Source organism: Papaver somniferum, chromosome 10, assembly GCF_003573695.1.
Source record: "Papaver somniferum cultivar HN1 chromosome 10, ASM357369v1, whole genome shotgun sequence".
NCBI classification, from domain to species: Eukaryota; Viridiplantae; Streptophyta; class Magnoliopsida; order Ranunculales; family Papaveraceae; genus Papaver; species Papaver somniferum.
In genome coordinates, this window is record NC_039367.1 from 121,641,847 (window position 1) to 121,713,935 (window position 72,089).

General features: G+C 37.7%; 1 protein-coding gene and 1 pseudogene across 1 annotated transcript; both read left to right on the forward strand.

Annotated features, from left to right (window-relative positions):
• The first annotated feature begins 30,618 nt into the window (after positions 1–30,618).
• LOC113317989 lies at positions 30,619–47,040 on the forward strand (annotated as a pseudogene).
• Positions 47,041–49,962: 2,922 nt separating this feature from the next.
• On the forward strand, positions 49,963–50,626 carry LOC113316159 (L10-interacting MYB domain-containing protein-like). The gene is made up of 2 exons (XM_026564378.1): positions 49,963–50,295; positions 50,534–50,626. The coding sequence occupies exons 1-2, from the start codon at positions 49,963–49,965 to the stop codon at positions 50,624–50,626; spliced, it is 426 nt and encodes a 141-aa protein (XP_026420163.1).
• Positions 50,627–72,089: the final 21,463 nt, after the last annotated feature.

Consider the following 72,089-nt stretch of genomic DNA (forward strand, 5'->3'; position numbering starts at 1 on the left):
TAATATTTTTCCATGTCGGGCTGGCATTTTCCTTTGGAGGTTGCAGTCTTCTCAAGATCGATTCCATGCCCAAGTATTTGCTTCGATAGAGAGTGTTGCAGATTGTGTTTGGTTTTTCATGAATTTGCCAGACTCGCTTTCCCAAAAGTGCAAAATTGTGTTTCCTGGCATTTCTGATTCCCAAACCTCCTTGTTTTATTGGTAGGTGAAGCTTCTCTTTGCCTACCATATGCAACTTCTTTGTCGCCTTATCATGACCCCAAAAAAAATTCCTCGCAATCTTGTCTATTTTGTGGTACACATGGACCGGCAGCAACTGCGTTTGCATAATGTGATTGGCTGTAAGAATTAGGCTTGAGTTTATGAGTAACCATCTTCCCGCCTGGTTGAGACATTTTGACATCCACCCTTTCGCTTTCCTTTCCAATCTTTGAAGTAGTTGAGCAAAAATTGGTGACGAGTTTCGTCCAATCTTAAAATCCACTCCCAAGTATTTAGGAGGATTTGCCGTTGTTGGGATGTTGAACATCTAAGTCAGCCAATGTTGAACACTTGGAGGGGTGTTTGGGTGATGTATAATGACCAATTTCTGTAGGTTTATTGCCTGTCCTGCTGAGGCAGAGTAGCTGTGTAACACTTTGTTCAAGTTGTCGCATGTTTCCTGATTCGCTGAACAAGAAATAAGCAAATCATTTGCATACATCAAATGAAGAATTGGCGTGTTGTTTGACGAAATACATAACCCTTTCAGCTTTCCCGCATTTTCCAGAATGGCCAAATTGGTGGATAGAATCTCAGCGCACAAGATGAAGATGTATGGTGACAGTGGGTCACCCTGCCTGAGTCCCCTTGTTGGCTTGATGTGTCCCTGTGGATTACCATTGATGTTGATAGCATACATCACTGAAGTTATGCACAACATGATGTGTTCCACAAACTTGGATGGGAAACCTAGTGAGTTTAGCGTCTGCTTGATAAAACCCCAATCTAGGCTGTCATAGGCTTTCTTGATGTCCAGTTTCATGGCAATTTTTGGGTTTTTTGTAAGAGGTGTAGATCGGATGTGATGGAAAATCTCAGTGGCTATAGTTATGTTATCATGAATTGCTCGATTAGGCACGAAAGTACTCTGGTACGGACTGACGAGGAATTGAAGAATTTGTCTCAACCTATCTACCGGGAGTTTGGAAATGATCTTATAGACCACATTGCACAAGCCAATGGGTCTATAATCATTAACCAAAATTGGGTTATCTGATTTTGGTATGAGGGTAATATTGGTGTGGTTGAAAGGGTTTTCAAGTTCCACATTTTCAAAAAAAATGGTTACAAGGTCACAAATTTGAGGTTGAGTTGTATCCCAAAATGTCTTGAAAAACTTACTTGTAAAACCATCTGGCCCTGGAGCTTTCTCAGAACCGATACTTTGCAATGATTTGTGAATTTCCTCAAAGGTTGGCGGCTTCATTAACTGGTTGCAGTGAAATTGTGAGATTCTAGGTGTAACTTTGGCAAACAGTTCCAAGTCTATCGTAGCTGGTGCAGCCACGTATTGTTGTTTGTAGTGTTGTATCATCAGTATAACTATTTGTCTTTGGTTGTACACCCATCTTTGGTTTGCATCCTGTAGCTAGTGAATATGATTGATTCTGTTGTTGATTGTAGCTTTGGTATGGAAAAATCTGGTGTTGAGGTCGCCATTGTTCAACCAATCAATTCTAGATATTTTTTTCCAGTATTGGTCATGGCAGTGCAGTAGCATGAGGTGTGAATTCCTAGTCTCTCTTTCCTGTTGCAGCCAAAAAAATAGTTCGTGCCTGTTGATGTTGCACATTTGGACTGAGCCAGTTGTATTTGAAATTCCGCTTCTTTTAGGAGATCTGGTAGATGCCCAAAAGTTTGTTTGTGCCATTTTTGCAAAACCAATGGCGTTTCTTTCATTCTTGTAAGAAGCTTCTGTCCTACAGAGGCGGCCTCCTCTTGAGAAAATTGTTGTTGCCAGGTTGTAAGCACCACGTCCTTCATTTGTGGATGAAGAAACCATAAGTGTTCAACTCGGAAATATTTTATGTAATTTCTTGCAATTGTTTTTTCATTGAGCAGAAGTGGAGCATGGTCTGATCCAATTCTTGGGAGATGTCTGAGAAGTGATTGAGGGTGATTATCTAGCCAAAGTTGTGTTGCAAGGCCTCTGTCAAGCCTTTCCATGATGAAGTTACCATCCATTTGATTGTTGGTCCAGGTGAAAGAGTCTCCCTGAAATCCCAAATCAATAAGGCCATGAGAGTTTATGAAATTATTGAACAATCTAACCTGACAATTGGTGACAGGCCTGCCTCCTTTCTTTTCTTGTTGGTCAATAATTTCGTTGAAGTCTCCCATAAGGAGCCAAGGAATGGTTGGTGGAGAGATCAAGTCATCAAATCTTTGCCAAAAAATATGTCTTGGTGCAGGTTGTGGAGGTCCATATTTCCAGTAAACATCCAAGGAGGTTTGAACTGAGGTTGAATTGGAGTGGTGTAGGCATGGATAACATTCTGATTAGCTACTAAAACTGAGACATTAAGGTGGGATGTCCACATCAAGCAGAGGCCACCTTTATGTCCCTCACAAGGGATAGCAAAAGAACCAAAAAAACCTAAAGAAGTACTCAAAAAAGTCATGTGCGACACAGTAGCTAAAGTTTCAGACAAGAACAAAAGAGCATGTCTAAATTTACGTGTGTAATCACGTAATTTAGAAACCGTCAAGGCATTGTGGACGCCTTGACAGTTCCAAGCTAAGTAACTCATGGCTTCTGCGTGTGTTGGTTCAAGCCAACACCACTCGCAATTTTTTCTACCATTTCAGCGATATTCCTTGCATCAATGGACAGTCTCCAAGCTGGATTGGCCGAGGATGAAGTTGCAGTAGATTTAGTGTTATGTCCTCCATTCCGCTCCACTGCCTTGGTTTCCTCTGCATGAATGTTTTGATTAGCAGCCTTGACAATTCTTGCTTGTTGAAATATATTTCTTGCACTCCTTGGCTTTCGTTGTCTCACAGTTGGGATCTCAAAAGTTGGGGTTCTAGATGTATCATTCTGTTGTTGTTCCAGCTGTGCTGTAGAGGCAAATTTGCGGACTTTGGCAGGTGGTGGTTGAGCTGCAAATTCTGGGGTGTTAGGGAGCATCAAATTTTCTGGTAGCCTTGTAGGAGTTTGAATTGTTCTTCTCTTGTAAGTTCTCAAAGCTGGTGCAGTGGTGGTTGTAACCGTAACCTCCGGTTTGCCTTTCTCCATGTGAACTAGCAAGTTTACATGGATGCCCCTGTTTTGCACCTCATTCAACATCACTTTAGTATATTCAGGGTAAAGAAAGTTAACATATGATTGATACCGGGTTTGGATTTTGGTTGTGGATTCGGGTCGTGAACCGGATTCACTAACTGGTCCACCGATGCAGATTCATTGGGTTGCATATATTCTGAGGCTACTTTTCTTTTACCTTTGTTAATGGGTTGTAAACTTGTTGCGCCATGAGGATGGTTCTGGGTAGTTCCACCTTTCGAGCTAGATCCATTGGACTGTTGGACAGGCAGAGATAGCATGGCCAGGAAAATATGCTTTTCAGGTGTTGCAGTCGTGGTTAGCAAGGTTGGAGCGCCAGTTATTGGCCCCATGGCAGATACTGATGACTTGGTAGGCATATCCGGCTCGGCAGGATTGGCTGACTTGTCATACTGGGCTGACTGGACAAACAGTTGTGAAGCATCAAGGGATGACGTGTCATGTAGGCCTGACGTGGCCTGTGTGGATGATGTGTCAGGATGAGTTGACGTGGAATGCAGCTGGTTCTGCTCCTAGGTACTTGTTCCGACATTCTTTATCTTCTCAGACGCTTTATCCGCAGAAACTGCATTGGCACAATCTTTATTGCTGTTTTGTGGCGGCTGAGATGTTTTGCTTGTTGCAGTAGCTTTGTCGGTCTTTTTTTGCTTGTTTACCGTGCTCCATGCAAGTCCTCGTCGAACCATTTCCTCCGATAACTGAGTTAGGAATGAAGCCGTGTTGTTAGGCTTTGCCGACTCAGTCATCCCCGGTTCATGAGATACCTTTGAGCTTCTTGGACTGACTCAGTGAAATCTTTCTGTACCTTTGTAGCATCATGGTGGATATGTGATCTGAGATCCTTTTTCATATCTACTGCAGATGCAGAAGATTCTCCTAATAGGGTCTGCGAAGTATTATATCCTGCATGCAGTTTACTCGTGTTCCTTTTGATTTTGTTGCCTTCATTTTTGCATTAAGCCTTGAATAAGGAAAGTTTGTGAATTTTCTGTATTGCAAAACTTCGTTCAAACCGTTGGAGTTATGGCACTCTCGGAAAACATGTCCCGGGAAACCACAGACAAAACATAACACCGGAATTCCTTCATAGGCAAACTAAACCCAAGTTCCCTTTCCTAAACTTAGCATTACTCCTGGCATTAAAGGTTTATTTAGGTCCATCATTACTAAAACTCTAGGTGGAGAGTTCTCTAGGTCAGTTTGTAAAACATTTCCTGTGCCTGAACGTTCTATGATGTCCCTAATTGCCTCTTCATCCAGAAAAAGTCTAGGTAAGTTAAGCACTTGCAACCAAAACGGAGCAAACTTAAAATAGTTAAGTGGGTGTTGAACAAAGAAAGTCCAATCTTCACAGAGAATAACATGCAGACCTGCAATCCAAGGTTGGTTGGCCAGAATGAAATCTTTATCAGATTTGTGCTTGAGGGACAGTTGAATTACCTGGAAAGTTGCGTTAGTTTCCATTAGATGGAACTTTATGGGGAATATCCTGTTACCAAAAGCTCTTTTGACTTGAGAGAAATCTTGAAACCCTCCAACCACTTTTAGCGCCAAACTATGTTCATTATGAGTCTTCATCAAGTTCTGCATTCTATCAGTTAACTGCAAGATAGGGATATGGATATCTTTCATCTTTTTAGGTAATGTTGGTTTTTTTTCCGAATCTGTTTGATGGGTTTGAAGCTTTTTTTGATTGAGATCTTTTCTAAAATGATGGTTTGAGGGGATTTTGGATGAAAAGTTGAGGTTTGTTTCTTTGTCTTTGTTGGAGAGCTTTTCAGTATTACTCGAGGTAGAAGATGTTGTAAAGGAGAAGAAGCTTTGCTTTGAATCCTCCGAAAGGCTTCTATTCTTCTGCTTTTGGTTATATTTAAACGAGAATGATTCATTGATGTGAGACACGCATGGGGAGGATTGCGGGAATCTATGGTGCTTTTCAGAGTTAACTGCGTGAAGTAATGTATCAGGTAGTTGAGCTGCAGGTGTGTGCGATCCCTGATTGGAGACGGGAGGAGGTGGCTGCTGATTCATTGGCGATTATGGGAGGTGAGTAGAGGAATAAAAAACCCAGAAAATATGCCACTAAATGGTCTTGAAAGAGAAAATCTTCCTTCGAGTTTCCCTACAGCTTAATTCAACTGATAAAGGCCCCTCAATCAATCTATGGTGGAAGATGCATTAGATTCAAGAACTACAGGTGGTGTAGATATGAAGTATATAGAATATCCTCAACCCTATCCAACATCCATTAATCGACCATTTGAGAACAACTAGGTGAGTTGAAACAGTCACACCCGATCCTCAGAAAGAGAGAGAGGACTATCTAATTGATTAGAGCGAGAGACTTTTATTGATATGTACGCCAGTTTCTAGTTGTTTTAATAGTAGTATACAAGGGATTTATGTTCAGTTTTGCAAAATCATTTTTTAAGGGTTTATTTATATTTGATTTGGTCATTATCATCTTCTTGATCTGCTTGAATTGGTATGAGATTTATTTGTAGTGATTCGATACTTTGTAGAAAACGTTGTGTACTTTTGATTTTGTTCCTGATCAAGAACTATTCATTTGTTTTATGAAAATGAGAGTTTTCGAATAATTTTATCTCAGCTGATTTCTAACTTGGGGCATATAAAGAAAGTAACCAACTTCCTGACACTTAATTAATAAACCAACCATTTTCTAGAGGCCTTATATAAACTGGCCTTTCCGTTAGTTATTTCACATGGTCCCATCAAAATGGTCAATGAAGTTGATTTAGTTAGTTGTGCTTGTTAAAATTATTATCTTAACCTTGCAAAACCGTCTTTTAACATGAGACCATTGTCCTTTCTCTTCTAGTTCTTATTTTTTCTTCTTTATCGCCTAGCCTAGTTGCACCTGATGCAAGAGAGGCAGAATGGGTATTCGATTTTGAGGTTGGAGAAGCTGATTTATGTCATGTCTTCCTTATCCGAGAAATCAACGAAGGAATTAGGTTGTTGTAGTTGAAATATATACGACGATGAATGACGAAGATTGATGAGTATAAAGAGTTCCAATGATTTTAGTAAGTTAGGTTTTATTCGAATTTAAGTTGACAACAAGAATGAGTAAGTTATTGATAGATTGAAAGCTTGGAGCAATGGTGACGACCTAATTTGATAATTTTTAGACTCTCTCAAATGTTTTTATTGTTTATTTCTTGTAGGTAGTTTTTTTTTTTGATGATGATTCAATGACTCTTCAATTAAATTGATTCGATTTTAGAAAATGGGTTTGTATTAATCTATCTTATGAATGTTTATGTGAACTTAATTTCATCAATTAGAGCTTCTAAATATTAAATTGGGGATTTCCTTAATTAGGGTTCTTGAGAAAATTGGGAGATTTATTACCTAATAACTTCTTTTATTAATTACAATTAATCAGTGATGGAAGGAGGTGATCAAAGGCTGAAATTGAGACATGGTTAGAATCTTGATATGGTAAGGGAACTTAAACTTGTATCGAATTGAATTTTTAGCATGAAAAATCAGTTGAAGAAGTGATGTTGCTTCTGGTGTTTTAGTTGATAAATGGCTATGATTATCAGATGTTTCAGTGTTTGTGTGTGATTAGGATTGTGGGTTGTTATCAAAATATGGAATTATTGCAGAGAAGGAGATATTATAGATCTTAAAAGAACACAACTCATTTCTAGTTCAACAACGACATACACACAAGTGTTTGTGAAAAGGCTTGAGTGTGCAGTTCCTTTAAATATCAGGTTCAGTTGCAACCAGTTCTTGAACCAAGTCTCTGTCGGTTAACCATGGTTCGCTGAATTTGTTAATGAATCGTTGTAAATCATAAGAATTGAACCATACCTTTTTGAGATCACAATGATTTGCAGTATTATGTTTTGATCGATTGTTGTTTTAATGGTAAATTAGTGATGAATAAATTGGGAAGAAGATGAACTGAATAACAGTGATGAATTTTCATAACTCGGACCAGTCATCCGATTTGAGGGATATGAATGTCTCTTTAATGGATGGATAATTGACACGCAGGCGTTAACTGCCGTTACCCATTTTTGTAGTTGAAAATAACGGGACGAAGAATGTCAGATTCGGCTATTTTATATAATGATTCAAAAAAACGACAACTTTCTTAATTATACCTCGAAAAGTTGGTCACTTTATTAAAAATTCCTTCTAACTTTGATGTATTCATCAATGAGAATTCTCATATGCAACGGTAATAGTGATGGGGGTGGAAGAAGAACGAGCGGAAAACTAGGTAATGAATTTCTGAAATCTGGATTGTAGGTTTAATGGATTTGTATAGAGTCGTTGGATCTCAGGCCCTATCAAAAATATATTTGTAAACTCATATATTTTATTTAAAAATAATAATTTAAGTCTGTCAAAAAATAATAAGCGTGGGTCAACGTTAAAAACAAGTAACAAACTAAAAGTTGCACAAAAATTAGATCAAACACTAATGTTCGACAAAACCTAAGTACTAAACCTGACGAGATTGGGGTACACCCAAATTTAAGTGGACTCTATTTAAGGGCTAAGGGGATGTCCTAATGGGTGAAGTTACAAAACTACTTTTTCCCATTATAATTCTTATTACCTTAATCAGTTATCATTTTTTTCATTTCATCTTCTCCTCTTCTTCTTCTCCTCCTCTACCTTACTGTCTTCTCCACCCCCCACCATCGAAAACTCGTCGATTCGAAAATTCTGATTAATCTTCGAACATGGAGCCGCCGCCGAGGGCTAGTCGTATGAAAAGAACAAATAGAAAACCCAATCAATATAACCTTGGAATTGCAAATTTAGTTCAACAAAAAGTGAGTAAAAAAACCGTTGAAGGAGAAGAAATCAACCGAAGAAATGGCGCGATTGAGAAAGAAAGAGCCTACTTAAACTCACTCCAGTACTTCAATTTTATGTTTGCATGTCAAATTAGGTCAGAAAAATCAAAATTGTGAATCTGCAGTTATTTAGCCGGCAAGGTCTCTAATTCACGAACCTGCCGACTTTTCATATTTATGGTTAGTCGGCAAGCTCTTAGGTTGAATATCATGCCGGATGTTAATATCTGTAACCGCTTTTTACAGGGTCGGCAGGGTATTCAACCTTAATACCTTGCCGGCGATATATGTTTTCTACAGTCGTTGGGTTATAATTTTTTACCCTGCCGGCGGTGTGTTTTGAAAAATGTTGGTGTCTCCTGATGCATAAAATCATAAGGTCAGAATGGTATTTGAATACCACCCTGCCAACGGTATAAAAGCTGGCATTGTATGGGTTATAAACCCTGCCAACTATATGTAGCAAAAAATTCTTGTATCTATTGTGTTCAAAATTGTTATAAGCCGGCACTTTAGTTGAATAAGACCCTGTCGACTATTGTTTAGTCGGCATGGATTATAGTTATCGACCCTGCCGGCTATTGTTTAGCCGACATAGATTATAGTTGTCGACCCTGCCGACTGTTGATTTTTTTTTAAATTGTTTTTGTTTAGGTTGCAAAAGGGAAAGAAGAAAAATGTTACTCCTCCTTCAAGACCTCCTCGTGTTGGTGAGAAAACTCTTGACTGCAACACATCGAGGGGCATTAGTTGAGCCGGGAACGCTCAAGATCCGTGAACAGAATGATTCTCAACCACCACCGGAACCCAGTGATTCAGATGAAACTCCAGATGAAGACCAATCAAATCCATCTGGTAGAAGAGGCAATGATCATTATGGTGTTGAAAGAACTCCGGCTGCTGGAGGAGATGATGAGCATGATGATGATGATCAAGACATGCCACCTGTTGGAAGAGGTAATGGTGGTGGTGATAACAATGATGGAGATAAAGATAAAGATGATGAAATTGTTGAAGAGGAAGAAGAAGAAGGTGGAGAAAAAATAGGTAATGATCAACAAACTGAAGCTGCAACTGGAACTGGAACTGCAACCGCAACCGAAATACCGAAGCGGGCTATCACTAAACCATCTAATTCCCACATGCTTCCCAGTCACTTGAAGGTCACACTGGAACCAGGTCAGCCTCCAGTAGGGACCCCAGAAGATGGTGGACATGTTCTTTTTGGATACAAAGACATATGGGCATGTGAAATCCATGGTGCTATCGTAAGTAATCTCAATAAAAGTTTTTTTTTATTTAAGTGTATCTATCTTAAATTTGCTTCAAGTGTTTGTATTTGTTTTAATTTTGTGTTTTTGGTACTTAGGATCACAAGCGTGCCATCCATCTTATGAGGCACCAAGCTTCAAGCACTATGATGACGAGCTGGTCACTTGACAAGGAATGTACCGAGGTGCAAGCGATTGTCAAGAACTCCGGGTTGTGGCCTGCGGTGGAGAGTTCGATTGTTAAGTATGACAGAGTTACCGTATCTGCATTTTGTGAGAGGTTCTACGGAGAGACTGATACAATGTTATTCCCATTCGGTAAGATGGCGGTAACTCCCGATGATGCTCATCAAATTCTAGGCCTCGAGGTTGAGGGAAAAACAATCAGTGATGGCTACTAAGAAGGCATTTCTTGGGAGAAAATTTTTAAATTAACCAAGATCTTGTTCGGTTTGGATGAGAAGCAGTCCGAGTCTTTGTTCTGAAGATGTTGAGGGACACATACTCCGGGACCCAGAAAATCTTTGATGACGAAGGAAGTGTGTCCATGGTGCAAATCAATGCTACTGCGTCAGCTTATTTGCTATACATCTTGGGAAACTGTATCTTCCCCGACAGTTCTGGAAGCTTGGTCGACGCCAAGTATCTTCAACTATTGCATCCCTTTCATGAGATGCATATGTATTCTTGGGGTACTGCGGTGGTTTCCTTCTTGAATGCAGAGTTGACAAAGGGTTCAAAGGCACTGACTAAACAAGTTAACGGAAATCTATGTCTCTTCCAGGTTATTCAATTGTTTAAATCATTTATATTTGCAAAATGCTTATAAGATAAGATTCTTACTAAACTTTGTGTATGCATAGGTTTGGGTATATGAGCATTTCACTTCTTTGGTGAAAGCCAACCCCCACATCAAAGTGAACACTAATCTTGGAGTCACAAGCCAAGAGGACAACGATACAGTTTAACTGGTGCTCAGGATAAAGATATTCCAAAAAAGCTTATCAACATGCGTGTCGCCTTGGACAAAATGACTGCGGATGAGGTGATATTTGATCCATATCGAGATGATAGAAATGAAGGTATAATCAAAAGGAAAGATGATGTTGCATTATACTACGATCCCTTGTTTTACCCCCAAGGATTTTCAATGTACGATCCACAATGGGTTTCGCGACAAGTGGGTTACATCCAAGAAGTACCTCATCTCGGTGATGATCCGTTCTTTGAAGTGGTAAGGGAAGAGTGCAGCACGTCCCAAAAAAGTATTGACGTCCGTTACGCTCCACCACCAATGATTTCTCATTGGAACGATAGAAGTGACCGTAAAATCGATACGAGTCTTTTGGACGAGGTGACCGAAGGTTATGAAGCTCACGAAGATTACATGTCCTGGTACTTGGGTTTTGCTTGTCCTACTGTGATTAGGGAAGAGACTGTTGAACAATCAGCTCGTAATAGGAAGATGCCATCGAAAGTTCCAACAACAAGTCTTAAGAACTTTGTAAGTATTTTAGACTCTTATTGTTTTAAGATTACATTATCGAATCAGTCTATTAATTGTTTGTTGTTTAATTGAAAATAGAAGGAGCATTTGAAGACCCCTGTGAAGATGATGTGTTGCGCGAAAGAAAGAGGAAAGCCTTTGTTGATTGAAGAGCAAACTAAGCACATTGACTATGATAACAATGTTGAAAGTGAGGATTTCACCGAAATGTTCCAGCAAGCTAATGTGAACTAAATAATGAAGCAAAAGCCAAGAGGGAAGCACAAACCAAGAGGAATGTTGAACAAAAGAGGGCTCGTATCCGTGGTGGTGGTAGTGGTAATGGTCGTGAAAATTCTAAACGTGGTAGTGGTCGTGGTCGTGGTCGTGAATGAATGCATTTCTAGTTTATTTCTTTATGTAGTAGACAAATGTTAAGGTTAACGGTTGGACAAATGTTTTTTTAAGTTTTATGGGACATAAGTTTTCTTATTTTGGACAAATGTTGGATTTCTAGTTGTTGAATGAATGGTTTGTTTAGCTATGTTAAGTTTCAATAATTCAGCCGATAGGGTCTTGAGTGAATGTTTTGTTCGGTTACAGTGCCGACTAAACCAGGGCCGGCAAGGTTGTGAACTTCCAGACAGCCGGCCCTGACAGCAGAAATGGTGTAGTTACCACGGTTGGCAAGGTAAGAAAATTAATACCTTGTCGACGGTATAACAGTCGGCGATTTATGTGTTTTTCAATTGAGTTGTAGTAAGATGATTCGTTCACTCAGATTTGTTGAGAATTTGTTTTAAGACTTAATAAAGAAAATAAGGAAAAATATAAATACACAATTTGTCACAAGATGAAGAGACGCTGAGACGCGGGATTCCACTACTTTTCATATTGTTATGGTTCAGTAATTAACTTTAGACAATATAGCCCAAACAAAAGAAGTTGTCACTCTAGTTCTTTGCCAAAAATAGATTTCGTAAAATATTATTTGTAAGTTAAAAGCATGATGCATCTGAAGTATTTGGAACTAAGCATGCGGCATCTAACAAAATTAAAAATAATTAATAGAAATCATAAAACAATTAAATCTATGCAAAAAGTCAATAAAAGAATTAATTCATTTACCACAATCATGAAAAGTTGCTTCCTCCGTTGTCCCAGTGATGGGATCTAGCTCCGCATGGTGAAAACACACTCAAAGGAATTTTTCATTGCTCAAAAAGGTGTTTACAAGGAGAAAAGGTATAAAACAGGGCCTTTGTAACAGTTATAATTGTTACATATACAACAATAAACTGTTACTGACGTTGTAGCTTCTACGACTGTCACTATGTGTCGCAACCACTGTAGCTATACGACCCACGGCTAAGCGTCGTTGTCACTGTTGGAAAACGAGTGTCTTTGGCAGTCTGTTCTTCGTGTTCTACAGCAGCAGAAAAATATTCTCTGCAACTCGTCCAATCTCTTCTCTGTAGCTCTCTATTCTCTTCCCCAACTCTCCATCCTCCTTCTAAGAGTCCCCAGCACCCTATATATACTCACAGGATCAACATAACTCGAGTTTAATTCTTGTATCTTCTCCATTATTGTTTTTATTCTCCACGGGATAATTTCCTTCTCTGCGAAGATTTTATTCCTTCTTCAAGTGTCTGCTGATGTCGATACACACCCAACATGCTATGTTCTCGTACAAGATCGACTCTAACTCATGCCAAGAAGATTTCTACACGCTCTAAACAAGTAAAACTCATCCAACAGAGTCCCGAGTATATCTCGTGCTCTGTTGTTTTTTTTTTCTTCCGACAGTAATTCTTATACCTTTCCTGTTTTAGTAAAACAGTGTCATTCCAAGTCAAAACCGAGAGAAACTTGGCAAAACTCACGTCCAATCTTGCCCTGAAAGTTACGCAGCTACAAACTCCATTTTCCCGCCAAAACCAGGTGAAGAAGAAGGACGCCCCCTATCCGGTCCTGGGGTGCGATTAGCAGCTGCCTAGAAATGGGGTGTCCCTTAGTAATTAGGTTACCCCTTATCCAAAGTGAGGGTCCGTATAGCAAATGTCCTCCGGGGGTGCCCTGAGTAACTTTTCGAGCCGATTTTTCCAAGAATGTTTATTTCCCCTACAAACACATAAAACACCATAATAAGTATGAAATCGAGTACTAACAATACGGAACATTGAGGACACATTAGACACATAAATGCGTCTATCAAATACCCCCAAACTTATTATTTGCTAGTCCTCGAGCAAAACTAAAAAAAAATAAAAAAATGGAACCGAGTTAATCTCGGGAGGGTTTATCAGAGATGTACCCACAAAACCTTTACTCCAGACCCTAGCTACATATGCAGAACCTTGGAAGGCACTAAAGAATCTCCTTGGTTGGCATACCTATTGACTACAAGAGGAAGTACCCTGATGCGAAGTTCCAATTGCTGTACACGAGTTTGCACTCAAGCATACTAAAATTCATATAAAGTGACAGAACTCTACTCAGATAGTTTCTGTACATCATAACCGGAGTCAACCAATCACATGGAAAGATTAAGAAGATGGATAAAGAGAAAAGATAGATGGTTTAAAGTGAACGGTGTTTCCCATATCTGTCTGAAGGCCTGTGCCAAGATGAACCTATCCTAATGGACTGAGATACCGGTCTGACTAATATCAACACAACTGGCATATACAAGGGGACCAGTGGTCGATAAACCTAACTCTAGGTCAACACAACTGGCATATACAAGGGCACCAGTGGTCGACTTTATTGAATTTATTCTGGTTGGTCTGATGGTCTGGTCTTTTTTTTATTGGTATCTCAATCACCCTATTTCACCCTAGCAAAGGTAACAACTTGAATCGTGTGCCCCACCAAATCACTTAAAAAATAAAAACAGAAGGATTAGGATTCAACGAGATATGGCGAAACTACCATGTTTTTTTTAAAAAAATTCTAACACCTGAGCTCTGTGCTTTTGTGAATAGACTCTTTAGATGTTTCCATCTAATCAGATTGGTTCCTCAACTCCTACAACCAAAATGCTTCCAACCACTTAGATTGGTTAGTGCCATCCTTAATAAACATAAATTTCTAGGCTCTGGAGTTTTTTTTTTTTACTGCAACTAAAATGTTTCTCCCATACCCCCAAACTTAAATCTAACATTGTCCTCAATGTTCTAAAGATAAAATTAAAAACATGAAAAAGGAGAAACTGTTACCACTTGAAGCAAAAGAGTTAAGGAAATATATTACCGTGTTGCATGAGCATGGGTTACCTCCCAAGAAGTGCTAAGTTTAAATTCTTCAGCCAAACATCAAAAGGAATTGGTCACCTCTTAGAATCATAAAGTAATAGCCGGAATAACTGTGGATCACCAAAACCAAATAGGGCTATCACAAGTAGAAGGAATCCGCAACATCCCAAGAAAATTAGCAAATAAAGCACACCCTTGTCTAGTTTCCTGTTTAAGATAACTACATCTAGTTGTGGTTCAGGTTCTATAACAGGGTCTAGCTAAAAAGCTTTCATTGGTCGGATTTCCTCAAAGGCATTCTGAATATCAGGCTGAAGAGTCTGGAAATACTCAAGTAAGAACTTAGAAGCGCATAACAAAAGCCTGAATAACTGGGGATCCTCTAAGTCAATCAGATTTGACTCACACAGCTGACCACAATGAAAGAGGTGGTCTTCCTTAAGAAAATGTGTCGACCCTATTCTCCTAAAGTAATTAGGTTCAGTCTCAAAACTTAATAACCGACACATCTGAAAATCATAAGTTCCCACAATTGGTTGAAAAGTTTTTGGTGGGAAAACAAAGTCAATCTTGGTATCATAGCCTGGGTTAACCACATCAACCAGAGGATGGGTTTCTAACAACTGAGCTTCTTTCTGGACATCATTAGGTTCGGTAAAACATGTATGAAGATAATATTGTAAGATGGTTGAGGCATAAATGTCAAGTCCTACACGAGGGAACTTTCTAAGAGTTAAAGAACACGGAGAATGATAATCACCCCCAAACTTAGAGTTTTCTGTGTCTCTATAAAGACTAGTCACAAATTCCCTAATTTCTAGATCATCAGATTACTGGAAATGGTCAATTGATTCTTCTAAGTTGGGTTCATCCTCACTCATTTCTACGAGTTTATCATCTTCTAAGACTAGTGTTTCTAAATCGCTAGATTCTAAAACAATATTCTCAGCGTAAACTCTTTCCTCTAAACCATCATCACAATCATATAAAGGATTATCAGAGAAAGTTTCATATAAAGGCTCATTAACTAAGGTGTTAATCATGGTTACTTCCTTCGATTCACTGATAGGCACATCAAATAATGAATTATCCAACATACTGCAGGCTAAAGGATCATGAACTACATCATCTAAAACGGTGGTATCTCTAGTCAAATCCTCATCCTTTTGAATAGGTGAATAATTATTAAAATTATTTGGATTTGTACTAGAAAAAACATTATCATTACAAAGCTCAATCGGAGTAACAAATTCCTGATCACTATGACTACATATTTCATGTTCTTCATCAATACTATCCTCATCATAATCATCACTATAATAACATGCAAACGATCGAACCTTATCAAAACAAGTAGTTTTACCAATTCTAACCTCGTCATCTTGATTATGTGAATAAAAACTATCCTTATTTTCGAGGTGGTATTGGGAAAACTACACTGGAAATTAAGACTATTCTGAGCAAGTTTTTCCATAATCCTATTTGTACTCTCAGTAAATTGCTTGAGGGTCTCTTCTAGAGATATCTTAGTTGACCGCTCTACGGACTCTTCTGGGAGAAGAATATTATAAGTCTCTTTCATAAATAACTTCCGTGTTGACTCATTGAAACTCCTGAGAGACTCTTCTAGAGAAATAAAAGGATTGTTTTGCTCGTATGACCTGTGGGTATGTGGATAATAATTGGGCTCACAATGGTATGGACCATAACCTTCAAAAGTTTCGCGTTCCCAATCACTATTCACACTATGGTCATAAAAAGGATAATGTCCAAGCTGCTCAGTCGGATACTCATTGTATTGGCTATTTTAATACCAGTTCGACATCCTAACTGCAAGGGAATTCTAAAAAAACACAAAGAAGGCTGACTCGACCACAACAAACCTAATTTATCTAGCAAACAAAAAGCATGATGGCTCCACTTAGATTGTTTCTAGACCAGCTTCTAATCCTTCGAAAGGGAATTCGTTACAATTTGAGAAAACCCCTCTGGAATCAATCCAAGTCAAAGTAAGTTGAATAGAGGCGAGGGAAGCTGCGCAGAGCTTTGATACCCAAGGCCTCACCGCATTACAAGGCGGCTCAGTCACGCATTCAACTCACAGAAACCATCATGAACTTCGAAGTATGCTTAAAAGAGTAACCAATATTTTTCGAATGACTTTCCTATTAAGATCGTTACCCTATCAGTCTCGTTCTAGTCAAAATTTTAGGCTTAGGTTCGCGTTTGGTTTCGTTTTCCTAAGGCGGGCAAGAAGAGAACGGTGATGAAATCCGAACCCTTATCTTGTATGGCCAGGCCTTGCCCTTTACTAGGAAATTAAAACAGTTGTATTCGATTCCTCAACATATATGCATACAAAATCATCCAGTAAACCCGCTGACAGGGGATTCTTGGGTATTTAGAATTCTTACCTCCCGTTCCAGACGGGGGATGAACCGTTGAAGTCGACTCGGGCCACAACTCCAATGTCGCGTACGAACCCGAGGGGCCGAGACGATATCGTAATCGTCGTCCTTCTATCCACACAGTTTATATTTAAAACTACCCTTCCGTAGGGTTTAAAAAATAAATAAATAATAAAGTCTCAAAGTTCAATGTCCGAAAATAAACAAAATGTCAAAAAATAAAATATTACAAAAATAAAAACCTTAATTAAAGTTTCTAAAAAAAATAAAATAGAATATCTATATACAAAATTTTTCTTCTTCACTCCTTTTGGATTCCTCCTTTCTTTTCTTCTTTGGCTTTGCTTTTGTTTTCAGCACTTTCTCCCCTTTTCTTTAGCTCAGTTCCAAATCTGAAAGCAAACAAGAAATACCAAAAGGCGTAAAAAGAAACAAATAAAAAAAAAACCTAAAAACAAATTTATAAACAAATCCGCGTCGGCGGTGCCAAAAATTTATATGTTTTTCAATTGAGTTGTAGTAAGATGATTCGTTCACTCAGATTTGTTGAGAATTTGTTTTAAGACTTAATAAAGAAAATAAGGAAAAATATAAATACACAATTTGTCACAAGATGAAGAGACGCTGAGACGCGGGATTCCACTACTTTTCATATTGTTATGGTTCAGTCATTAACTCTAGACAATATAGCCCAAACAAAAGAAGTTGTGACTCTAGTTCTTTGCCAAAAATAGATTTCGTAAAATTTTATTTGTAAGTTAAAAGTATGACGCATCTGAAGTATTTAGAACTAAGCATGCGGCATCTAACAAAATAACAAATAATTAATAGAAATTATAAAACAATTAAATCTATGCAAAAAGTCAATAAAAGAATTAATTCATTTACCACAATCATGAAAAGTTGCTTCCTCCGTTGTCCCAGTGATGGGGTCTAGCTCCGCATGGTGAAAACACACTCAAAGGAATTTTTCATTGCTCAAAAAGGTGTTTACAAGGAGAAAAGGTATAAAACAGGGCCTTTGTAACAGTTATAATTGTTACATATACAACAATAAATTGTTACTGACGCTGTAGCTTCTACGACTGTCACTATGTGTCGCAACCACTGTAGCTATACGACCCACGGCTAAGCGTCGTTGTCACTGTTGGAAAACGAATGTCTTTGGCAGTCTGTTCTTTGTGTTCTACAGCAGCAGAAAAATATTCTCTTCAACTCGTCCAATATCTTCTCTGTAGCTCTCTATTCTCTTCCCCAACTCTCCATCCTCCTTCTAAGAGTCCCCAGCACCCTATTTATACTCACAGGATCAACATAACTCGAGTTTAATTCCTATATCTTCTCCATTATTTTTTTTATTCTCCACGGGATAATTTCCTTCTCTGCGAAGATTTTATTCCTTCTTCAAGTGTCTGCTGATGTCGACACACACCCAACATGCTATGTTCTCGTACAAGATCGACTCTAACTCGTTCCAGGAAGATTTCTACACGCTCTAAACAAGTAAAACTCATCCAACAGAATCCCGAGTATATCTCGTGATTTGTTTTTTTTCTTCCGATAGTAATTCTTATACCTTTCCTGTTTTAGTAAAACAGTGTCATTCCAAGTCAAAACCGAGAGAAACTCGGCAAAACTCACGTCCAATCTTGCCCTGAAAGTTACACAACTACAAACTCCATTTTCCCGCCAAAACCAGGTGAAGAAGAAGGACGCCCCCTACCCGGTCCTGGAGTACGATTAGCATTTGCCTAGAAATGGGGTGCCCCTTAGTAATTAGGTTACCCCTTATCCAAAGTGAGGGTCCGTATAACAAATGTCCTCCGGGGGTTCCCTGAGTAACTTTTCGAGCCGATTTTTCCAAGAATGTTATTTCCCCTACAAACACATAAAACACCATAATAAGTACGAAATCGAGTACTAACAATACAGAACATTGAGGACACATTAGACACATAAATGCGTCTATCAGCGATGTATTAAATTATCGACCATGCCGACTATGTGTAGAAGAAAATGACCTTCTCATGTGTTACAAAAATCATAAAGTCCGCAAGGTAATAAAATTATGACCTTGCCGATTGTATAAAATCCGACACTCTAATGACCAAATACCGTGTCGATTATATATAACAGAAAATGAACTTCTCCTGATGCCTAAAATCATAATGTCCGCAGGGTAAGAAAATTACGACCCTGCTGACGATGTGTTAGTCGGCATATTGGGGAAACACAAACCTCGCTGGCTAATTCAAAATTCAAATATTTGCAAGTACAACTGCACTAATTGCCTACAATAACGACCAAATTTGGGCACCATCCTATAAATACACTAGTTCTCTCTACAAAACAACACACACCTATTTGCATATACCCTCCAAAGCTCATATCATCATATACTCTTTCTAACTCACCCAATACCTCCACATACAACAATGGCATCATTTGATTCAAATGAAGATCTATCCATCACCAAAGCATGGTATGCCGAAACTGGGGTTAGAAATCAGTCCTCTGGAAGGGTAGGTGCCGAAACCTTTCGGGAAAAGGTATACAACAAATATAGGAAAGATTTTGGGAATCCGAATGGAAGAAGTGTTCAACAAATCCATGATAGGAACCTAGTCATAGAAAATGCTATACTTGCTTATTTAGCTATCCAATATGGGATTTTGAACGCTACCCACTTTAACTTGTCCATTGAGCAATTTGTAAGTATTTGTGTGGTTTATTTTATGTAATCCATGTTGTTTGATCTTCATATTAAACAACACTAACAAAGTAAGTTTTTGTTTTAATTTTATAGCATGAAGTCGCGAAAGCGTATTACTTGGAGGAAAAGGGGGAAGCATTCACATTTGATGCAAGCAATCACTTCATGGTATCCAAGATTCTGGAGTATGCCCCGGAGATGATGGTGGGTGAATCGGACTCGGATTCCTCCGACGAAGATTGATGGTTTTAGAAGTTTTTGTGTAGGTATTGTGGGTAGATCTCTATGTAAACCCTCACGAGACTATACCTCGTCCATTAGGATCGCCTAGGGGTTCAAAGGTTTGATGCACGTGCTAAGTGCATTCGTTATTCCTACTACAAGGAGTTAGATTTTATGTTTCAATCAATGTAGTAACAAAAATTTCATGAATACAGTGAATTACAGCTTTCAAGAATCTGTTTTCTTTTGGGTATAGTCAAATCTCGGCAAGGTAGTAAGATTACTACAGTGCCGACTATAACTTAGACGGCAAGGTGAGAAGTTAAATATATGTGAAAAAGCGGGGGTCTAACAATACCACCCAATATTTTGATTAGAAATCTGTTTGGACTAACTCCGAAATACTTTGCTAGAGAATCAACTAGACAGTCAGACTCAATCTAGATAAAAGTATCTAAAGGAGTTAATATCTCTCTCTTGTTTTTGATATTACTCAAGCTAATAGAAATCAGCGAGTCCTAATCAAAACACAAGGAATACTTGGACGGTACGAAAGACCAATATCCAAGGATCAATCAATATCAATCAACAACCAAAGGTTGGATTTCCAATTGATGATCACGAACGCACAACCTGTATTATTTCAATTATATAAACTATAATGCGGAAAAGAAATAACACAGACACCAGAAATTTTGTTAACGAGGAAACCGCAAATGCAGAAAAACCCCGGGACCTAGTTTAGATTGAATACACACTGTATTAAGCCGCTACATACACTATCATACTCCAAGCTAACTTCGGACTGGACTATAGTTGAACCCCAATCAGTCTCCCACCGATCCAAGGTACAGTTGTACTCCTACGCCTTTGATACCAGCAGGATACTACGCACTTGATTCCCTTAGCTGATCTCACCCACAACCAAGAGTTGTTGTAACCCAAAATCACAGACTTGATAATAAACAGATTTGTCTCAAACAGAAAAGTCTATCAAAGGATAAATCTGTCTCCCACAGATAAACCCTAGGTTTTGTTCCGTCTTAAGATATGAAATCAAGGTGAACATGAACCAATTGATAATCCGATCTTATATTCCCGAAGAACATCCTAGATTAATCAATCACCTCTCTACAATCCTTCCTGACTACACAGGCGGTTTGTCGAGGAATCATAAACAGTGAGACAAAGATGTTTGTGAATTCTTTATCTTGCTTATCGGAGAACTCTCACGATCTCAAGCCAATCAATCGATTGTACTCTTACGATAGAAGATGCAAGATCAAATCACACAACTACGATAAAAGTAGTATCGGTCTGGCTTCACAATCCCAATGAAGTCTTTAAGTCGTTAACCTGGTTTTAGAGAAGAAAACCAAAGGTTAAAGGAGAATCGACTCTAGTGAGCGCACTAGTATCACACAGACGTGTGGGGATTAGTTTTGCTCAAAGCTAGATGTCTCCTTTATATAGCCTTCAAATCAGGGTTTTGCCTTAGTTACAAAGCAATCCATATTCACCGTTAGATGAAAACCTGATTTAGATTCAACCTAATATTTCTCAACCGTTAGATCGAAAACTTAGCTTGCCACACACACTTGGGTAGACGTTTACTGGGTTCGTGAAAACCATGCCCAAACGTGTACGTGTATGTTGGTTCAACATAGTAACCCAAAAGTTAACCATATGAGCATTTCATATTAACCTTGTTCTTCTTCACCATAACTAGTTCAATTGACTCAAATGAACTAGTTAAAGAGTTGTTCAATTGCTATGAGATCTTATGTAACTACACAAGACACAATTGAAACAAAGATGATTCGATTCGATTGAATCGGCTCATGAACATTATAGCCACGGTTTGCATAAAGCATTCCTTAGTAATTTAATGTTTCATGTTCAGAGCACATCTTTAGATCATAACCTCTTAAGTTCACAAACAAGTTCGCGGACTTAAGTTAATCGGTTGAGTTTTCCAAACTCAGCAGAAATTCTCGGAAAGAGAACTTCCGCCAGTTCGCACTTCGCGACTGAGTTCGCGGACTTAGCACACAAACGAGTTTTGGAAAATCCAGCAGAAATTCTCGGTCGAGAACTTCCGACAGTTCGCGGACTTGGCAAGCCAATTCCACAATCCTCCCGATTTCTCTTGATCAACAAAGTTCGAAAACTTCGGTTCAAGGAATACATGGTTATGTAATCTAAACTCTCATTTCAATCATTGAGACATTCTCAGAGGACGCTATGTAGCCGTTATTCACAGACCGATTCACGTCAGAGCAATTCTCAAAGTGATTGAAACTTTTCATGACTTTCGTCACTAGGTGAAGATAAACTTGATCAAAGCGAAACGCTTTACCAACACACGATTTCGAGATAAAAGATAAGCAATGAATGCTCAGCTCGAAATGTCAAATGTGTATGATCTAGTCTATATAGCATACGACTTTTGTCTCATAAGAAGTAGGAGATAGAAGAGATAGACTTTTGAGTGATAGATAAGTTCAAGTCTCCACATACCTTTTTGTTGATGAAGTTCCACGGTTCCTTGTATAGATCTTCGTCGTTGTGATGAATCGCCATGAAGTCCTTGAGCTCAACTACACTTTTCTATCCTAGTCCGAGACTTAGCTATGTAGGCTAGAAATCAAGACTTATAGTTTTGATCACTAACATTGACAAACATGCTTGAGATAGCAACGCATGCGAGGTTGACCGAGCTATGCTCTAACAATCTCCCCTTTGTCAATTTTAGTGACAAAACTATTAATACATATGGAATACAAAAAAGATAAACTTTAGTGGCTCCTATTCCATAGTCTAATCTTCAACGTTCCTTGAAATCTTCGTCCTTCCAAGTACTCCAATGATCCCAAAGGTTGTAAGTTTAGCATCACCCGTTGTTGAAGATCCGTAGCTATAACAATGAGAGAAATCGAGATTCTCGATCATTATTATACAGTGTCATAGTATTATTATATACATCAAAGTCCAATTGTATCACGACTTTAACAATAATACTACGGTGATATGTATCACTCCCCCTTAGTCAATACTCCATCTCGATCATGGAAACCACTCCCCCTTACACAATGATCCGAAAACCATATGTATTTGTAGTGTGAACTACAATATTTCTCCCCCTTTTTGTCAATAAAATTGGCAAAGGTACAAGAACGGGATCATAATGAAATTTCCACAAGAGACATTTCATGACCAAAAGAAAAATACATACCAACTTAATTTAGATGCAATCTAATAGCCGAAGCTAAAACATTCATCAAGGAGTTTTAAGATACAAGATAACCCCTATAAAATTCCACAGCCGCACCCCCGCAAGATATTACCATTAAGCACAAGTTCAAAAGAACTCTCCCCCATTTGATGTCATTCCCGAGAACAACAAGAGCGACCTTAATTTCGAAAGAAAAGAAGGATTTTTTATTGGACACCAAAAACCATAGGAATGATTTTCTATATCAACCAAAAACACAAGTAAACCCATGATTAATTCAATTGGAATACGCAACTAAATCAAACCACAAAAGTGATCAATTTAATTGAAAGTGCTCAACATAAGTAAACTACGGAGCTACGACTAAGTAATCATACGGAGATGACTAACTTAACCGTTCAAATACTCAACATAAGGAAAACCTTACGGAATATGACTACATTAACCAAAGAACATGATAGTATAGCCGTTCATATACTCAACACAAGAATTGTGGAATATATAAACTCAACTAGATTAATTACAAGAGAACCTATAATTAATAATTGGAATACAAAAACCAAACTAATCACCGAAGTAATCAATTTAATTATTTTGGGCTCAACATAAGAGAACTTATGGAACCCCGACTAAGTTCATCATAGAATATGACAACCTTAACCGTACATGTACTCGACATAAGAAAAAAACTTATGGAGTACAAACTAAATAACCAAACTAGTTGATTAATTTAGTTCCTAATGCTCGACATATAGCATCTTATGGAACAACCAACAAGCCAAGGTAAATCGACTTAGTTGTAAGGTGCTCAACATAAGACACACAATGGAGCCTTCACGGTAAAACATAAAAATGGATCAATGAAGATCAATACCGTGGATAACATACAAGGATCTATTCTATTTTCCATCATAACGATATAATAGACTTTATCCTTGTCAAACAAAAGATATATCCTATTTTCCATCAAATACATGTGCATAGGCATAACTTTTGTATGTCAAAAGTCCATTCGTCCTTTCATCAATACGAATACCGATTCATGAACGACTTTACTTTTGACCGCAATATGGGACCTTCAAGTTCACGGACGTAAACAATACATATCCCATAAAAAATTGCAATATCAAAACCAAAAAATACTGCAATAAACATCATCCTCCAAATATTTTTAGAATTTAATACCAATAAACCTAAAAAATAACATAAGAAGATGAAAACAAAAATAGCTATGTGTAGTCACAGTCATTGCTATTCAAAGCACTAGTTATTCTTGCAACTAATACAAAAAGAAGACATACTAGGCAACAAAACTTAGTTTTCCTTGATGATTTCATACCTCTGAAATGGTCCATCAAAGTAGGAGTCACTGATATCCTTGACCATGTTGACCGTAGAGACACCATGTTCAAAAGTTAGAACGTTGACATTTCGACCAATAGTGCGAGCATAATGACGAGCCTTTGCACAGTCAAGGATAACTTTCTTCTGATTTCTGATCAAGATATTCTGAGTACCAAGGATTTTTGCCTGTCCATCAATAAGCTACTTTATCTGCAATTGAAGCTTAGCCAGTTCGTTCTTAACTTCATTCTGAACACGAATCAGATCCTTGACAGATTCACCAATCCAAGTGTTATACTCTTTTCTTTCAAGCATTTTCTTCCGTATAAACTCTTGACCAGAATCACATCCTTTGAGATCATCCTCAACCATAAGGTTAACTTCTTCTTTGGGAACAGTTTCCATAGAGCTCCTTTCTGAAGAAAAATGAAACACATATAAGATTTATATATGTTCGTGAATGCCCTGGCTAGAAACCCTAGATTTTCTTGAGGATATATGAGCGTTCGCGGGCCGACCAAAATGGCTCTAAAGAGAGATATTGTGCAGCTTCCAAAACGTCCACCATCCCAAAAGATCAAAAGTGACAAAAAGAAAAAGAGACTAGAGATGATCATTACAACAAGGAATATACAACCTAGAGAAAATATAGCACAATACTTGAGCATCTCTTAAATCCTCATTCTTGTATCTCTCAAGTTAGACACAAGGATAGAACATTCTGCTGCTAGATAGCAGAGGGAGACATAGTCTCACCATAGTTTCTGAGAGAATAACTGTAATTTCCTTTAGGATATCTTATCTCAGCAATTCTTGTCCTTTTACCGTAGCTTCCAGGAAAAACGGTGTGTCTCGCAGTCTTTCTGGGAATCACAGGAGAGAAACCTTTCTGATGAAAAAGTCTAGGACCTCTAGAAATAGGTTCTAGGGGATTTTCCGAAACTCGTCTCCACACACTAGACTTAGATTTATCAGATTCGTTCTTATAAGCACAGGACATACTTTCATTGGTAGCACGAGAATTTACAAATGTCCTGTAATGATTTCTAGGAGTGAGATCATTTTTATAAGATGCCTGGTTTCCTATGAAAGGGACCTTCACTGTAGTAGTCGTCCGACTATTTACTCCATTGACAGTAGAAAGAAGCAACTTGTGAAGTTCAGAAACACGTTTCTTTCTAGCAAAACAATGGATAACATAGTGATTTCCTTTTCCACAGAAGGTACATATTCGTGGAGGAGAAGCAACAACTGATACTTGTTTAAACTTCATAGCCGTCAGAGAAGATTGTAAGTTATGAGAACTTTTCTTGACACAATCTTCATCTGGAGAAACTTTCATTCTGTACAATAACTCATGAGAATTAGTTTGTGCAGAAAAATATTTCTTTAAAACAGAGTTTTCCTTTTCCAAGGATTTGTACTGTCCATGGGCTAAGACAAGCGATGCTTCAAGTTTCTCCTTCTCAACACGAAGTCTGTCTACATCGGATGAATCCGTCTTGATCAAACAATTTTCTCTAATTGAGTCTTTTTTAACCAGCTTTTCAAGATCACCAATCTTTTTATGCTGTATATTGTTTTCTTGAAGAAGTTTCTCAATTTCCTTGGAGAATGTCCCTATAATGTTATAGAGTACTTGTTCACGATCAATAGACTTTTCGAATTCATCCATGAGCTGTACATGATCCTTGAGATCAACAAAATCTGTAGAATTTTTCGAACTTATGGTGAGCTCCATTTCAGCTTTTGCCATTGTGTCCAATGTCTCATTGGAGGAATAATGATCAACACAAGATGACACATTCTTCTTACCTCGGGATTCGGAAGAATCATCTAAGGAGTGACCCTTTGAGGTATTTCCGAGACACTTGACAAAGTTGACAGATTTAGGAGGCATTTTGGTATGCGTATGAGATTCTGTCCACAGACTCAGATTGCCACAAACACAGACTTGTTAGGTCTTAAACGTGTTTGCCTGCTCTGATACCAATTGAAAAAGCGAGGGTCTAACAACGCCACCCAATATTTCGATTAGCAATCTGTATGGACTAACTCTGAAATACTTTGCTAGAGAATCAACTAGACAATCAGACTCAATCTAGATAAAAGTATCTAAAGGAGTTAATATCTCTCTCTTGTTTTTGATATTACTCAAGCTAATAGAAATCAGCGAGTCCTAATCAAAACACAAGGAATACTTGGACGGTACCAAAGACCAATATCCAAGGATCAATCAATATCAATCAACAACTAAAGGTTGGATTTCCTATTGATGATCACGAACGCACAAACCTGTATTATTTCAATTATATAAACTATAATGCGGAAGAGAAATAACACAGACACCGGAAATTTTGTTAACGAGGAAACCGCAAATACAGAAAAACCCCGGGACCTAGTCCAGATTGAATACACACTGTATTAATCCGCTACAGACACTAGCCTAGTCGAAGCTAACTTCAGACTGGACTATAGTTGAACCCCAATCAATCTCCCACCGACCCAAGGTACAGTTATACTCCTACGCCTCTGATCCCAGCAGGATACTACGCACTTGATTCCCTTAGCTGATCTCACCCGCAACCAAGAGTTGTTGTAACCCAAAATCACAGACTTGATAATAAACAGATCTGTCTCACACAGAAAAGTCTATCAAAGGATAAATCCTTCTCCCACAGATAAACCCTAGGTTTTGTTCCGTCTTAAGATATAAAATCAAGGTGAACAGGAACCAATTGATAATCCGGTCTTATATTCCCGAAGAACAACCTAGATTAATCAATCACCTCTATACAATCCTTCCTGACTACACATGCGGTTTGTCGAGGAATCACAAACAGTGAGATGAAGATGTTTGTGACTTCTTTATCTTTCCTATCGGAGAACTCTCACAATCTCAAGCCAATCAATCGATTGTACTCGTACGATAGAAGACGCAAGATCAGATCACACAACTACGATAAAAGTAGTATCGGTCTGGCTTCACAATCCCAGTGAATTCTTTAAGTCGTTAACATGGTTTTAGGGAAGAAAACCAAAGGTTAAAGGAGAATCGACTCTAGCGAGCGCACTAGTATCACGCAGACGTGTGGGGATTAGTTTTGCTCAAATCTAGATGTCTCCCTTATATAGCCTTCAAATCAGGGTTTTGCCTTAGTTACAAAGCAATCCATATTCACCATTAGATGAAAACCTGATTTAGATTCAAGCTAATATTTCTCAACCGTTAGATCGAAAACTTAGCTTGTCACACACACTTGGGTAGACGTTTACTGGGTTGGTGAAAACCATGCCCAAACGTGTATGTGTATGTTGGTTCAACATAGTAACCCAAAAGTTAACCATATGAGAATTTCATATTAACCTTGTTCTTCTTCACCATAACTAGTTCAATTGACTCAAATGAACTAGTTAAAGAGTTGTTCAATTGATATGAGATCTTTTGTAACTAAACAAGACACAATTGAAACAAAGATGATTCGATTCGATTGAATCGGATCATGAACATTATAGCCACGGATTGCATAAAACATTCCTTAGTAATTTAATGTTTCATGTTCAGAGCACATCTTTAGATCATAACCTTTTAAGTTCACAAACAAGTTCGCGGACTTAAGTTAATCAGTTGAGTTTTCCAAACTCAGCAGAAATTCTCGGAAAGACAACTTCCGCCAGTTCGCGGACTTAGCACACAAACGAGTTTTGGAAAATCCAGCAGAAATTCTCAGTCGAGAACTTCCGACAGTTCGCGGACTTGGCAAGCCAATTCTACAATCTTCTCGATTTCTCTTGATCAACAAAGTTCAAAAACCTCGGTTCAAGGAATACATGGTTACGTAATCTAAACTCTCATTTCAATCATTGAGACATTCTCAGAGGACGCTATGTGGCCGTTATTCACAGACCGATTCACGTCAAAGCAATTCTCAAAGTGATTGAAACTTTTCATTACTTTCGTCACTAGGTGAAGATAAACTTGATCAAAGCGAAACGCTTTACCAACACACGATTTCGAGATAAAATATAAGCAATGAATACTCAGCTCGAAATGTCAAATGTGTATGATCAAGTCTATATAGCATACGACTTTTGTCTCATAAGAAGTAGGAGATAAAATAGATAGACTTTTGAGTGATAGATAAGTTCAAGCCTCCACATACCTTTTTGTTGATGAAGTTCCACGGTTCCTTGTGTAGATCTTCGTCGTTGTCGTTGAATTGCCATGAAATCCTTGAGCTCAACTACACTTTTCTATCCTAGTCCGGGACTTAGCTATGTAGGCTAGAAATCAAGACTCATAATTTTGATCACTAACATTGACAAACATGCTTGAGATAACAACGCATGTGAGGTCGACCGAGCTATGCTATAACAATGTGCCGACTAAAGGATAACCGACAAGTTACGAAATCAATAGAATGCCGACGGTTGAAGCATTTACAAAAATAATACAGTCGACATCTTCGTCATTCATAGACCTTGCCGGCCAAAACTAGTCGGTATTTTATTCCTTCGTCGACTTTGCCGGCAGTTAGTCGGCATTGTCTTCAATCGTCGACCTTGCCGACTTTTCACATTTTCAGAACTGAAAGTGTTGATTGAACTCATGAGACAAAAGTTTTAATCTACTCAATTCATAATTTGAGAAGTTTTAAGCCCCATTTGAGATTGTTTTTTTTCAACCAAAAGCACTTTGTAACAAACTTGTAACAAACTTTTACCAAAAACTGTGTTTGGTAAATTTTTTTCAAAGTGCTTTTGGACAGAAGCACTTTCATTTTAGGCCTGCTTTTAAAAGCTACTCGGCGCTAGCTTTTAAAAGCTGGAAAAGCAGAAGCTGTGGACCCACATAATTCGATTTAATTGATTCTTTATTTTAACCTTATTAATTTATTATAAAGACAAGTTTTACCCTCAAATATTGTCCATTTAACATTATATTTCTAACTTTTATTTTATTTCTCTATTTTTTCATTTTTTATTTAAAATAATAAATACAATAATAATTAAAAATTATTATTTAAAATAATAAAAAATTTAAAAAATATGAAAATAATGATATTTTCTGAGCAAACCATAATCATAATTTTTTATTAAATAATAAAAAATAAAATAAATACTACTTATATTTTATTAAATATGTTAAAATTAGAAATATAATTTATTATAATAAAATTGTATTTAAAACTAATTTTTGAAATATGTCTATTTTCGTCATTAACTACATCACCAGCACTTTTAAATACTAGTTTACCAAACAGAATTTACAGTTTGTTAATTGCACAGTGCTTTTTAAATTATAGTTTACCAAACGTCATGCCGATTTATTTCCACAGCACAACACAGCACAATAGAAAAGCGCTTTTCTAAAATTCACATCAATACCAAACTAGCCTTTAATCTACTCAATTAATCAATCTAAACTCAATTAATTAAGCTAATCAGATTTTTAAACAAGGGTATATTAGCGATTTAGAAAATACAAGGTTAAGAGGTGTCTTGTTTTACTTCAAAATGACCCAGGTTTTGTCTCATTAGGTATACCCTAAGTAATCTAGATATGTCCCAATTTGTCCAGGGTACTAAACGCCAAATACCCCGAAAATAAATCGATTTTACATATAAATAGACGGTCCGTGAGTTATAACCCCAAATGTGTCACTATCCATCCACAAAAAACTCATCAAAACAAAAGTAACACAAAAACCCTAAAGAATTTGATGAGACCAATTTTGAAATTTGGGGTTTTTGTATCATTTTTAAAAATTTGGGGTTTTTGTATCAATTTTGTTTAACATGGAGTTTTAATGAATACCAACATTTGAATGGACTTTTTGTACCACAAGTTTGATCATCTTGGGTTTTTATGACTAGTTCTGATAAATACTCCCTTCGTTCCTTTTTAATAGACTGGTTTCTATAAATAAATGTTCTAAAAAAATAGGCTGGTTTCTAATTGGGAAAGTCAAATGTTACTTTAGTTTGGGACCACTTTCTCTTAACTTCTTTTGATGACAAGTGTCATGTGGAGCATTTCACTTTTTCTTTTGCTGACAAGTGTCATGGGGACCATTTCACTCCACCTTCTTTTATTGACAAATGTCATGATGACCACTTTCAATGATTAGTTCTCTTAATCCTTAATTTTCTCTAAAAACAAACCACTCTATTAAAAAGTGAAGGGAGCAGAAGATTAACAAAAGCGTTAAACCCATTAATCGAACGACTTTGTTTGTCTTAAAAGACATTAAAAAACAACATGTCCTTAGATTAGAGAGAGAAATCAAAAATCAAATTCAGACAAAACAAATAAGAACGAAAGCTCTTTCAAAAAAAAAATAAGAACGAAAGAGGAAAGCACGTCTGTTGGTGTCCGTAAGATAAAATCCGCCACATGTCATAACTCCAAACGTAGATTTCATGCTGACATGGCAAATCATAAAGGGAGTATAGTAGGATATAGAAAAGCGCGAAACAACCGGGATTAAGCCGTCCGAAATCAGAGAGAAAAAAAAGACCTCTTAGTTCCCCTCCCCCTTCCTTTGTCTGTTCTTTTCTTCTTCATCGTCTCCGCCTTTCTTTCTCAACAGAAGTCCGCGTTTTTCTTAGCAGAAGAAAGAAATAAACTCAAAATCTGCCATTTCTAGGGCACAGCACACACAATCAGCTCAAGAAATCACACAACATACAGATCAGATCTTGAATTCTTCATTTGTACTTGATCGATCTGCTTCTTTTGCTTAATCGATTGATGCTTCTCATTTTCAACCTAGATCGATTGTTTTAAATTATTTTGATTTTCTTGGATTTTTCTTCATTGGCATATAGATTTTGGTGTACGTTTGAGGGGAAAATCAGGAATTGGTGATTGTGTAAGGATTGAGATCCTTCTAGATCATTTTGTCTAGGAAGGATCTGGTCTAGGGATGGATTGTAAGAGGAGGAGCACTTACTGATGAAGACACTATTTTATGTGATTTTGAAATTCTATTGATGTTATTATTACAATGAAATGGGTTACATTGCTTAAGGACATAAAAGAAAAGGTTGGATTATCTCCATCTCCTTCTTCTGCTTCATCTTCACCTTCTCCTTCTGCTGCTGAATCACCAGCTTCAACATCTTCATCTGCTAGATATCAACATGATTTTTCTTCTGCTTCCCCTTCAAGGTTTGATCATTCGTCTCTTAACACTGAGAAGCATATGTGTGATTTTTCTGATGGGATTTTTTTTTTTTTTTTTTTTTTTTTTTTGAGAATTGAAGTAAATGTGTCATCATTTGGTTATTTAGATGTTTAAAACGAGAAGAGTGTGATGGTGAATTTTCTAGGAACGTTTTAATAGTTCTTAGCAAAATGTTGGTAACACTGCATTGTGCCAAAACCGGTAAACACACTAAGAAAAGTGCCGGTATATTGTGGTATGCCAGAACGGGAATGACTCATTTTGGTTATGTGTAAAGATACGTGCTTTGTCTCTTTGTCTCGACAGTGACAATGTACTTGATGGTGGATGGAAGAGTTTCTCGTATTTCATATTTGTCAACCTTTTCTTATTTCACATAGAGGATTTGAATAAATCAGACGAAGTCAAAACATGACCTTGTAAGAGTAGGCCTTCAAATTTAGTGTTTATATATAATAGTGGGACTTGGGCAGCTTGCCATGTTCATTTGTGCTCTTTGTTCTTATGACATCAAACAATCTATGCATGCTAGCTGGGTATGCTGTGGGTTCTTCATGAAGCCTTGGTACCATTAGCTCACCAGCTTTTAATATTAAGTTTACATGCAAGGGTTTACTGACAACGCATCAATACCATCGTCACCCCTTTCAGGTTACTGTTATCCTGTGCACCTCCTCTTACCGAGGATGCTGTTGCAAGTTATTGGAATCTAAGTTGATACATTTCGTTGCTGAATTGGCACTGCCAATTTTCTTGAACTTAGTCACCAGAGATGGTATTGCACCGTGGGTGCACAAAGTTATTGTTGATAGCCATATGATTACCACAGCTCTGTGCCTATGCTAAAGCCTTTGTCATCTCATGTGTCATGAGCTCAAGAACGGGTGTACTGTGGGACAAGGGTTTGGATGCCTGAGAATATATTTTTGCTAACGAAGATCCCTGGCCTGCATGTGCATTATTGTTAAACTTTAAACATGAGAGTTGATGTTATAAGTTGACCAACAATTTTTTTACCAGAATCAGTTGGATACCTCAACTTATAACCTTATACCCAGTTTCAGTGACAATTCACTTGCAAGACCTAAGATTAATTATTTGGGATCACATTGGAGTTGCTTAGTTTTAACATGTAACTTAAATGTAGGTTGAGAGTCAATAATATCACTGGTGAGTTCACAATAGCTTATGAAATTCTATACATTTATGCTTGAATGAGCAGCTGAGTATTAATCATGTTCAAACAAGTAATGGTTGCTAGTACTTGACCCCCTTAATACCTACTTGAGAAGGGAACACTTGGATTTACATGGTATTTATTAGCAAGCTTAAAAAAAGAAAATGATTTAGGTTCGCTTCTCTTAATATCTTACACACTAATGTTCTTGAGACTCTATTATTTTTTTATGTATAAACTGTTATAAATTCAAATGTTTATTAGGTATTTAATAATTTGGTGCAAAATGGAAGTTGTGGCATAAATATCCATACTGACACTTGTTTTCTGTTTGTTAAAGTAGAGACAAACATGAATTGGAATTGGAATTGGAATTCAAGAGATTTTGGGAGGAATTCCGGTCGTCCAGCTCTGAAAAGGTTCTCGTTTTATGCTATATCCGTCTTGTCCTATTCTCAAGTGTCTGGTTATATATATTTAATTATAATCGGTTTCTTACTGCCAATTTTATAAATGCTAATGCGTGTACAATTCTTCTGCGCAGGAGAAAGAAGTGGCATTGAACATGGCTGTAGATAGTTTCTGTAGATTAGTAAGGCAAAATGCAAATATAGCACAATTAGTTACCATGTAGGTGCTCTTTCTTTCCTCTTTGTAATTTTGTTGCTTTGTCTTATGTCCGCTGACTTTGTGTTCTATCACTATTTCTAGGAAATATATTTTCCCATTTACTGAAAATTTTACTGTTCAAATAACTATACTCCGCTACTACCATTTTGAACCATTCTGGTCTATTTTTGTAACAATTCTTCTTCAACTGATCAAGGTATAAACTGAGATTGATGTATTAAACCACCTTTTAATTGTCTGTGTTATTACATATGTTCACGCCTCTTGGTAATGGATGAGGTCGTAAACAGTTAAACCTTCTAGGCAAGCAGCCCTTGGCTAGAAGGGGGAGAGATGAAAAGGTTTTTATGTACAAATTTCAAGAGTTCTGGAAGTCTTACTTTTGTGTCTTTTTAGCTTTTTCTGAGAGTTATGTGCTCCCATGTGCAAATTGATTGAATATTTAACTTCTGCAATCTGCAGGTTAGTCGAAGCCCATATATTCTCCTTTGTTGTGGGAAGAGCCTTTGTAACAGATATTGAAAAGTTGAAAATTGCAAGCAAGACAAGGTCATTGGATGTTGTAAAAGTCATAGGATTTTTTTCAGAAGTCACCAAGGTCCGTCGTTTGATGGCTGCATGTCAATTTTTTTTCAATCTCTGAAGCATGATCTAACGCAATGTACATGTGTCTTGTGCAGGACGGTTTAAGTCATGGTGCAAATTTATTATATGCCGTAGAAGTCCTTGTATCTGGGGTAAGTTTTGTTCTCTTCAATATGTCTATGGGCCATGTGCTTTGTTATTGTGTTTAAGTAGGATGTAATTCTAATCCAAGCAATATTCTCTCCATTTCATTGTTTCCTCATTTATTTTGAAATTATGCGTCTTCCTCATATCCTGAAACCAAACTAAGAATATCTTTTATTGTTCACAGCCCACTGACAAACAATCTTTGCTCGACTCTGGCATTCTCTGCTGTCTCATACATATTCTTAGTGCGCTTTTGGTCCCTTTTGGGACCAGTGAAAGGCAGCTGACAACTGATGCAGAACAGCCGAATTTACTGGAAAACCCCCATGATGGGGATGGCAACAAGGTCCGCCGGCTTGAGGTAGTGTGCTTTTATAACATGGACTCTGAATTTTATAAATTTCCCTTAATGAGGTAAATGACAGAAATAGAACGTTTACTGGGTTGTACTGGATCTTTGATTATATTCAGGTAGAGGCAAGTGTAGTTCATATCATGAAAGCACTGGCAAGCCATCCTTCAGCTGCCCAGAGTTTGATTGAAGATGAATCACTTCAATTATTATTTCAGATGGTTGCAACCGGGTCTCTTACTGTTTTTGCTCGATTCAGGGAGGGTATTGTGCCATTGCATACCATTCAGCTCCATCGACATGCCATGCAGGTAAGTAGTACATGTGTTTCTACTAGGGAAGTGCAATAAAGAATTCTATCTCCATTTTACATTGCTAATATACAAAAGAAATTTATGCTTGATGGCAGATCCTTTAATGGATAATAACAGGATTGTAATGACCTTTCCATTCATTTACAGATAGTCAGTCTTCTTTTGGTCAATGATAATGGAAGCACAGCAAAATATATACGCAAACATCACTTGGTATGCTGTCACATTTTCGGAATTTTTTTCTTCAGTTTCTGGATGAACACCTTAGTTATCCGTTTCTTATGGATAGAAACCAAATATATGGTTAAAAAATGTGTATATTCATACTCTGATGTGAATTGCTGATCACTATAAACAACTGCCATCCACCCTTTGGGTGTGAGTTACTTTGAATTTTATGTTATCATTCTATACAGATCGCATGTGGCCATTTCCAATATATCAGCTTAATATTATGGGAATTATTCAAACCTTATGTTATCACTTTATCGTTAAATAAACGTCTATACATCAAACCTTTATGCTTTGGTTTCAGTTGATCGATGGTGTTGTTTGTCTGTTTCAACTATTATGATCTAATTAGTGTTGCTGGTATCCTTTCTAGGTAAAAGTTCTTTTAACGGCTGTCAAGGATTTCACACCTGAGACTGGAGACTCTGCTTACACTATGGGTATTGTGGACTTGTTGCTTGAATGTGTAGAATTGTCATACAGATCTGGTAAATATCCACTCTCTTTTGATCTAGTGTTTGTTGCATTTATAGTGGGCCTTTGGCGCTTCAGTCTCAATCTGGGCTGTCACTGATTTCCTTATCCTTCATATTGATTCTTAGAAGCTGGGGGGATCAGCCTCAGGGAGGATATACACAACGCCCATGGCTATCAATATCTTGTTCAGTTTGCCTTGATACTATCAGGATTGCAGAAAAAAACCCAAGGCATTCAGTATTCAAATTCCAAGCGTTCTTCTGAGGCAACTTCTGTTCCAGATAGTTCACATACATCACATAATGTTGCTAAACAAGATTCCACAGTCAGAGTGGACACCTCACCGCAACAGCTTTCTCCCTCGCTGTCCAGGTTGCTTGATGTTCTTGTTAATCTCTCACAAACAGGTCCCATTGAGATGATGGGAAGCAAAGGGTCCAAATCTACTCATAACAAGGCTGGCGCCCATGGAAGAAGTCATACACTATCTGCTGATAGGCTTGGAGATGAAAGCTGGGAGAAGGACAGTGCCAAAGTCAAAGATCTTGAAGCAATCCAGATGTTGCAGGACATATTTCTTAAGGTTGATAGCATAGATGTGCAGGCTGAAGTATTAAATAGAATGTTCAAGCTATTTTCAAGTCATATCGAGAACTACAAGTTGTGTCAACAATTACGAACAGTGCCTCTCTTCATCTTGAACATGTCAGGCTTTCCTTCTTCATTACAGGATATAATTCTGAAAATTCTAGAATATGCTGTAACTGTTGTGAATTGTGTTCCTGAGCAAGAATTGCTTTCCCTTTGCTGCTTACTACAGCAACCGATAACATCTGATTTGAAGCGCACCATCCTCTCCTTCTTCGTGAAATTATTATCATTTGATCAGCAGTATAAGAAGGTTCTTCGGGAAGTTGGCGTTCTGGAAGTTCTGTTAGATGACTTGAAGCAACACAAAATTTTGTCAGGTTTAGAGCAACAGAGTAAAACCTTCAGTGAACCTGAGAGGAAGACCAATTCAAGCAGCTTTAAGAAACACATGGATAGTAAAAATGCCATCATTTCTTCACCTAAACTCTTGGAATCCGGTTCTGGAAAATTTCCTCTTTTTGAAGTTGAGGATACAATTTCTATTTCATGGGATTGCATGGTTACCTTGCTAAAGAAAGCTGAGGCCAATCAATCAGCGTTCCGGTTATCTAATGGTGTTACCAATGTGCTCCCATTTTTGGTCTCTGATGTTCACCGTTCAGGGGTCCTTCGTACTTTATCATGTTTGATTATTGAAGATGTACCACAGGTCTGTTTGTTCATTTTCAACTTTTGGTTAGTGCTGGATATACAATTTTCTAAGGGTTTCCCATCTTACTTACATAGATAGTTATAATTCGTTGTGATAAAAACCACCCACATGCCTATTCGTTTTACATTAATGAAATATACTATCTGCTCACTAGAATAACTGAATTGTTTCAGGCTCATTCAGAAGAATTGGGTGCACTAGTTGAACTTCTACAAAGCGGGATGGTTTCAAGTGTTTCGGGATCTCAATACCAGCTGCATAGTGAGGCCAAATCTGACACTTTAGGGGCTTTATGGCGCATCTTAGGAGTTAATAACTCAGCTCAAAGGGTCTTTGGGGAAGCTACTGGATTCTCTCTTCTGTTAACTACTCTTCATAGTTTTCAAAGTGATGAGGGACATGCAGATGGTAAATCCTTATTGTCTCACATGAAAGTTTTTACATATTTGTTGCGCGTTATGACAGTTGGAGTGTGTGGAAATGCTGTAAACCGGGCAAGGCTACATACAATCATATCGTCTCAGACCTTTCACGATCTTTTGTCTGAGTCTGGCTTGCTTTGTGTTGATTGTGAGAAACAAGTTATCCAATTATTGTTGGAACTTGCACTCGAAATAGTTCTTCCACCATCCTGTACATTGACAGATGAGAGTGCCTTGCCACTGGATCCGAGTGAATCTGCGGCAGCTAATTTTCTTTTGAGTGCCACATCGGGGTCTTTTAGTCCTAGCAAAGAACGAGTGTACAATTCCGGTGCCATTGCGTTGCTGATTCGTTCTTTATTAAGTTTCACCCCAAAAGTTCAGTTACAAGTGCTAAGCTTCATCGAAAAGCTTTCACAGGGGGGCTCCTTTAACCAGGAAAATTTGACTTCTATAGGTGCGATGTAATGTAAATATCCTTTCTGATAATTATTTCTTTATTATCTTTTGTTAGTTTGCTTATCAATTTCGACGTGCTTATAATTTAGGTTGTGTGGGACTTCTCCTGGAGATCATTCACCCATTTCTATCGGGTTCATCACCATTGCTTGTCCATGCATTGAAAATTGTGGAAGTGCTTGGGGCATACAGGTTGGATTATGACTAAATTTTTTTTTTTTGTTATTTAAAGAGGTCTATCTTTCAAATGTTTTTTTTGTTATTCAAACAGATTGTGACTGAAATTTTTGTTTACGCATAATAGGTTATCATCAGCAGAGCTCCGAGTGCTACTTAGATGCATATTGCAAATTAGGTTGAATCCAGGTCACGTCCTTGTTGATATGATGGAGAGGTTAGTTCAGTCGGAAGATATGGCCTCGGACAATGTGTCACTAGCACCATGCTTGGAGATGAATATGAGCAAGCTTGGACATGCCTGTGTTCAGGTATCTTTGGGGGAAAGATCATGGCCTCCTGCTGCTGGTTATTCTTTTGTCTGTTGGTTTCAGTATAGAAATTTCCTAAAAGCTCTAGGAAAGGAAACTGAACCAGCTTCGAAGGCCGGACCTTCTAAGAGGAGGAGCACCTCTAGTAAACAACAGTCAAAGGGACAAATTTTGCGGATCTTTTCAGTTGGTGCTGTCGGTGATGGAAATGCATTCTATGCAGAACTTTATCTTCAGGATGATGGTGTTCTAACTCTTGCTACCAGCAATCTTCATCTTTGTCCTTTTCGGGGTTAGAGTTGGAGGAGGGAAAATGGTATCACCTTGCCATTGTTCATAGTAAACCTAGTGCCTTAGCTGGACTATTCCAAGCCAGCGTAGCATATGTCTATCTTAATGGAAAGCTGAAACATACAGGAAAGCTGGGATATTCACCATCTCCGACCGGAAAATCATTGCAAGTAACCATTGGGACACCGTCTTCTTGCTCGTGTAGTAGTGAATTATCATGGAGACTTCGTTGCTGTTATCTTTTTGAGGAGGTGCTCTCATCAGGCAGCATCTGCTTCATGTATATTCTTGGAAGAGGATATAGAGGTCTCTTTCAAGATACAGATCTTCTTCGATTTGTTCCTAACCAGGCTTGTGGTGGTGGTAGTATGGCCATCTTAGATTCATTGGATTCTGAGTCGCCTTTTCCATCTAATGTCCAAAAGGTTGATAGTGCTGGACGACAAGTGATTCCAAAGGCAGATGGCAGCGGTATTGTTTGGGATTTAGAAAGACTTGGAAACCTCTCTATGCAGCTCTCCGGTAAGAAGCTTATATTTGCATTTGATGGAACATCATTAGAAGCTGTTCGAGCAAATGGCACCTTATCGATTGTTAATCTAGTTGATCCGATGTCTGCTGCTGCCTCTCCATTGGTGGTGAGTGTCCAAGTTAACATCAATCTTGTTTTCGCATTATTGATCAACTTTTCGAACATGTAGGTTTATACTTAAAAGCAGTATAGGTTCCTGATTATAGCTTCTGCTTTGATTTCTAGGCATTCCTCGTTTTGGCCGTCTTCATGGGGATATTTATATTTAAGCAACGCGTACTTGGGGATAGCATACGTACAGTTGGTGGGATGGCTGTAGTCTTGGCTCTTGTTGAAGCAGCCGAAACCAGGGATATGCTGCACATGGCCCTGGCATTATTAGCTGGTGCACTTCATCAGAGTCCCGAGAATGTACGAGACATGCAAGCTTACAGAGGATACCATTTGCTGGCCCTCTTCTTGCATCGTAAAATGGGCTTGTTCGACATGCAGTCTCTTGAGATCTTTTTCAAGATTGCTGCGTGTGAGGCTTCTGTTTCAGAGCCTCAGAAGATGCACGAAATTCAAGCAATAGCTTCCCCTTGGTGGTATTCGCGAACCCTACTACGAGGATCTTAGTTTATCAAAATTTCCCGATGAGCTATCTTCAGTCGGATCTCATGGAGATATGGACGATTTTTCTGTGCAAAAAGATTCTCTTAGTCATATTTCAGAGCTTGAAAATAATGATATACCGGCTGAGACATCTAACTGCATTGTATTGTCAAATTCGGATATGGTTAAGCATGTCTTGCTAGACTGGACTTGTGGGTATTGACCCCTGTTTCAATTCAAATTGCTCTTCTAGGGTTTCTTGAGCGTCTGGTGTCTATGCATTGGTACAGGAATCATAATCTTACAGTATTACGGCGAATCAACCTTGTCCAACATCTGTTAGTAACTCTGCAAAGGGGCGATGTGGAAGTACCCGTTTTGGAGAAGCTGGTTGTATTGCTTGGGGTTATCTTAGAAGATGGATTTTTGGTTCCGAACTGGAACAGGTTGTCAAGTTTGTTATCATGACATTTGAACCGCCTAAAGTGTCACCGCGTCGTCAGATCCAGAGAGAGTCGATGGGGAAGCATGTAATTGTACGGAATATGTTACTTGAGATGCTTATTGACTTACAAATGACCATAGACACGGAAGAGATGTCAGAACAGTGGCATAAGCTAGTTTCATCACCAAGTTGATAGCATATTTTCTCGATGAAGCTGTTCATCCAACCAGTATGAGATGGATCATGATTCTTCTTGGTGTTTGTCTTGCATCTTCACCTACATTTTCACTTAAATTCCGCACTGGTGGGGGTTACCAAGGTTTGACCGTGTACTGCCTAGCTTCTACGATTCGCCGGAAGTGTACTACATCCTCTTCTGTTTAATATTTGGCAAACCTGTTTATCCGAGATTACCTGAAGTTCGCATGCTAGATTTTCATGCTCTTATGCCAAGCACTGGAAACTCAGGGGAATTGAAGTTTGTTGAGTTGTTGGAGCCTGTAATTGCCATGGCAAAATCCACGTTTGATAGGCTGACCATGCAGTCAATGCTTGCCCATCAAACTGGTAACCTTTCCCAGGTTGCTGCTAGTCTTGTAGCGGAGCTTGCTGAAGGTACAACTGATATGGCAGGAGAGCTTCAGGGGGAAGCTCTAATGCATAAAACATATGCAGCGCGCCTAATGGGTGGGGAAGCTGCAGCACCTGCTGCTGCAACTGCTATCCTCAGGTTTATGGTTGATCTAGCGAAAATGTGCCCTCCTTTCTCTGCTGTGTGTCGACGAGCGGAGTTTCTTGAAAGCTGTGTGGAATTATATTTTTCTTGTGCAAGGTTTGAAAGGATTCTTTTGCTATTACTGGCATGATATCATCTTAGGGCTTTGGTCGAATCTCGTCGATTCTCTTAGTTATTTATTTCTCTGAGCAGACTATTGTGTGTCTTGCAGGGCGGCTTATGCAGTAAAGATGGCCAAAGATCTCTCGTATAAAACCGAAGAAAAGAACCTAAATGATTCTGATGATACCCACAGTTCACAAAATACATTCTCCAGCTTGCCTCATGAACAGGAACAGTCTGGTAAGACTTCGATAAGTGCCGGAAGTTTTCCTCAGGGTCAAGCAAGTACTAGCTCTGACGATGTACTTGGGCCTCAGAACTATATGGTGCCTCATAAATCGGAGGACACAGCTACTTTATCACAGAAGGAGTCCGGCAAGCCAAAATTAGGAATTGATGTCCTTGCTGTTAAAGGTTTTAATGCCGAAACCCTTGATCAGATATCTAGGGTTGCTTCTGGTGCTGATGAATCTAAGTTCTCTAATGCTAATGGTACACCATATGCTATTCATGTTGCAGAATCATCAAGTTCGATGTCTTTTAATCTTCCCATGTCTCCTGCTTTGTCTGAGAATTCTACTTCAAAAATCCCACTGTCTCCCTCACCATCCCCAATGCTTGCCTTGACATCTTGGCTCGGCAGCTCTGTCAGTAAGGAAGTGAAATCTCAATCAGTTGCTACTCCATCAATGGGATCTTCTGTATCTGGATATCAATATGATGTAACTCAGGATTTAAAGTCCAGTTCGCAAGGGTTGGCATCTGGAAACACGTCTTTCGCTGTCAATTCTAAGCTTTTACTTGAAATCGATGATTCTGGTTATGGTGGGGGTCCATGTTCTGCAGGAGCTACTGCTATTTTAGATTTCTTGGCGGAAGTTCTTGCTGACATTGTGGCAGAGCAGATTAAAGCAGTTCAGGTTATTGAGAGCATTCTGGAGACTATTCCTCTCCATGTGGATCCAGATTCTGCATTAGTGTTTCAGGGTCTCTGTCTTGGTAAGCTAATGAACTTCCTTGAAAGACGTCTCTTGCGAGATGATGAGGAAGATGATAAAAAGCTAGATAAGACTCGGTGGTCTCCAAATTTGGATCACTTGTGTTGGGTGATTGTGGATCGTGTTTACATGGGTGCCTTCCCTAAGCCAGTTGCTGTGCTGGGAACTCTAGATTTTTTGTTATCCATGTTACAGTTGGCTAATAAAGATGGTCGTGTTGAAGAAGCAGCTCCATCTGGAAAGAGTCTTCTGTCTCTTACGAGAGGCATCAAGCAGCTTGATACATATGTGCATGCACTTCTGAAAAATACAAACCGTATGATAATGTATTGTTTCTTACCATCATTCTTGATCACTCTTGGTGAGGAGAGCCTGCTTGCACGCCTAGGGTTGCAGGTGGAACCTAAGAAGAGTTTGGCTTCTAACACTTGCAATGAAGAAGAATCGAAGAGATGTTACCACTCTCTTACAGTTATTGGTTGCTCATAAACGGATTATATTTTGTCCCAGTAATGTCGATACTGATCTGAATTGTTGCCTTTGCATAAGCTTACTTTCTCTTCTTCACGACCAAAGACGGGCTGCACAGAACATGGCAGTGGATATTATTAAGTATCTATTGGTTCATCGCAGGGCTGCGCTGGAAGAGTTGCTTGTTTCTAAAGCAAACCAAGGCCAACATTTGGATGTATTGCATGGTGGGTTTGACAAATTATTAACAGGAAGTCTATCATTATTCTTTGAATGGTTTCAGAGTGCAGAACAAATGATTAACAGAGTGTTGGAGAGTTGTGCCGCCATTATGTGGGTGCAGTATATCGCTGGTTCATCGAAATTTCCCGGGGTGAGGATAAAGGGCATGGAAGACCGTCGAAGGAAAGAAATGAACAGGAGATCTCTTGAAAATTCAAAAGTCGATTCAAGACACTGGGAGCAAACAAATGAGCGTAGATACGCACTTGAGTTGGTCCGTGATGAGATGTCTACTGAGTTAGAGTAATCCGTCAGGATAAATACGGTTGGGTCATGCATGCGGAGAGTGAGTGGCAAACCCACCTTCAACAACTTGTACACGAGCGAGGGATATTCCCTATGCGGAAGTCCACTGCTAGTGAGGAACCAGAGTGGCAACTCTGTCCTATCGAAGGGCCTTATAGAATGCGCAAAAAGCTTGAGCGCTCAAAATTGAAAATTGATACCATTCAGAATGTACTTGACGGCTGGTTTGAATCGAGGGACACTGAGCTCTCAAAAGGGAAAAATGAAAACATTCTGGACGCTTCTGAAACTGATTCCGACTCATTTTTCCATCTTTTATCTCAAGGTACCAAAAAGAAGTGCTTCGACGGTGGTGATTACAACGAGTCCTTTTTCAAAGATGCAAATAACGCTAATGAGGGAGATGCCGCCTCTGCTAAGTTAGGGTGGAATGATGACAGAGCAAGCAGTATTAATGAAGCAAGTCTTCATTCTGCTCTAGAGTTTAATGGCAAGTCTAGTGCAGTTTCTATCCCCATAACTGATAGCATACATGCAAAATCTGAAGTAGGTTCCCCTGTTCAGTCTTCTTTTATTAAAACTGATGAGATTGAAGAGTCGGAGGAGAATTTGGATAAGGAACTGACTGATAATGGGGAATATTTAATTAGACCATATCTGGAACCTCATGAAAAGATTAGATTCAGATATAACTGTGAGCGAGTTATAGGTCTTGACAAGCATGACGGCATATTTCTCATAGGGGAGCTTTGTTTGTATATTATTGAGAATTTTTACATTGATGACTCTGGATGCATATGCGAAAAGGCATTTGAAGATGAACTCTCTGTGATTGATCAAGCTTTGGGTGTGATGAAAGATGTTGGTGGCAGTTCAGATTTTCAATTGAAATCCCCCTCTTCTTCTTGGGACGCAACAGGTAAATCTTTGGTTGGAGGAAGGGCATGGGCTTACAATGGTGGTGCATGGGGAAAGGAGAAAGTGTGTGCGAGTGGTAATCTGCCTCATCCTTGGCGTATGTGGAAGCTTGACAGTATTCATGAAATTTTAAAGCGTGATTATCAGTTGCGTCCTGTTGCTGTTGAGATATTTAGTATGGATGGATGCAACGATCTTCTTGTTTTCCACAAAAAAGAGAGAGAGGAAGTTTTCAAAAATCTGGTTGCCATGAATCTGCCAAGAAATAGCATGTACGTGTCAACTCTCCAGTAACCTTTATCTTTATGTACATTGAAATTTAACCTAATTCCGCAATATATCCTTTTATGATTTTCTGCAACAGGTTGGATACTACCATTTCTGGGTCATCAAAGCCAGAAGGGAGTGAGGGAAGCCGCCTTTTCAGAATAATGGCCAAATCCTTCTCCAAGAGGTGGCAAAATGGAGAAATTAGCAATTTCCAGTACCTCATGCACCTCAATACTCTTGCAGGACGTGGATACAGCGATCTTACTCAATATCCAGTATACCCATGGGTTCTTGCAGACTATGAGAGCGAAACTTTGGATTTATCTGATCCTAATACATTTCGCAAGCTTGACAAACCAATGGGATGCCAGACAGCAGAGGGGGAGGAAGAATTTAAGAAAAGGTGTACTAATTCATACCAACCCGCACTTTTCTTTCATTATAACTTCATTTTCTTCTATATTTTTCTTCCTGAAAATTATATTGAAGTGGCCGTATTAAGTATGGCAATACGCGCAAATTTTAGAAAGAACATATAGATGAAGAAAAGTTATTCATGTGCTAATGTCAAGCCTTTCTCCTTAATGTACAGTTTTGCTAATAGGTTCTTTTCCTTCTATTGTTTCAGATACGGAAGCTGGGACGATCCAGATGTTCCTAAATTCCACTATGGTTCACATTATTCAAGTGCTGGAATTGTACTGTTCTATCTGCTTCGTCTCCCACCATTTAGTACAGAGAACCAGAAGCTACAAGGTGGCTCATTTGACCATGCAGACCGTCTTTTTAACAGCGTGAGGGACACATGGTTTAGTGCTGCTGGAAAGGGTAACACATCTGATGTGAAGGAACTGATTCCAGAGTTCTTTTACATGCCCGAGTTCCTGGAAAATCGGTTTGATCTCAACTTGGGTGAAAAACAATCAGGAGAGAAGGTTTGTTCTGTCTACATCAGCCTCTAAGTTGATCTACCCACGAAGTTATCTGAATACCACTCTCTTCAACATTTAACCGAGAATGATATGTGTGTGTTTCCTTGTAGGTTGACAATGTCATTTTGCCACCATGGGCTAAAGGTAGTGCAAGAGAATTTATTAGGAAACACCGCGAAGCTCTTGAATCAGAGCATGTTTCAGAAAATCTGCATCACTGGATAGACCTTATCTTTGGATATAAGCAAAGGGGAAAGGTATGTGGAAAGAGTCTTTTTCCCACCATTCAAATTCCAGCATATGAACCGCATTATTTTCTTGTTTCTAATGGACAGTTTTTTTGGATTTCGAGGCCTTCCCAAACTCATTGTTGCTTTAAAGTTTAAAGTTTTGTTCTATATTCTAATTCACCTTGAATAATTTACAGGCGGCTGAAGACGCAGTCAATGTCTTTTATCATTACACATATGAAGGGAGTGTGGACATAGACTCCATTGACGAACCTGCAATGAAGGCTTCAATTCTAGCACAGATTAACCACTTCGGACAGACGCCAAAGCAGTTATTTCAAAAACCCCATGTGAAGCGACGGTCTGACAGGAAGGTTCCCCCTCATCCACTCAGGCACTGTAACCATCTGGTTCCTCACGAAATCCGCAAATCTTCATCTTCAATAACTCAAATTGCCACTTTCCATGAGAGGATTCTTGTGTCTGGCCCAAATAACTTGCTGAAACCTAGGACATATAACAAGTATGTCGCATGGGGGTTCCCAGACCGTAGTTTGAGATTCATAAGCTATGATCAAGATAAGCTTCTTTCCACTCATGAGTGTCTTCATGGAGGGAACCAAATCCAGTGCGCTGGAGTAAGCCATGATGGTCAGATCCTTGTTACTGGTGCTGATGATGGTGTTGTCTGTGTCTGGCACATCAACGAAGACATACCTCGCAACTACCGTAACTTACAATTGGAGCGAGCCCTTTGTGCCCACACAGCAAGGATCACATGCCTCCATGTCAGTCAGCCTTACATGCTCATAGTGACTGGTTCAGAAGATTGCACAGTCATTTTGTGGGATCTCAGTAGTTTGATATATGTGAAGCAGCTCCCTGAATTCCCGGCACCAATATCTGCAATCTATGTGAATGATCTGACTGGAGAAATTGTGACAGCAGCTGGAATTGTGCTTTCGGTCTGGAGCATCAACGGTGACTGCCTTGCTGTGGTCAACACTTCCCAACTTCCGTCCGATTTTATCCTCTCAGTGACAAGTGTGACATTCTCTGATTGGCAGGACACAAATTGGTATGTTACAGGACATCAGAGTGGGGCCGTGAAGGTGTGGCAAATGGCTCATTTCTCTGATGAAGCTAGCAGAAGTAGCAAGTCAACAAGCACTGGTGGAACAGGGTTGGGAATCAGGGACGGTGAAAAACAGCCAGAATACCGATTAATCCTTCACAAGGTATTGAAGTCCCATAAGCATCCTGCAACGGCTCTTCATCTGACCAACAACCTTAAGCAGTTATTGAGTGGGGATTCTGCTGGGCACCTAATCTCTTGGACTCTGCCTGATGAGAGTGTGAGGGGGGTATCATCTAATCAGGGGTAAAATTGGACCTCCTCAACTGATGATAAATATCGCCAGTGGTTTGATAATTGCAGCTTTAGTCCACCCGTTGAGGCAAGCTAGCTTTGGTAATCTCCCTGTAAAACCTTGCTTGGGTTTCCTGGGTCCTTGACGAGAAGAAGGAAAAGGATTGTATGTTGTGTGTGCAAAGGATACATAAGTGAAACGATACGAAGGAGCTGATCCAATTGTAGTTGTAATCATGAAATCACTATTTTGGACTCAGAAAACCTTCCACAAGCTGTTGATGGTGAGACTTACACGGGGACTTAAACTACCAATGAGCTATATCTATCCTACGTGATTGTGTGGGCAAAGGAAGATGATCGAGATTAGTGTTTACTTTTCGGAGTCCAGCCAGCTTGTGGTTGTTGAAAGCAGGCGGACATATTTAATTGTTCGGTCGATCTGTTTCGCTGGTTGAAATGCAGCGGTGTATACGTGTTTTCAGTGTAAATAGTGGGGTGTGATTATTAGCCCGTGTAGTAAACTGAATGTATAGTGGGGAGAGAGTGGACGCATGATGGAAAGAGTAGTGTAAGCTAAAAAGTGGCCGAGGGAAGATAAAGCAAAAGATAAATGAAAATGTTAGAAATGATTATTTAATTATTGATCTACAAGCTCTCCCTTAAATTTCATGTATGGATTGCAATTTAGCCATTTTTTGGTTTGCAGCGGAATGAATTCGTATCTGCTCTCAACTTAACCTCTCATTTTGTGCAAAACTTGGGTTTTGAAGTTTAAGCTTTCAGAAATTCATTTCCAGTGGCGTGTTTGGTTCTAATTAGACAGTTGGTTACCCTTGCAGAATGCAGATATTTACAAGTTAACATTCCAAAACATCAATTCAGTAATTAAATACTCCATCCGTCCTAGTTTACTTGTCAAAATTGAGTTTTTTTTTAACAAAAGTGTACCAAGAAATTACTATATTCCCACTAAAATTATTTAATTATCAAGAAAGAAATAAAAATTAGGATACAAAAACTAGTATATTAAACAAGTAATTTGAAAAATTGATGATGTATGAGGAAGTAATTTGAATTTGTTTCAAGTTTTTGCAAAATCCTATTTTGGCAAGTAAACTAGGACGGAGGGAGTATCAAATACAGATGATATAATTCCAATTAGGCTTACAAAAGTTAAACTTTAACTGTAAACCCACCAAAATACAAAATTAACGACTAAGATTAGTGGTTTTAAATGGAGTTTAGATTTTTACCATTTATGGAGGACTAAATTAACCTTACCCATTAATAATTATAATAAAAAAATAAAAAAGCTATATACTGACTTCCGGTGGATTAGTTACCTTATTTAACGGTCCATCAACATGAGTTCCGGTCAATTTGTTACCTTATTTAACGGTCCATCAACATAATTTCCGGTTTTAATCAAAGAGTAAGCTTTCTTCCACTTCTATTCTTAAGATTTTTACTTTCTTTTTTATTTTATTTTTCACAGAAAGTTTTACTTCGTTCTTTATTTCTTTCATCAAAAGAAAGTCCATTATTGGACTTGTTAATCTCAACTGCCAATAAGAAGTTGAATGAAAGTGCAACCTTGTTGGTTTTAATATTATGATTCACGTGCTACTAAATCTGTTTTTCGTGAGCAATACAGATGCCATGGAACTTTTATATACTATAGAAGAAGAAGAGCTTCCACTGCATATCATCATCAAGAACATGATTTTTCCTTGAATCGGACGGATACGAAGAAGAGTTATAATTCTTACAGCCATCACGTGCAGGAGAGGAAAACTATAAAGAAATTATTATACTGAAAGTCTATAACTAACCACTATTGAAAGGGAGGGAAAGTGAGATACCAAACCAGTAGTTATGGAGACGGAGTTAATAGAGTAACGAAATTTGTGATTTTATCATCATTATTATATTCTACATTTTTCACATTGTTTCAAATGAAAAATATATTTTTCACCATATTCGTTTCAAATGAAAATTGATGTTTTCACCGTAGTTTCGAGTGAAATATTTTCCTTTCACCTGGATCATGAATGAAAATTTATATTTTCACCCTAGTTTTGGAGTGAAATATTTTCTTTTCACTTGGGTTTGAATGAAAATTATATTTTCACCGTAGTTTTAGGGGTAAATTTATTATTTTCACCTGGTTTTTGAGCAAAAATTATATTTTAACCGCGTTTCGTGTGAAAACCTGATTCATCGCAATCTTTCCTGGTATGATAGGAAAAATATTAAATATTCTCCAATATTTATGTTCCGTTTGAAAATTGAGAAAATTATTTCTAGCCCAATTATTTATTTTTCAGTATTAAAAACCCATCAATAAGTTTACATATATCAAAATAAAACTAGTGACAAAACCCCTAGGTGAACAAACTAGTGATAAGAAAAAACCGGTCATATTATTTCTACCAAATAAAAACCGTTTCAAATAAAATTGGGACAAAAACCCCAAACCAAATAATAATGTGTAAATTTAGTTTTTGTTACTTTAAAAAAAGACAAACATGCCCTTGGCCTTTTCTTCTTCTTCTTCTTCTTCTCTGTTTTCTTTTTTCTTCTTTCTTCCGTCTCCTTCTCCCACCACCATCATCACCAGCAGCAACAATGGATCTCCACGAAGACCAACAATAATTTTATTCTTCCCCGACACACCACTACACGTCCGTATCTCACCACTACCACCACCCTCCTCCGCTTCCTTCAATTCCTTCACCACCAACACCATTTCCACCACCGTAAACATCACCACCCCCAACTCCTCGCCAAGAATAGAATAGCACAATTCCATCATCGAACCCACGAACACCAGTATATCACCACTACTAAACCCACGATAGGGTTTTTCATACCTTTTATTCTGTATATATATACTGATGTGAATCTTCATCGTTTCTACATGAAATCTATACAAGGTATACTTCTTTTCTAATCTATTTTAACACATAATAATTTCTATGATTCAATTTGTTATCAAGCAAATCTGATTTGGGTTTTTTACAATTTCTATGAATATATTTGTTATCAAGCAAATTTGATTTGGGTTTTTTTACAATTACTATGATTCAATTTGTTATCAAGCAAATCTGATTGGGATTTTTTTTTTACAGAGGGTTTGCTACGAATCAATTGCAAGTTGCTAGTACCATCTTCATCCTCTTTCTTTTCCTTATCATCTTTGTTTATGCATGAACATTTATCATTCTTCTTATTATTGTGTATGTTGTCTTTTGATTTTTTTTCAATTGCATGTTACTGATATCATCTTCATAGTTTGATGATTTAGGTTGTCTTTTGATAGTGATTGTTAAATTTGTAATGAACATCTGTTGATAGTGGTTGTTAATTCTATAACGAACATCTAATAGATCTAAGTTAGAATAATATACCCAATTTGGGAAAGAAACTTTTATATTTGATTGAATCAGTAAGTGAGCAAGACTAGCTTGTGTTTTTGTTTTCATTAATTCATTATGCTCATGACAAGCTTTGTTTGAGTAATTATTATCTCTCTGCCCATGTTTTCAAGGTTATAGAATCCAGTAATGAGACCATATTGTGTTGCGTGGCCATTATTAACTTTCATGAAGAGTTTGTTTAGCAATAGCTTACATAGTCGGTTAATTATAGAGTATGGGGAGTGATCAATCATCCAACCCCCAAACTGGAAGGAAAAATTGGACTCCTCCCATGGATCGACTGTTCATGGGTCTAATGGCAGACCAAGTACATGAAGGACAACTACTTGATGGTCAGTTTAGCAAACATGCTTGGACGCACATTGTCGATAATTTCATGCAGAGTTTTGGTTCTTCTTTTACCAAGGATGTGTTGAAAAACCGTATGAAAACTTTGAAGAAAAACTATGTTGCTGTAAGTACTCTTAGAGGTCAAAGTGGATTTGGATGGGACCAGTCGCGAGAAGTTGTGGTTGCTGATGATGTTGTATGGGATGAATATATCAAGGTGTGTTATGTTATTCTGTAACAATTGAATGAATTTGGATTTTTCGTTTTGAAAGACATGGTGGAAGGTTGGTTGTTCTTGTTGGTGAATGAGTATGTTGCACCAGTCTAAGGAACAAAGTCATGTTCATGTTTAAGATTTAGTTATGATGATTTGGGAGCTAAATATGTAACATATTGATTTTTGATGTAGCATAGAGCATGGATCTGTGTTGCTGTGTTTTTGCTGTCTTGGTTAGGGCTACAAGGGTGAGAAGAAGATGGTCAATGAAGCAGATGGTGCTGCTGTGGATAGACGGAGGATGAAAGTAGAGCTGAGTTATAGCAGATGATGCTGTAAACTAGAGAAGAAATGAAGTTTAAATGAAGTGCAGCTACTGATGAATTCTGATGAAACCAATTATGGTTTCATCTTATTTATGATGAAACCATAATCGGTTTCATCGTATTTATGCTGGAACCAAAATAGGTTTCATCATTTTTTGTTGGAACCCTTTTTGGTTTCATCATTTTTTACTGTTGTTTATTTGGTTTCGTTTGCCATATGAACATTATCCTTGTACCTTACTTTCTTACATACAATTATTGGTAGTTGTACTTACCATCAAGATGTTTCTTTTACGGATGAACTAGCACAGACTTACAATTGAAACTTCATTTAAACATGGTTCCTATATCACACATGAGTTTAAATCTCTTTTAAGTTTGGTTTGAAATCGAACACACAACTAAATCAATTCGACAAGAAAAAATGAATTCAACGGTTGAAACCATTCATAAGCAATTGAAATCTCTTAGAAAATATTATAAGCATTTTGACAGGAAATATATAATGTTGCAAAATGCTATCACAACTTTCTAACAAGTATTACAACTAGTTGATAGTTACACCAATGTTTTCATTGATCTGCTTTTGCCATCAGGATTTTGAATGCCAACTTTGCTCTCATGTTTCCCATCTTTTATGATATCCCCTCTTCAGAAACTTCATTTTCCCTTGAACAAGCTCTTCATGCAATAGCTGAAATGAACTCCAAAATTTCACCTGAAATTACAAACAAATATTTCAAGCACCCAAAAAAGAAATTGATTCACAAATTACAAACACACATAGTTTATTTTAGCATTTCAAAATCAACATAATTGGATTTTAACTTATCCTTTTTGCTCACAACATGTATAGCTTTTAGAATTTGTACGTTTCTGGTTGATTAATTGTGTCATCGATCTCTTAAACGTGGTCAAACCGAATCTGGAAATGGTGAAACCAAATCTGGTTACATCACATAAACTTTAAGTAAAAAAATCAACATAAATTGATTCCAAGCATATATAAACCATAATTAAAAATGATGAAACCAAATTTGATTGCATCAAAGAAACCAATTAGTAAAAACATCAACAAATTTGGTTCCAACTATAAGTAAACCATAAATGAAAATGATGAAACCATAATTGGTTCCATCAAAGACACTTAAATAAATAAATAAATAAAAAACGCCAACAGATTTAGTTCCAACCATAAGTGAAAATGATGAAACCAAATTTATTTACATCAAACAACCATTAAGTAAACACACCATCAGAATTGGTTTCAAGCATATGTAAACCATAAACAGAAACGGTGAAACCAAATCCGGTTACATCAAACAAGCATTAAGTAAACACACCAATAAAAAATTGGTTTCAAGCATATGTAAACCATCAACAGAAATGGTAAAACCAAATCTGGTTACATTAAACAAAAGTTAAGTAAACACACCAACAAAAAATTGGTTTCAAGTATATGTAAACCAAGGTAGAAATGGTGAAACAAAATATGGTTTCATCATACAAACATCAAATAAACACACCAATAGAAATTTTAAAATTGAACCGTGAATAATAAAATGAAAACAAATGAAACCTAAACCTAATTAATAACTACAAACACATGAAAACATATAAAAATTCACTGATGAAACCAAACCTAAACCTAATTGCAAAAATTATTGATGAAACCAAACCTAAACCTAAACCTAATTATCAAAATCACTGATGAAACCAAACCAAAAATCATTGATTCATGTTGCTTTCACCAAAAAAAAGAATAACACCATCAACATAGTTTTGAATTGACAAATGAGAAATACGACGAAATTTACTTCACAAAAAAATAGTGCATACAAAATTAGTTGATATGGTTCTTACCTTTTGGAATATTTTCTTCGATTTACTGTTTGGAATTTGTTCCACTGTTTTTTTTAATTTTTCATCTTTCTTTTTCTTCTGTTGAGTTTGTTTCTTCACCATCTTGTGTTTTGAGACGATTTAGGTCAGAAATTAGGTTTAGAAATGATTCGATTCATAATTATGTTTCACTAGTTGAAGTAAGTAAGAATTGAAAAAGAGAGAATCAAAAATCGGTGATGATTTTCACAGATCTGAGAGTTTTTGGATTTTTAGGGAAGGGAGTTTAATGGGTTTTTTTTTGTTGGTCGTTTTCGGGTTTACGAATGAAGATACAGTGGGTGGTTTATTCTTTAGTTATTTTGGGCTGAATTAGGGGAAGGGAAGTTTAGACTGTTTAGATTATTTGGGGTTTTTGTATTACTTTTATTTGGATGGGTTTTATGTGGATGGAGAGTGACACCTTTGGGGTTATAACTCGCGGACCGTATATCAAAAACCCATAACTAACTATATTTGTTATTCATTCCACTAATAGCCTTTTAGCATCCATAATAAGCTTAGCTACTTAGGTATACAAGAAGCCATCGGGTCTCTTTCTCTCTCTTCTTTTTCTCCTCCGCATCTTTAGAAAAAACCCTAGAAAAACCTTCTTCTCCAATGGCGGCCCACACCATTAGAAAGTAAATCTCAGGACCACTTGGGGGTGAAAGTTAGATCATAATCTAGGGGTTATGGATCTGGGAAAACTGATGGAAAGAAGCATTATTTTGCAGGGTATAATCCTTTTTTTAGTCCTTCCTCTGTTTTCTTCATATAGTGTTTAGATCGGAATATTGTTTGGCTTGGCTTAGAGGTTCATGTTGTTATTTTGATTTGGTGACTGCTCTTGCTACTGATGCCTTTTTTTAGATCGGATTCTTTCTGATTTCTCTTTTCTTTTCTGTTTCTATCTCTTCCTTCCGTGTGCTGTTCAAATGGGTTTTCTTAAAATGAGATTTTAAAGGTGGATCTCTTAAAATATATATATATATATATATATATATATATATATATATGAAAAATATTTTTAATAGTTTGATATCTAGAATCTGGAATACAATATATTTCTCTGAAGTTATTTAGATAGTTTTAGTTTGTATTGTCTCTTTGATTTTGATCTAATACTTGTATGCTTAGGTTGTGAAGTTTGATCCCTCTCTTTATCCTTGTGGCTGATGCTTGCCCTTTCTTTGGTGATTGGTCTTCTGATCTTGTTTAATCTTCTCTTTTACATCTTTCTCTTCTTTTCTTTGATTCTGAAAGTTAATCTGGGTTTTAAAAGTGAATCTCTTAAAGTAAGGTTCTTGTTTAAGAAGGAAAATGAAAATCTTCTTAATAGTTTGTTCTTTAAAATCTTGAATATGATTTAGTTCTTTCTCCTTTTCTTTTGATATGAAAGTCTCTTTACTGTTTCATGTTAGACTTGTTTTCATGTTGTTTCTTGTCAGTGATGTGGGCATCTTTCTTTACCCATTGCCTCTAGCAATTTCTATTATTTCTGATCTAGGTGGCTGCTTAGTCATTCTAATCCTTCTTATGCTTTGGCTTGATGCATTATAGTTTCAAGTTTTCTCCTTTTGTTGGGCCTCTGACTTTATTCTCTTTTCTTTTTCTTGATTGATGGATGGTTGCTGGTGTTGTATGTTGGGTTGAATCCTTTACCTTTGGCTTTATTTCTTCTGTCTTAGTGATGTTCTTGCTGTCTCCCTCTCTTTTGAAGCTTTTTTGAAATGGTGTTAAACCATTTTTGGACCTAGATCTTCCTTTATCCTTTCTATCTTGCTTTATGTGAAATGTATGCAACCTTGTCTCATATTTGTTTCTGCTTTCTTAAGTTTTTACTTGTTGTTTTTGTGGTATGTTATGCCTGAGAAATAATGGTCAAAATGAAGAAATATCCTCGGTTTCCTAACCTAGCTCCGTTTGATCTGACCAAGCCCCCAGGTAAGTAGTATCCTTTGCATCTCTCATCTTGTCTAGTTTGTTTTTGTTTTTAAATTCCCCTAACTTTCTTTGCTCTTTAAGCTTGTTTTGGAACCTGTAGTTGATAACTCTTGTTCACAAGGTATAAAGTCTCCTTGCAGGAAAAAGCGATAGGACAAAATCGCAGTTTGGTTTGGCTATACAGGGGCCCTCTTTTTTCTCTCTTCCATTTTGAATTTCTCCTTTTCATTTGTTAATCTCTATACCTCTGTTGTTTTATTACGATGCATGTTATTAAGGTTCACTAGCTTCTTCAATTACTTAGTATCCTTTTATATCATTAGCTTATCTAACTAGAACATTATTAGTTGATTCTAGTTTGTTTGTTTTCCTTTTTATTTACATGAGGTTTACTGCACTTCTCCCCTGGACCAGTTAAGACTGAAAAGGAAACTAGGCTTTTTAATTTGCACACTTCCTGTACAGTTTTTCTTTTATTTTCTTTTAGTTTTAGAAATTTCGATTCAGTTACTTCAAAATGTATTGGGTCTGTGTAAGGTCGATGTGTAATTTAACCTACTTATGTATTTCTTCTTGGAATAGGAATTTGAGTGCTCCTGTGAAATAACATGATGCTGAAATCAATACTGGCTATGTTCTATATGGCTGCATTTTTTCGAAGATGCAACTCTTATCAACAAAATCTTCGGTTGTGGAAAAGGCTATACCGTCTTCCTCAATCATTAAGAAGAGATCTCTTTCCTGTACATGCCGTCGTGACACTTTTATCAGACTTGTTCGTGATAGAAGGACTCAGGAAACTTTTTTGTTAGTTCTATCGCAAGCCAAGACGCTCAATCTTGACAACTTGCTTGTGAGATCATACTTATTGCCAGTATTAGAAGACTATTCATTGGGTACCGATGGAGAACGAATGCTTCCTAGGTTATTCAAGAATTACAAATGTTTTGGTTATCTTTGCAATTTTAGTTTTAGAATTTTGTTTAGGACTCATCGCGTTGTGCTCTTTTCCTTCGTCGAGGTTTTATCCCCTTGGTTATGGGTTTTCCTTTTCAAGGTTTTTAACAAGGCAACATATGCGTGTCCAACACCTTTTGGTGGTTTTATCATTTACCTTCTATTGTCTTCCATTTATTCTTCTTGTAATACTTTTACTCAGTCATCCATAATAGATGGCTATAATATTGTTGCAACCACGGACGCTAACGCCACAAGTTAGCTTGTTGAATGAAATACCTAATTTACAAAAAAAAATAAAATAGCCTTTTAGCAAATTAGGAAATTAATCATTTTTTACTAAAACCGTTGAGATAAAAAAGCCAAAAGTTTATCTCCCTAATTTTTTTTTGATAGAAAGGTTAGCAATTATATTAATCAAAATAGTACAATAAATTTACAATGTCATCTTTATCGAAAACATTTGTGTTAATGCTCTCTTTTTGTACTTTTTAGTAAATATTCATTGTCTTTTGTTGTATTCTTCTGATCCTCGCTTCCTTTGCAAGAGAGTCTGCTGCTGCATTATGGTCCCTGCAAATATATTTAACCTGGGCTTGTGGAAGATTCTGAAGAGAAGAAATATTTTTTTCATGGTATTCTCGACTATCCACTCCGTCTTCGCTTCTTTGTTGTTGATAGTATCCGCCAGTGGTTTACAGTCAGTAACAAAAGTAACACTTGAAAGTAATTTCCCTTCTAACCATTTTAAATCTTTTAGAAGGGCTTTTGATTCTGCATGTAAAGCCGAGGAAGTCCGTTCGGAACCTGCTGAGTAGTGCATGAAAGCTTCTTGATCCACTGAATAGAGGATGAAAGCGTATCCCATAGATAAATTCTCTTTTTTAAAAGAAGCATCAATAAATATGATCCAGTCCGTCTTAATATTAGACCACAAAGTTTTTATATTCTTTGCTCTCTGGGTGCACCTAGTAGGAATTTTTTGTTTCGTGGATGATTCTTGTAGAAATCTCTTAATTTTTTATATCAAAAATATTGGGTTTGGGTTGATTTTTTCAAAAACAACCTCACATATGTATTTCCAAATAAACCAATTTATTACTGCAATTTCTTCTTTTTTCTTCGAGAAATTTGGCTCTGAAATCCATTTTTCAACCCATGTAGCGATGGAGTTGGTGCGAATTTGAGTGTTTACTACATCCAAGGAGCAGCCAAACCAAATAGCTCCAGCAAACAGACAGGTTCTGAATAGATGATTTTCCGTTTCTAGTTCTTGAGAATTGCACATGGGGCACTCCGAAGCAATCTCTGGGTTGTGAGCAGCAAGTCTACTTCTTGTCGGTATAGCTTGTTGAATTACTCCCTAAAATCACTCTTTCCTGGAATTACTCTTAAACGATTTTATACGTGCTAAAATTATTCCTTCCTAAAATTACTCTTTAATGTTTATCCCTCCTAATAAGTTTAGGTTAGTTAAAGATTTTCAAACGTGGAAATTTCTGAGAAATCCAAGTTTGATTCCTCTCTCTTCCAAAAGCCCACCATTAAGATGGTATATATTCGTGACCCAAAATACAAGATTAACGGCCAAGATTAGTGGTTTTAAATTGAGTTTAGATTTTTACAATTTATGGAGGACTAAATTAACCATCTTAGTCGTTTTAAATTGAGTTTAGATTTTTACAATTTATGGAGGACTAAATTAACCTTACCCATTAATAATTATAATAAAAAAATAAAAAAGTTATATACTGATTTCCGGTGGATTAGTTACCTTATTTAACGGTCCATCAACATGAGTTCCGGTCAATTTGTTACCTTATTTAACGATCCATCAACATGATTTCGGTTTTAATTAACGAGTAAGCTTTCTTCCTCTTCTATTCTTAAGGTTTTTACTTCCTTTTTTATTTTATTTTTCACAGAAAGTTTTACTTCATTCTTTATTTCTTTCATCAAAATAAAGTCCATTTTTGGACTTGTTAATCTCAACTGCCAATAAGAAGTTGAATGAAAGTGCAATCATTTGTACCACATATCATTAATTATACTAGTATAACACGCATGCTCGATGCTCCCGCCGTTCCCTTCATTCACCTACAATAGTTTCGAGAGCTTCGTCGGGGAATGAATGTTGTACTTCCTCTAACTACTGCATTACCTTGAGAATTAATGTTTTCTTTGCCACTATGATCCTGCTCACCTACAACAGTTTTGAGAGCGAATTGTTCGTTTGATGTATAAGAAAATAAAGCCTTAAGAGTTGATGCGTGTCGTAAGTGCAACAAATTATTCGATATATTTCCCACTAATTAAATAAATAATATAGCGGTAGTAAGGGTCGTTCCCACAGAGAGCTGTGTAATTGATAGGTTATTTAGTTCAGCAAAATAAGATAAAACACAAAGGGGGATTTTTTTAAAGTGAAATAAAAAGAATAACAAATAAAAAAAAGAGATGATTAAGGAATCTTTCGCCGTTACCAAGCGATAACTGGATTAGTATACTTATCTATCTTCGTTAGAACCATTTATCACCAACCGTAGAATAGCATCTAGCTCAGTGCTATCCCCAAAACTCCTTATACCACGGATACAGAAGCTCTCCAATATCAGATTCTATCCAACCGAACTACCAAGTAGTAGCTCACTCAAGGTGTAATCCAATCAAACGATTTAGGCTTTGTGAATTAGGTTGATCCCAGTAGTTAAACTCTTAGCTCAAGGTCCACCTTGCTGCTGTTGTCTTCACTCGCAATTGCTCCACGGAATCCCTCTGCAAGGTCTCACGATTTCTACTTGTGTATGAATTAATTGACGATTACTTATCTCCTAACTCAATACTAGCAATAGAACAATCAATAGACTAATCTAGTATGCATCCCAAATCAATCTAAAAATCATCCATAAAGATCAAATATGGTAAAGACAAACGATAAGATGATTAAAACTCCGAACAAACTTGTATAATAATAGAGCTTCACGCTAGAACATTGAATTCATCCTCAATCAACAAAAATTTAGCCTCTCATGTTTACACCGTTTCCCGGTTTTCCCCTAAATGGGTAAACCCTAAAAATATGAATGAAGAACAAAAATATAATATGAGATGTAGAGATATTATATTAGGTTAAGAAGTCTTATTTTATAGGTATCCAAGAGTAGAAATTCCCGTGTCGAATTTGGTTGCCAAAACCTAGCCAAGTTTCCATAAGGAGGTCACGGCCAAAGTGTTGGTCGTGCATGGAATGAGTGAAACAGCTCAAGTTGTCGTGCTCAATTGGGAAAGGCCCAACCCAAATATATTCTTGGTTTGTCAGTTCCGTGGAACTGACAATTTTTCTCTTCTTTTGTTACGGACAAGACTTCTGATACATAAGTTTTCCTGTAAACTTTTCAGTTTTCTTATCTTAATTTACGGCCAAGACTTTTTAGCCGCAACTCCTCCTGAGTTCTTCTCCTTTAACTTCGAAACTTCACTGCCTTCTCAAACTCCAACTCCAGAAACAAAAAATTTCATCCAAAGTCACCATAAACTCGAGCCACAAAATCCAATATGTAGGAATTACTGTTTAGTCCAATTTTTTATGACCTAGTTAATGACTAGTCCACCCGTGAAAAACATTTACTCCCTAGTCCAAAAACATGTTTTTGGACTAGATTATTTACTTTCTAGTCCAAAAACTTCGTGGAGATTATAAAGTGTATTTTCTAAATACCTAAAACACCCTTCCAGGTCTAATTAGTATCAACACATGTAAATGTTACTAGTAGCATGTTACTACATACTAGTAATATCAATACGGTGATACTACATATTATATGTACTGTACTAGTAGTAACAAAAGTATCTTACTAATTTGTTACTAGTAAATTAGGTAACTACTTTACTATACTAGTTACTACTAATTTACTCTACTAGTAGTAACTAGTATACTAGTATATAGTATACTACTAGTACTAGTTACTACTAGTAGAGTAATTTTACTACTAGTAGGGTAATTTTAGTACTAGTAGAAACTTTACTAGTAGTATACTATATACCAGTATACTAGTAACTAGTAGTAACATGTAGTATCAATACATAACATACTACATATCAATATGTAGTATCAATATATAACATACTACATATCAAACATACTACATATCAATATGTAATATCAATCCATAACATAACAGTACTGAACATAACATATTGATACTACATATTAATATGTAGTATCAATATATAACGTACTACATATTAATAATATATTGATAACATATATTGATAATATATGTAGTATCAATATTAATATGTAGTATCAATATATAACATATTAATATGTAGTATCAATATATAACATATTACTACTAGTACTAGTTACTAGTAGTATACTACATATTACTACTAGTATACTAGTTACTACATATTACTACTAGTATACTAGTTACTACTATACTACTAGTAGACTACATATTACTACTAGTATACTAGTTACTACTATATTACTAGTATACTACTAGTTACTACTAGTATACTAATTACTACACATTACTACTAGTTATTACATACTACATATGCAGTAACATATATATATATATATATATATATATGTATTAATATACATAATATTATATGTTAGGGTTAGTAGAGTAATTTTACTCTTTTCAAAATTTTTTTGGACTAGCGAGTAAATATGTTTTCCCGTTGGACTAGCCATTAATCTGGATCGGGTTTACTGGACTAAACAAGAAAGTTCTCGTCCAATACTCCTTCATCTCCCTTAAAAGTCGATACCCATCTGCCTTCTCTTGAAAGCAACTCGAGCTACTTACCCTAAAAGCACCAGACACAACAACCTTCCTCTCGAGTTCAACTCCATCTGTAGTTACTCCCGTTACAAACTCTCCAGACCTTCCCTGCTCGATCACAACCTTCCACTGGTTACCAAACACCATTAATACTTCAAGCATCAATGCTGCCATCTCCAGCTCATTCTTTCTCTCGACTTCACTTCATCCTCCACTGTTAACAGAGAACAAAACCATCGAGTACCCATCATCATCTTGCCACCATCGTTTCCGGAATTCACTCCATCACCAAACATCACTGCCAAGCTCCATTCCCTGCTGTTTTCTGTTCCTTGTCACCGCCAAGGTTAAGTAAACCCAAACTCGTCATCACGGCATTCAGTCACCAGCACAGCTACCATACTAAAGCTTTATCATCTTCCCGAGCCTGTCAACAGCACCAGAAAAGCACCGCTGCATAACTTGTTAGAAAAAACGCTTTAAAATTACCAATTTTTCCATGGACTGTGTTTTGATCCCTAGACCTATTGCCCATTAGTTGTTTTTTCTTTTGAATAGATAAAACAATAGTCCCACATTGACTAAAATCTAAAGAGTTTTAGACATAAATACCATAGAGTTGGCTATAAGGGCATGGCCCTTGGGTCATTAGACTTTTGTGCTTGGGGGGGAGGCTTAGACTAGGGCAAGGTTGCCTTTCCCGTACGCGCGGTGCTTCGCACAGAAGCACGCACGCCGCCGCCGTCCGTCCGGTCGGTCGGTCGGTCGGGTCGGGTCGGGCTCGGGCTCGGGCTCGGGCTCGGGCTCGGGTTCGGGTGTGGGTGTGGGTGTGGGTTCATTAGATCCTATCTTTTTGCTGAAATTTTTGGTACGTGTTTTCCACACAAGTAGAAGAATCTTTTCTTTGTCTGAACGTGCTTGTCTTGGCTTCTTTGTCTGCACGAGTTTTCTCCTGACTTCTTTGTCTGAACGTGCTTGTCTTGGCTTCTTTGTCTGTACGTGTTTTGTCCTGACTCTCTTGTATGTACGTATTTGGCTTGGCAGCAACACACTGCTCCATGCCTGTCAAAACAACTTTTCTTGCACTATCTTTAACCCAACATAACCAGTTTTTCCTGTCATACGCATGGGTTTTCTTTCTTGTTTGTAACTACACAAACACTATATAAGAGAGTAGTTGTAATCTCATAAGACATACCACAGAGAAATATCTCTTCTACTCTCCCTCAGTTTTTCTATAAACATCTCTTCTACTGTTTTAAGTTCTGCCAAGCTCTAAGGGTACCCTCATTGTATGCTACATTGAGGGGTACTAACTGTAGTTGTATCCTGGAGGTGACTCGCCAACTGCTGTAGCATCTCAGAGGAGTGGCAGGCGATATTGCCTTTAGGACAGCGTAGTCTACGTGCCTCTACATTCTCTGTGCAGCAACATCAGCACACAATTATTTTGAGCTAAGTATCTTCTTCTCAGTTACTTTATTAGTAATTTTCCAACAATCTAAAGGCAATATCCTCTTTACTATATTTTGTAACAACATGGGAAAGAGTACTGTAGACAAACCCCCAAAGTTTAGTGGCAAAGACTTTAAACGATGGCAGTCCAAAATGTTATTCTTCTTAAAAGACCAAAGGCTAGATGAAGTTGCCTTAGAAAGACCCTCAAGAAGGCTTCATGACCGTGGTTATGAAGATAGACTGGATAGGTGGACTAGGAAAAATTACATGTGCAAAAACCATATTCTTAACTGTCTGGATGACTCCTTGTACGACTTTTATAATGCAAAAGAGAATTTTACTGCTTTTGATTTATGGGAAGCCCTAGAAGAAAAATATCTTGCTGAAGCTGCTGGAAGCAAGAAGTTCTTGGTGGCTAGGTTCCTGGAATATAAGATGACTGATGAAAAGCCTGTTGTAGAACAATTCGTCGAACTCCAGCTACTCATCAACGAAATTCTTGCTGAAGGCATGCATATTGATGAATCTCTACAAGTATCGCAGTGATTGAAAAGCTACCACCCTCATGGAACGAGTACAAGAGGAGGCTGCGACACAAGAATCGTGAAATCACCATGGTGGAGCTGGGGAAAAAGATCCAGGTGGAGGAACTTCTGTGCTGCAAAGACAAGAGCCTGATGCTGAGCAAAGACATGTCAAACAAAGCTCATGTCCTGGACGATAATGCTGCGTCAAAGAAAAGGCACGGAGAATCCAGCAAAAATGGTAAACGTAACAAACAGCGTAACTCCAAAGGTAACCATCTTAAGCCAAAGGGTGGTGTCTCCAAAAACACCATCAAAGGCGACTGCTATAACTGTGGGAAAACTGGTCATATGGCCAAGGACTGTAGGGCACCTAAAAAGACCAAAAATGATCCTAAACAGAAAAATAAGGCAAACGTAGTAGATGATTCTGGATATTTTACTGGCATGGTGTCTGAAGTCAACCTTGTCTCTAATGTGACCAATGTGAGAGACTGGTGGCTTGATTCTGGAGCCACTAGGCATGTCTGTAAGTTCAGAAATGCTTTCTCCTCCTATAACAAAGTAGGAGACGATGAGAAATTGTTTATGGGAAACTCTTCTACCTCTAAAGTGGTAGGAAAAGGCAAGGTTGAATTGAAGCTCACTTCAGGAAAAACTCTCGCATTGAATGACGTGTATCACGTCCCGGACATATGCAAGAATCTTATCTCAGAAACCATCTTACTTGGAAAAGGTTTTAAATTTGTAGCTGAGTCTAACAAAGTTGTAATCTCTAAAGGTGGTGACTTCGTAGGAAAAGGATATGTCACTGATAACATGATTAAGCTTAGTGTACTTTCTTTGAACTTGAATGATAATGCATCTTCTTCTGCTTATGTTTGTGACTCCTCACATGTTTGGCATGATAGACTAGGACATGTTAATTTCAAATCTATTGAAAGACTTGCTAAATTAGGCTGCATTCCTAAAAAACTTTGACAGAGGTCATAAATGTGAAATTTGTGTTGAATCTAAATTTGCTAGAAAACCCTTTAACAAAAAGGTTGAACGTAGTACAACTCCCTAGAACTAATCCACTCCGATTTGGGAGATTTGAAATCAACACCAACTAGAGGTGGGAAAAAATGGTACATCATTTTTATAGATGATCACTCAAGATACTGTCAGGTTTATCTTCTTAGAAGTAAAGATGAAGCCCTAGACGCTTTCAAATTATATAAACTTGAAGTAGAAAACCAAAGAGGTGTTACTATTAAAACTCTTAGGTCGGACCGAGGCGGTGAGTATGTGATACCTATAGGAGAATTCTGCAAACTTAATGGCATCATTCATGAAACTACTGCACCTTATTCACCTGAGTCGAATGGAGTAGCTGAAAGGAAAAACCGAACACTCATAGATATGGTGAACGCTATGTTAGCTAGTTCAGGGCTACCTTCGAACCTGTGGGGGGAAGCAATTCTCTCTGCTTGCTATATCTTGAACCGAGTTCCATTTAAGAAATCCGACAAAACTCCATATGAGTTGTGGAAAGGAAGACAACCGTCCTATGCATACTTTAAAGTGTGGGGGTGTCTGGCCAAGGTGGCCACTCCTCGTTCAAAGAAAACCAAAATAGGACCAAAAACTGTAGATTGTGTTTTCCTAGGATATCCTGAGCACACTAGTGCTTATAGGTTCATGGTAATTGGTGAGAACACCATAATGGAATCCAGAGATGCAGTGTTTTTCGAACACATTTTCCCTTTAGGGTCTGGACCTCTTAAAAGGGTCCGCGATGATCTCTCAGATGTTCCTTCGACTAGTCAACCCCCGTCTCTAGATGCTGAAACCGAACCTAGAAGAAGTAAGAGGGTCAGAACCGAGAAAGGTTTCGGTCCAGATTTTGTGACTCTTACGGTAGAGTCTGAACCCCAAACCTATAAGGAAGCTATGACTTCTCCGGAAGCTCCCTTCTGGGAAGAAGCTTCAAATAATGAGTGGGATTCCATTCAACAAAATGAAACTTGGGAGCTTGTAGACTTACCTCCTGGTAGTAAAACCATAGGTTGCAAGTGGGTCTTCAAAAGGAAACTTAGAACAGATGGAACTATAGAAAAACACAAAGCTAGGTTGGTAGCTAAGGGGTACAGACAACAGGAAGGATTAGATTTCTTTGACACCTATTCACCGGTCACTAGAATCACTTCTATCCGGATGTTGATTGCTATTGCTTCTATTTATGATTTGCATATACATCAGATGGATGTTAAAACTGCTTTTTTATATGGTGAATTGAATGAAGAAATTTATATGGACCAACCGGAAGGTTTTGTTGTGAAAGGTTTTGAAGATAAAGTATGCAAACTGAAAAAATCTTTGTATGGTTTAAAACAAGCACCTAAACAGTGGCATGAAAAATTTAATCATGTAATGATATCTAATGGCTTCAAGGTTAATGAATCTGATAAATGTGTTTACATTAAATCTGTGGACGATTCTCATGTTATTGTGTGCCTATATGTTGATGATATGCTCATATTAGGAAGTAACCTTGATAGTATCAATACCACTAAAAGCATGCTTAACGAAAACTTTGACATGAAAGACTTAGGCCCTGCTGATGTAATCTTAGGGATGAAAATCAGAAAGATGTCTGATGGATATAGTCTTAGTCAATCTCATTATGTTGAAACTGTGCTTAAGAGATTTAATCATGAAAAAGCTAAACCTGCAACTACTCCTTATGATCCCAATTGCAAATTGAAAAAGAACAAGGGTGAGGGTATTTATCAACTTGAGTATTCTCGTGTTATTGGCAGTCTTATGTATTTAATGAACTGTACAAGACCTGATATTGCTTATACTGTGAGTAGATTAAGCAGGTACACTTGCAACCCTGGGCAGGATCACTGGAATGCTCTCTACAGAGTTCTACGGTACCTGAGAGGAACTTCAAACTATTGCCTAAGTTTTGGGAAGTATCCTGCTGTGCTAGAAGGGTATTGTGATGCTAACTGGATATCAGACTCAGATGAGTGCAAATCCACTAGCGGGTACATCTTCACACTTGGTGGTGCGTCTGTGTCATGGAAGTCTACCAAACAGACATGTATAGCTCGATCCACCATGGAGTCTGAGTTTATAGCCTTGGAGAAAGCTGGAGAGGAAGCTGAATGGATACGAGGTTTCCTGGGTGGAATTCCACTCTGGCCCAAGCCTGTGTCTTCGATCGCAATCCACTGTGACAGTCAAGCTGCTATTGGATGCGCAAAGAATAGTGTATACAACGGAAAGTCTATACATCTTCGAAGAAGACACAAGACAGTGAAACAACTACTCTCTACTGGCATCATCTCTATAGACTTTGTAAGGTCTAAAGAGAATATTGCAGATCCTTTGACGAAAGGGTTATCTAGAGAGGTAGTTAGATCCACATCGAAGGGGATGGGACTCAAGCTCATAGAATAAATCGCCATGAAGGACACTCAACCTTGTGAATGGAGCTCCAAGATCAAGGTTCAATGAGATAACTAATTTTTGGTGATGTCGAGAGAAAGCACTATCTTTGTCCCTCCCTATGGTGTAACCGTATGATAGTGCTGCCTGCATGTTTTAGGATGATCTGTCAGGATCTTAATGAGTTCCATGGCTTTGCTTACAGCGGAGTGTGGCAGGACACTCTTAATGGACTCACCTATGTGGATGTTGGAAGTGGGGCCGCTTCCTATGAGAATTTGAGCTTTTTCTCTAGAGACATTCATTAAGTCCGGGATTTAGCCCACGGCCAAAACGGGCACAACGGCAAGAGCTTGGCAGCTTTCTTTTTCTTTGAGACATCAAAGTGTGGTTGTTATTTCTGAATTGCACTCACTGTTGACGGTTCAAGACATTGTGTTCACCGAAACAACAAGCAGTTCCGGTAACCTCTCACTATGTTAAGGTTCAATCTCTGGGACACCTTAGCCTAATATTGATGTATTATGTTTTCTCGTATTTCGTCGATATGTTTTATCATTCATGTGGGGGATTGTTAGAAAAAACGCTTTAAAATTACCAATTTTTCCATGGACTGTGTTTTGATCCCTAGACCTATTGCCCATTAGTTGTTTTTTCTTTTGAATAGATAAAACAATAGTCCCACATTGACTAAAATCTAAAGAGTTTTAGACATAAATACCATAGAGTTGGCTATAAGGGCATGGCCCTTGGGTCATTAGACTTTTGTGCTTGGGGGGGAGGCTTAGACTAGGGCAAGGTTGCCTTTCCCGTACGCGCGGTGCTTCGCACAGAAGCACGCACGCCGCCGCCGTCCGTCCGGTCGGTCGGTCGGTCGGGTCGGGTCGGGCTCGGGCTCGGGCTCGGGCTCGGGTTCGGGTGTGGGTGTGGGTGTGGGTTCATTAGATCCTATATTTTTGCTGAAATTTTTGGTACGTGTTTTCCACACAAGTAGAAGAATCTTTTCTTTGTCTGAACGTGCTTGTCTTGGCTTCTTTGTCTGCACGAGTTTTCTCCTGACTTCTTTGTCTGAACGTGCTTGTCTTGGCTTCTTTGTCTGTACGTGTTTTGTCCTGACTCTCTTGTATGTACGTATTTGGCTTGGCAGCAACACACTGCTCCATGCCTGTCAAAACAACTTTTCTTGCACTATCTTTAACCCAACATAACCAGTTTTTCCTGTCATACGCATGGGTTTTCTTTCTTGTTTGTAACTACACAAACACTATATAAGAGAGTAGTTGTAATCTCATAAGACATACCACAGAGAAATATCTCTTCTACTCTCCCTCAGTTTTTCTATAAACATCTCTTCTACTGTTTTAAGTTCTGCCAAGCTCTAAGGGTACCCTCATTGTATGCTACATTGAGGGGTACTAACTGTAGTTGTATCCTGGAGGTGACTCGCCAACTGCTGTAGCATCTCAGAGGAGTGGCAGGCGATATTGCCTTTAGGACAGCGTAGTCTACGTGCCTCTACATTCTCTGTGCAGCAACATCAGCAACATCAGCAACATTATTTTGTGCTAAGTATCTTCTTCTCAGTTACTTTATTAGTATTTTTTCTCAACATAACTTTCCATCATCGTAACTGCTCGTTTGCAGCAGACTCGACTATATTTCTGATCACCGCTGCATCACCGTTTATCCATTATTGCCAGCACTAAACCACAGTCAACTATTACCTCCATTTCCATCGATACAGCAGAAAACACTCTCTGCTAATCACCGACGTCTCGAGCTCTCTGTTTAGTAATCTCTTCCCGTTATTCTTCTTTTAATCCATCGCCAGCAGCAATATTGACCAACGTTTCTTCTTATCCTAATGGCAGCGACAATACAGTGACACCACCATTGCCAATCTTCCTCGTCTCGAGAAGCAAACTACTCGAGCTCCATTTCATACGCAAGCAGCGACCACAAATTCCTCCATTAATCTCCGTCACTGCCAAATCAACCCACGAGCTTCGTCATCTTTTGATACCGACAACAAACCCGTTCTCCATTATTTTCCTGCTGGTTTCTAGTTCGAGCTCTTTCTCCTCCATCTTCCATAAAACAACCATCACTCCCATGACATCATTCTCGTGAACTCCCATCAATAATGGCAGCAACCATTCACAGCTCCACAGTAACCATGAACTCGTCGTATGGGTTGCTTGGGAAAGATGATTGCGCCCGGAGTAACAATATAAGGCGCCTTTATAATACAATAATACCCTTGTCAGTCTTGGAGACTTGACAAACTAACTTTGAACCTTGGCTGCCCCGAATAGTTCAGGCGAGTGCCTCTATAAAATCTGTACTTCATCGCAACTTTGCTTTGCTTCAAACGCTTCCACATTCTTCATACGACGTCGGATTTACTCCATTCTTTCACCGTTGGCTTCTTCTTTTTGTCCTCTTCGAGATAATATCAAGGACTCCTAGATATGAACGATCTCTACTTGGTCTTTGGCCCTTCTCCACTTGTAGCTAACTTCTTTTATTGCACAATTATGTGCAAATTCACTTCTTTTGGACGATTCACCTAGCAAAACATAAATAAGAGAAAACAAGAGTAATATACAATAATTCGCAAGAATATATAGCAATTACTAGTATGGATTCGACACTAAATGTATGCAAAATATGCACTTAACAAGAATCCTTATAAGATGAATGTTAACTAAAGATATAATGTAAGTGCTCAACCGCATATACACACACACACACACACACACACACACACACACACACACACACACACACACACACACACACACACACACAAACGTACGAAAATTGGCTAATGAGTTTGATAAGATTGAGTAGTCATAAAAATTTGTTCATTTGTTGCATCCAATAAGGATTATACCATTGACGTTGTTATCAAGATAAGTTCACTACACTGAAGCAAAGAACAGTTATACATCTCATGACCATATTTGTTTGCAAGTCGATCTCGTGTTTTCCGCATAAGATAAGCGTAGCATCGTTTTTGAAGAAGCTCTTGTCTTTCAACTTCAGTCATTGCCGCTCGTTTTTCCTTTTCTGAAATACGACGATTGTTCAATCTAACATCTCTTTGTTATTGTCGTTCATTCTCAACTTCCATGTGAAGCTGAGATTGTATTCTCGGACTACGACGAACTGGACTTTCCATTAGTACAATTAGTCTGAACACCCAAAGAATTCAAAGCTACGACAACAGTAAAACTCTACAGCACGATCACATTATAATGAAGGCAGTAACAGTTTTTATACTGGTTGATTCTCACATAGTTTGACCGCACAATGGAAGTATTGAAAAGCAAAGCTCCACAACTGGATACATAAATGTGTAAGGTATTGTATTTTGAAATAATTTCAGACATAATTAGATTCAAAAGAACCTATCTGAGATACAAATATAGAAAACATACCAATATTCATTTGGATTGCGATAAAACATAAATCCTAAATAATATAAGCCAAATTGCCAAAGAAAAGAGAGAAAAATGAACATATTTCTGAAAGACATACTAAGCTCAAAACACAAGGTATTGGGTGGGTGTGAGTGACAGACCTAAAATACAATTCCGATAGTGGAATATTCATTTGGATTACACTTTCATATTCTCTATATAATGCGTGGATGGATGTTTGGTGGCTATAAATCCATCTTTGCAATCAAATTTTTGGAACTTAATTGAGGTAATTGTAGGATTGCAATATGTAGTCGTAAATGTAGTCTTTAAGTAAAATGCATATTATGGCATGTAATTTTATATGTTTGGGCCAGGAAGCACATACAATAGGTGTGACCTTAGAAAACAGTGTGATAGAAATAACTGATTCACTTAGATGAGGGACTAGGCAAGATGATGTTCTTTTCCGGTGCACCTTAGTTGAGCTTGCTATTTGTGTTTGACATAGTGCACCAGAAACTATATTAGGATCCATTCTAGACCATGTAAAAAAACATCAACCTTTATGTCACTGCTTGTGCATACCCCTAAAGAGTCATCTGAAAAAGGAACAATAGACAAACAATATCCATAAATAGCCATCTGAAAAAGGAACCATACACGAAGAAAACATTCACGTCTAAACTAAATTCACATGGACTAAAACCTAAATGTAAGCGAGTTACTTAATTTAGATTCAACAATATATTCCAGTAAAGGAATACGAAACAATACATAAATTTGAACTTGTGTATGCTAGTAAAGGAAAAGTGATCCTAGCAGTCAACAATAAACCCATGAAGAAAGATTATTCAGTAAGATAAGCAATTGCTTATTATGCTTTATACTATCCAACTAATTCAGAGACTGGTATCCTTGTTGCATATATGCGAAGACACACGGGCATTGAGAGTATCCTTCCTTTTCAAGACCTGCAAAATATATCGTTCATTAGGTTTACGCCAACATTTAACAAAGATGATAAACCTGTCATATTCAAGCCAAAAGACATACTTAACAAACAATACTAATCACATCAAATATATTAAGCAATCTGTATACAAACCTCAACAGATTGCTTAATGGTGTCGAAGATCATATAATTTTTTAGTGTTTGTTACTATTGTTCATACTATAATCCCAGATACCTAATTCAAAGACTTTTTTCATTTAAACATCCGGGCTACAAATTCAAGATGAGAATGCACTAATTATTACTATATAAAGATGGGAACGCCAATAACTTCTACATAATAGAGACACCCATATATAGAAAAACACAATAAAAACAAACATCCATCTACTACAAATTTGGGTAGATGGGATTATTTTCTTGGGAACCCTAAATTGTACAAAACAATATTTAATTACATTCCATGATAAAGATACTAAAGTTCTTGAAGGGAACCAAAATTCCCAGAAATTTCTCCACTGAGCTTGTTGGTTCGGAATCCTAAATTTCAGAACAAAGGGTTCCAACATTAATAATTTGATAAACTTTAACAACATTAATAATTTCAGAAATTCCATTAACAAACATTAATAATTTGATAAATTTCAATTCGCTAGAAATTGAAAATGATAAATTTAAGAACAAAGGATTCCAACATTAAGGATCGATTGAGCAAATTCATAAACCAATATTCCAAATTTCAGAATTGTAAGGATCGATTGAGCAAATTTTGTAAGTGGTCATTGAACAATTAGGGTTCTTAATTCGTACAATAAATAACAATGTAATGGTATATATTTACAAGTAATTGTTTTTTTTTGTCCTCCTTCTTCTTATTGTGCTTCTCGTGTTTCTCTTCTTCTTAAGTTGAGGTAGCAACACATCCGTCACTAACTCATCGTCACCACCTCCATTACAAACTTCTTCTTCACCTCAGGTAGTATCGATTACCACCGCTTCCATTACAAACTTCTTCTGAAGATGAAGAAAGAAGAGTGAACATATTACGAACTTGAATTTTCGATGGTATCAAAATCGCATAGTTATGAATCTAAATCAAGGGATTTGTTTTTCGTATATAATATTTGCTTCCAATTAGTGAAACTTATGTATGGAATCAGAAAGACACTCCAAGATGACCCTCCGTGTAAGATGTGGTCGGGCCACACACATTAAGTATTTGGCCCATCTTTACTTCTTGACACATATTTAACTTAAAAACCTTCCCACACCAAAGGATTTACTTCTTGAGAAAGAAAATAGGAAGCTAACAAAAAATTTAGTTAAACAGTTGTGTAATAAAACCTTTTTGGGACTTTATTATCTACTTTATAATATAGGTGCTAACACATAAAGATGGGCCATTTATAAGGCCATATACTTCAAGGAAAAAAATCCTTTTAATAAAAGTTCTCTACATGTCAAATCATGTATTCATGACGTACGAACTATGCTTACTACCAACTCATGTGAAAGTGATAAAAAGTTTTCTTGTGAGTTCGGTGTAGGTTCTAATCGTCGGAAAACATCTTTCCTCGGTCATAAGAAAAAAGATTTAAAATATTCTATTAATCATGAGTATCATCATTACTATGATTATACTTCTGGTATATTTCACAGATATCAACCAAAAAAGGTGCATGATGATCTCTCTGCACATCCATCCTCTTGGTTACAAGCTTGGCTCTACCCCATTTGTATATAACTTGAGATGAGGCAAGTAACGGTTTGATTTTTGTTGTGTTTAGGTTAATTTATTTTTAATCATTTTCTCTGAGAAAAAATCCTTGACCAGTTCTTTTTCTCTTTCCAAGGTTAATTAAAGTGATGTAGTTTGTTCTCTACTATCCTTTTACTGCACTGTACTGATCCTTTCAGTGTGCGAACCTTGTCTGTTGAACGTTTCAAGAAATCCTGCTTTCCTTTTGCGGGTCGCGGTTCATGAACGGGTCCAAGCCCATCTTTGGGTTTATAAGAAGTATGGTACGCGTACCCTTCTTCTTCCTTCCCTAGTCCGCGTACGCGAACTATTCTAGGGTTCATGT

Coding starts and splice junctions, on each gene's coding strand:
- LOC113316159 (XM_026564378.1), top strand. CDS start 49,963: ATGGGGAGTGATCAATCATCCAACCCCCAAACTGGAAGGAAAAATTGG. Junction 50,296..50,533: donor TATGGGATGAATATATCAAG/GTGTGTTATGTT, acceptor TGTCTTGGTTAG/GGCTACAAGGGTGAGAAGAA.